General features: G+C 37.9%; 1 protein-coding gene across 2 annotated transcripts; it reads right to left on the reverse strand.

Annotated features, from left to right (window-relative positions):
* Positions 1-40,436: 40,436 nt before the first annotated feature.
* On the reverse strand, positions 40,437-50,853 carry LOC122029521 (E3 ubiquitin-protein ligase At1g63170-like). 2 transcript variants are annotated; one of them, XM_042588538.1, is made up of 5 exons: positions 50,757-50,853; positions 47,506-48,389; positions 42,739-42,864; positions 42,366-42,654; positions 40,437-40,900 (listed from the first exon to the last, which is right to left on the reverse strand). In XM_042588538.1, exons 2-5 carry the CDS (start codon positions 48,105-48,107, stop codon positions 40,691-40,693), a joined length of 1,227 nt encoding a protein of 408 aa, XP_042444472.1. In that variant the 5' UTR covers positions 48,108-48,389; positions 50,757-50,853; the 3' UTR covers positions 40,437-40,690. The 2 variants fall into 2 exon arrangements, with proteins under 2 accessions (XP_042444472.1, XP_042444473.1); XM_042588539.1 differs by lacking the exon at positions 50,757-50,853 and adding an exon at positions 50,685-50,743.
* Positions 50,854-72,089: the final 21,236 nt, after the last annotated feature.

The raw sequence follows: 72,089 nt of genomic DNA on the forward strand, positions 1-72,089 counted from the left end.
GTTGACTTCTATAACATTTATACCAAGTAAAAATCTTATTTCTCTTCTTGTTAAGATCTTCCGGTATCCTGTGAACTCTCATGTCTTGCTTGTCCTTGATATAGTTGACAAAGATGTGCAACCATATCGTAAGCACCCATTAACTCATGTTGCTTAAGCTCAGAGTTCATGGTCGCGAGCATTAGACATGACACATCTAATCGTCATCTTGATGCTTCTTGTAAGCATCTTTGTCACCGCGGGGCATTGGCGGGAGGAGCCTCCGAATGGGCTGCTCCAGAACGTTACGTTCTGAGTGAGAACTATTCTCGGGTTCCTGTACAGTCCCGGAAATTTGCTCCGTTGAGCTTGTCCTTCTTAAGGACATATCGCAGGGAGAAAATGTTCGTATTCGACGTCATGGCAATTCTACAACAGAAATAAATGCAGAAATAAGTATCATATTCTTTAAAATCATTTAATTAGGCCTTTAATTAAATGATGCTCCCACTGAATTCTATAATTCTTGTGGGACAAGATCCACATCATACTAACCCTTGAGTTAGCTTTGGCTAATACGCCCAAGGCTTAGTATGATCGGTAGGTAACGATTACCAATTACATCTCTATGCAACTCTTGTTTATAGAATCAATATCCGCATTTATATTAGAACTCGAGTTAGCTTTGGCTGTCCGAGAGTTAATATAGATGTGATATTGACCTATCTTTCCAACTATTGGAAGAATGCCTATAGTTGACTCGATCCAACTGAGTAACTATGAATACTCAATCTAATTGAGTTTGTATTCACCCATGTGTTGATAGACGAGACTAAGATTGTCCCTCCGTACCCTACCAAGATAATATGTATTGCTCTGCTTTGGCAGATTCAACAATACATGTGATCGAGGTAGTGATAGGTATCACGGCACGGTTAGGCATTAGAGTTGAGTCGATTGAGATCTAATCTAATCGAAAGGGATGCATCTTGTGCACGACTTAGATCTAATCTAATCGCAAGGGTGCATCATGTGCACGACTTAGATCTAATCTAATCGTAAGGCACTAATTAATTAACTACTTATTAAATATGCATCACATACACAAGCAATTAATTAATCTATTTGTGATTTAGTCATGGCCCTACTACGATCTTCTCAAGCCAATGAGAAGATCGATTGGTCAACCTAGGGTCAACAGCTTCTTCAAGCTACTCCCTTTGACCACCTTGTGTTGCTCGTGCCCGCCTCGGAACTCCGTCTCGTGTGGACCCTCCACCGCTCCAATTTGTACATTACAATTTGAAACTCGAGTTACATTCGAGTCTAAATCTAATTTACAACAAGAAAATAAGAGAAGGCACGATGCGCAGGTCGCGAATATAATACAACACTCGCAAACACATAACGGCACGTAGGCCGTATTAAGAATTACAACACAACCAATCATATTGGGCTTTGGGCCATGACTATCACAAATTAATATATAATTCAAAATTATATATTTTTCATAATTTTCTATAATTTTAAAATTAATTTTTTACAATTTTACGAATAAAATTTCCCAGCGGTCCCGTTTAGCGATTTCGGGCGCAATTGCGGAACGGATCCCCTTGCGGGGCCCAGGGGCATCGCCCCTACCCGCGATCTAACCATCGCGAGGGTTCCTTTGCGATCCAACAGCGCCTAAACCCGCTGTCCCAAAACGATTTGGGTCGAGACATTGCCGTTTCGGAAAAATCTTCCCGGTGGGTTCGTTTTTAGCGATTTCGGGTGCGATCGCGGAGCAAATCCCCTTGCGGGGTTAGGGGCAGTACCCCTACCCACGATCTAACCATCGTGAGTTGCTCCTTTGCGATCTAATGGCACCCAAGCCCGCTGTCCCAAATGGATTTGGGGCAAAACAAAGCCGGTTTTGAAAGATCTTTCCGGTAGCCGAAGCCTACAAGTGCCAAGACACTTGTGCTTCGCTTCTACGGAAAAATTACCCATAAAATCATAAAAAACTAATTTTTACAGAAAATCACAGAAGGTTTTATTTTTCATAAAAAATAAAAACAAACTCGTACAAGCCTTGCACGTGGCTCTGATACCACTGTTGGGTTCTTCGGGCCGCAAAAATCGCTTTTCGCGTCGCGGAAACCCCGAATCGCCCAAGCCACGGATCTCATGCAAGGAAAACCAAACGAAAAATACGAGTACGAGTTTCATAATTTTAGATCTACTCCTAGATCTATATGTTAAGATTTTACCCTTGAAGCGTGCCCTTCGTTTAGTCCCGCTCGTCCAAGGAAGCGTTGGATCTCGAGAGTGTCAATGTAGACACTCCTCTAGTGATATCCACACGAACAAGGAGTGGTCTTCTACCACTCAAAGATGGAGAAGAGAGCCCCAAGTGTGCTAGCACTTTTCTAGAGCTCTCGGATGGGAACAAAAAGGAGAAAAGAGAGAAATAGAAGAGAGAATCACATACACTCCTTTAGTACCCTCCTTTATGACCTTCACTTTCCCTTGTGCTCTTGGAAACAACTCAACATCTTCTCCTCACCATGATAGCCACGACCACAGCAACTCAAGAGGAGAGGAGAACCCAAGGAAGAAGAAGGAATAATGACACCACATCAATACCCAAAACAAAAACCTCCACACCATCTAATGTGTGGCCAGCCACACCATAAAGCCCCTCATTAATGTGGCCGGCCACATTAAAACCAATTGGATGTGTAACCTCCAATGAGGTGGCATACCATTATGAGGTGGTGATGTGGCTAATGATGTGGCTAGGTTGGTCATGCCAAGTAGGATGAGTCAACCTTCATGATGATGTGGCAAGACATCAAGTCAAACTTGATGTTTCAACTTCCATTTGGTCAAGTCAAACTTGACCAATTCTCTTCCTTGTTGAGTTAAATCCAACCTTTGATTCAAGTCAATTTTAATTTAATGAATCTAATTCATTAATATAAATTGACCCAATGAATCAAATTTAAATTAGACTCATTCAACATTTGAATCTAATTGAGTCTAACTCAATAAGTCTAATTTTGAATCCAATCTTTGGTGCATCATATGAACCTAATCCAATTGGTTCATCATATGAACCTAATCTCCATCCACATGTTCTTTGTGTGTGACCCAATAGGTTCTTGTAACGTTGGCAATGTTTCTAAACTCTTTAGAAACATAAGCAATGAGCGGCATCTAGCAATACATCATTGCTACCCAAGTTACAAGAAATGTTAAGATCCAACATCACCTTGTGACTACTAATTGTGACTCCTCACAATATGTGACATTGTCCTTCTATCCTAGACATCTAGATTGATCAATATGAGGCATAGACCGTGTCATCCTCTAATCAATCTAAATCTTGAACTCCAAGTAGACTCACTCGATCAAATGAGCTCAACATCTAATGTTGACTCATTTGGGCATGGCCATGCACTTAGTGGTCTCACTCTATCAAGAATATTGATGTCGCTCCCGTCATATGGGAGGGATAGATCCCATCTACATCACTCACATCCCTCTGCATAATTTGTTACATACCCGGTAATTGCCTTTATAGTCCACCCAGTTACGGGTGACGTTTGACGAAACCAAAGTACATAACTCCTTATGTAGGGATCCATGGTGACTTCAGGTCAAAGGACTAATAGTCATACTAATAGCCACATGAGAAAGTATATGACACTCATATAACGATCCATGATACTTTCTCATGGCGGGTCATTCAGTATACATTCTCTAATGCATACCCATGTGTCAGCTTGATATCTCTATATCCATGACTTGTGAGATCAAGTCATCGAGCTGACCTACATGCTAGTCTTATTGCATTAACATTGTCCCTGAATGTTAATACTCGACTAGGAATGATTTAGAGTAGTGTTCCCTATATCATCTCACTATCGATTCAACTAATCGATTGATATAGGTATGAACGTTCTATTCAAGGACGTTACTATACTTATTTTATCTGACACTAATACAAATAAGCATAATAACCAAAAACCAATGCCTTTATTAAGAATATGATATACATGAGTCCATACAATCATCAAATGATTGGCTCTAGGGCTCTAACTAACAATATTGACCCAATGAATCAAATTTAAATTAGACTCATTCAACATTTGAATCTAATTGAGTCTAACTCAATAAGTCTAATTTTTGAATCCAATCTTTGGTGCATCATATGAACCTAATCCAATTGGTTCATCATATGAACCTAATCTCCATCCACATGTTCTTTGTGTGTGACCCAATAGGTTCTTGTAACGTTGGCAATGTTTCTAAACTCTTTTAGAAACATAAGCAATGAGCGGCATCTAGCAATACATCATTGCTACCCAAGTTACAAGAAATGTTAATATCCAACATCACCTTGTGACTACTAGTTGTGACTCCTCACAATATGTGACATTGTCCTTCTATCCTAGACATCTAGATTGATCAATATGAGGCATAGACCGTGTCATCCTCTAATCAATCTAAATCTTGAACTCCAAGTAGACTCACTCCATCAAATGAGCTCAACATCTAATGTTGACTCATTTGGGCATGGCCATGCACTTAGTGGTCTCACTCTACAAGAATATTGATGTCGCTCCCGTCATATGGGAGGGATAGATCTCATCTACATCACTCACATCCCTCTGCATAATTTGTTACATACCCGGTAATCGCCTTTATAGTCCACCTAGTTACGGGTGACGTTTGACGAAACCAAAGTACATAACTCCTTATGTAGGGATCCATGGTGACTTCAGGTCAAAGGACTAATAGTCATACTAATAGCCACATGAGAAAGTATATGACACTCATATAACGATCCATGATACTTTCTCATGGCGGGTCATTCAGTATACATTCTCTAATGCATACCCATGTGTCAGCTTGATATCTCTATATCCATGACTTGTGAGATCAAGTCATCGAGCTGACCTACATGCTAGTCTTATTGCATTAACATTGTCCCTGAATGTTAATACTCGACTAGGAATGATTTAAAGTAGTGTTCCCTATATCATCTCACTATCGATTCAACTAATTGATTGATATAGGTATGAACGTTCTACTCAAGGACGTTACTATACTTATTTTATCTGACACTAATACAAAGACACCATATACGATATGGACTGGGAGAGATGCCCAGGTGTCTTTCATGAGGATTTGGGATTGTGAGGCTTACGTACGACATCAAGTCTCAAACAAATTAGGACCCAAATCCGACAAGTGCTATTTCATCATATATCCCAAGGAAACTAAGGGATATTACTTCTACATTCCCAGTCAGCACAAGGTAATTGTGGCAAAGACTGGGATCTTTCTAGAAAGGGACTTTGTTTCTAGAAAGACTAGTGGGAGCGCGTTCGATCTTGAATAAGTTCAAGATGCGAACAATAGCACTGATGCCTCGATGGAAATTGAACCGGAACCACAAAGTGTTGTGGATGATGTTGTTCCACAAAGAGTTGAGGAACAACAACCAGTTCAAGTAGACATACCTCTTCGCAGGTCTGATAGGGTACGTCGTCAGCCTGAGAGATACTCATTTCTCTTGTCTGACCATGATGACATTGTGCTCATAGAGGATGAGCCCACCACCTATCAGGAAGCTGTGATGAGACCAGATTCCGAGAAATGGCTAGAGGCCATTCTCGGAGCTGGAATCTTCGATTCGATGATGCGATCAAACAGTTTGGTTTCATCAAGAACGAAGATGAGCCTTGTGTATACAAGAAGGTTGTAGAAAACATAGTTGTCTTCCTCATATTGTATGTGGATGACATACTACTCATTGGGAAGGACATCCCAATGCTTCAGTCTGACAAGACCTGGCTAGGGAGTTGCTTCTCAATGAAGGACTTAGGTGAGGCATCCCACATTCTTGGGATACAGATCTATAGAGATAGATCTAAGAGATTGCTTGGCCTAAGTCAGAGTACATACATTGACGAGGTACTCCTACGGTTTGCCATACAGAACTCTAAGAAGGGATTTCTGCCGATGTCACATGGCGTGAGTCTTTTGAAGACTCAAAGTCCCTCTTCTAGAGAGGAGAGAGACCGCATGGATCAGATCCCTTATGCCTCAGCTATAGGATCGATCATGTACGCCATGCTATGTACTCGACCTGATGTATCTTATGCTTTGAGCATGACGAGCAGATACCAGTCAGATCCAGGTGAAAGTCACTGGATAGCGGTCAAGAATATTCTTAAGTACTTAAGAAGGACTAAAGAATATTTCTTGATATATAGAGGCAATGATAAGCTAGCTGTAAAGGGTTACAGTGATGCTAGCTTCCAGACCGACCAGGATGACTATAGATCGCAGTCAGGGTTCGTATTCTACTTGAATGGTAGTGCTATGAGCTGGCAGAGTTCACAGTAGTTCTACAACGTTTCCATCTTATTCGAGAGATTATCGATAGAGGAGATGTGAAGATTTGCAGAGTATCTATAGAAGCTAACATCGCAGATCCCTTGACCAAGGCTTTGGCACAGAGAAAGCATGATGGTCACACTAGGTCATTAGGCCTTAGAGCCTATACTGATTGGCACTAGTGCTAGTGGGAGATTGTTAGTTAGAGCCCTAGAGCCAATCATTTGATGATTGTATGGACTCATGTATCATATTCTTGTATATTAATAAAGGCATTTGTTTGGTTATTATACTTATTTGTATTAGTGCCAAATAGACTAAGTATAATAGCGTCCTTGAGTAGAAGGTTCATACCTATATCAATCGATTAGTTGAATCGATAGTGAGATGATATAGGGAACACTACTCTAAATCATTCCTAGTCGAGTATTAACATTCAGGGACAATGTTAATGCAATAAGACTAGCATGTAGGTCAGCTCGATGACTTGATCTCACAAGTCATGGATATAGAGATATCAAACCGACACATGGGTATACATTGGAGAATGCATACTGAATGACCCGCCATGAGAAAGTATCATGGATCGTTATATGAGTGTCATATACTTTCTCATGTGGCTATTAGTATGACTATTAGTCCTTAGACCTGAAGTCACCATGGATCCCTACATAAGGAGTTATGTACTTTGGTTTCGTCAAACGTCACCCGTAACTGGGTGGACTATAAAGGCGATTACCGGGTATGTAACAAATTATGCAAAGGGATGTGAGTGATATAGATGGGATCTATCCCTCCCATATGACGGGAGCGACATCAATATTCTTGATAGAGTGAGACCACTAAGTGCATGGCCATGCCCAAATGAGTCAACATTAGATGTTGAGCTCATTTGATCGAGTGAGTCTACTTGGAGTTCAAGATTTAGATTGATTAGAGGATGACACGGTCTATGCCTCATATTGATCAATCTAGATGTCTAGGATAGAAGGACAATGTCACATATTGTGAGGAGTCACAATTAGTAGTCACAAGGTGATGTTGGATCTTAACATTTCTTGTAACTTGGGTAGCAATGATGTATTGCTAGATGCCGCTCATTGCTTATGTTTCTAAAAGAGTTTAGAAACATTGCCAACGTTACAAGAACCTATTGGGTCACACACATAGAACATGTGGATGGAGATTAGGTTCATATGATGAACCAATTGGATTAGGTTCATATGATGCACCAAAGATTGGATTCAAAATTAGACTTATTGAGTTAGACTCAATTAGATTCAAATGTTGAATGAGTCTAATTTAAATTTGATTCATTGGGTCAATTTATATTAATGAATTAGATTCATTAAATTAAAATTGACTTGAATCAAAGGTTGGATTTAACTCAACAAGGAAGAGAATTGGTTAAGTTTGACTTGACCAAATGGAAGTTGAAACATCAAGTTTGACTTGATGTCTTGCCACATCATCATGAAGGTTGACTCATCCTACTTGGCATGACCAACCTAGCCACATCATTAGCCACATCACCACCTCATAATGGTATGCCACCTCATTGGAGGTTACACATCCAATTGGTTTTAATGTGGCCACCCTTATTAGGCTTTATGGTGTGGCCGGCCACACATTAGATGGTGTGGAGGTTTTTGTTTTGGGTATTGATGTGGTGTCATTATTCCTTCTTCTTCCTTGGGTTCTCCTCTCCTCTTGAGTTGCTGTGGTCGTGGCTATCATGGTGAGGAGAAGATGTTGAGTTGTTTCCAAGAGCACAAGGGAAAGTGAAGGTCATAAAGGAGGGTACTAAAGGAGTGTATGTGATTCTCTCTTCTATTTCTCTCTTTTCTCCTTTTTGTTCCCATCCGAGAGCTCTAGAAAAGTGCTAGCACACTTGGGGCTCTCTTCTCCATCTTTGAGTGGTAGAAGACCACTCCTTGTTCGTGTGGATATCACTAGAGGAGTGTCTACATTGACACTCTCGAGATCCAACGCTTCCTTGGACGAGCGGGACTAAACGAAGGGCACGCTTCAAGGGTAAACTCTTAACATATAGATCTAGGAGTAGATCTAAAATTATGAAACTCGTACTCGTATTTTTCGTTTGGTTTTCCTTGCACGAGATCCGTGGCTTGGGCGATTCGGGGTTTCCGCGACGCTTAAAGCGATTTTCGCGTTGCTAGCTGGTCCTCCTTTTGGGTAACTCCCTGGTTTGCGCTTGTTGTTGGAGTTCTCTTTCCAGTTAGAGCTGTGGCCCTGTTGTTTCTGAGTACCTGAGTCTCCTTGCCCTTTGGACTCTGAGAGGACTTCCTTCTGCTGCTTGATATTATTCTGGTAGTGCTCGGTGGTTAGAACACTGCTGACTAGTTCTTCGGTGGTTTGCGGCCTATGATCGCCGCCAACCACGTTCATTGCTATTTCCGGCCTCAGCATCTTGAGCATCAACCGGACTCGTTCTTTTTCTGTGCTGACTAGTTCAGGGCATAGACGAGCCAATCTGTTGAATTTCTTCACGGCTTCCTCAACTGATAGGTTGCCCTGACGAAATTCCGTGAACTCGTCGTAGTGGCGGTTTGTGACCCGCATGTGAAAGAACTCCTCGAAGAATTCTTTCTCGAAGTCAGCCCACGTCATCTGGTTCACTGGGCGCTTCGCTCTAACTCTCTCCCACCACATACGTGCATCTCTTGTCAAGCAGAAGGAGGCGCACTTCACCTTTTCATGCTCTGGCCAGTCCAGAAGCTCCATCGTGCTCTCCAGTGTTTTGAACCAGGCTTGTGCATCCCATGGTTCACTGGTGCCAGAGAAGTTCTCGGGCTTGACTCTCTGCCACTGGATCAGATAGGCTTCTCTTATTGCCTCTGTTGCTGGGGTTACTGGTGCTGTAGGCTGGACTGGTGGAACCTCTAAGACTACTGGCATTGCTAGGTTTGGTTCCGGGGTGACTGTGGGAGTATTCTGCTGATTAGCCTTTAAGATGGCTATCTCCTGTTGTTGTTCAACTAGCTGCTGCTGTAACTGAGCCACTAATGCTGTAAGGTCTGGGGGAGGCACTGAACTGCCTGTCTCGTGCTGGGGCTCAGTAGCTGGTGCCCTTCTAGCTGGGCGTCCTCTTGCCATTTCTAAAGGAAGAGAGGACATACATAACTAAAGCATCATGTTTACATAGCTAATACTATCATGTTGGTTACTATCACAGATAAGCATACTTTAGTTATCTACAAACAGGAAAGCAATAAACATAACAAAGTGAGAGGTATTCTTACTTGGAAGCTGCAGGTTCAATGCTGATGTGTGTGAAAGAAGTATGGAACTTGCTCTGATACCACTCTGTAACGACCCGCCTTCTACTGGCTGGGCTGTAAGGCCGGACCGTCACATTATGCTGTGCTAAGCTGTATCCATGACCACTACTAAGTCTAGGTGCGAAAAACTGTACCAATTTAAAACTTTACTAAGCTAACACAAGTTATGGGTTCTACATGTGCTAAGGGATGCAATCTAAGGTGTACATGGCATATCCTACATCCCCTATGGTCAAGGAGCTGAAATACAAGGTCTCTTGTCGAAACCCAATTTCCCAATCGATCCAGACTGAACTCGATCGATTGCAAGCTGTTGGATCGATCCATGGATCGATTCAGATGGCTACTGTGCTCGGGTAATATTCGGGATCGATCGGCTGATCGATCCAGACTGTCCAATCGATCCAACGATCGATTCCAGAGCTCTCTGTTCGCGGGAGCGATTTCCCGATCGATCGAACGATCGATCCCCAAACTCCCTGTTCGCGACAGAATGCGACTGGATCGATCGGTTGATCGATCCAGAAGCTTACTGTTTGCGACAAAATGCGACTGGATCGATCGGCTGATCGATCCAGAAGCCTACTGTTCGCGGAACCAGGCTCCCAATCGATCCGCTGATCGATTGAGGGTCCCCAATCGATCCACTGATCGATTGGGGTTTCTGATTTCACAGCAAAACTCTGATTTCAACACTGTTTCATGCCAAACGCAACTACAAGAGTTCTATAACAGCTAGAGACATACTAATAACACATAACTAGAATTATGAGCATAAATACTAACAATCTAAGCAAGTCTTTCATGATTCAAGGCATTAAAATAACTAGAGATGCGGAAAATAACATTATATGAAAACTAAAGTCTTAGTTTGCTAATTTCTCCAAGATCTTTATTCCAGGTTCCATCCACACACATCTTCATCATTGCATTGACCTCCAGCCTCCGTTAGTCCATTTTTCCTTTACCTTTATCTGCAGTATAAGGAAAATAGTATCTGTAAGCTTGAGAGCTTAGTAAGAAACCATCTACCTCACTAAAACGTGCATATGATGCAATTTATGTTTTTAAAACATGCTATTTGAAATACGTACTGAAAATGCTAAGCATGGCATGGCATACAACACATAGGACCAAGAAACTAATCATGGCAATAAAAGCTAATCATAAACTATCATGTTGTATCAACAGAAAACTAAACTGATACAAAAGCTGAATTAAGCTAACACTAATCTGATGTTAAAGCTGTACTGAACTCACATAACTATTTTGTGATGTTTGGAAACTATATTCATAGGTAGATCAAAATAATAATCATGCTACTGTTTGGGCCCGGCAACTGTACTTGCTATGCGCGCATTCCTAACTAGACCCGGGTTTGCAAGTCCCGAATTTAGTAGGGTTACTAGGTTATCTGAACCTAGGGACGACTGTGGGAGTCCAACCCAATGGATATCTAATCCAGTACAGTGCCACTGAGAAAGTAAAATACTGAACATAGCTAATTATTGCTTGTCTTGCTCTTTCTAGGTTATCTGAACCTAGAGCTAGGTTATCTGAACCTAGAGGCGACTGTGGGAGCCCACCCATTGGACATCTAGTCCTATAAGAGCTGTAGCAAGACTAAATAAGCTGTGAAAATGCTTCTATTGCATTTATCTAAGCTAATAAAATGCCTAACTTGCATTTTAACTGTGCTAACAATTTATTCGAACACTTGGTATGCGCTAGTTCACATCCTTTGTGCCGAAAGTCTACATACTACTAAACTGAAGCATAAAATTCATACGGAAGCTACTTATACTGCAGGTGAGGGATTTCTTACCTCCTGTGCTAGGTTTCTTACGATTCTAATCGCTAAATTCCCGGTGGAGACGATCTTCTTGACGATTTTCCCGCGTCCACGTGTTCCTCTCGCGAAGGGAAGCGTCCTCGTGTCGGGGTGGTCGCCGGAAGGTGCTCCTAGAGCCTAGGGGCGGAACCCTAGCCTTTGCTTGGTGCGCCGAGAGAGGAAGAGGTGGAAGAGGTGGGCGGCAGTGAGGGTTTGAGGGAGAGGAGAGTTGCGTTAAAACCCAACCCCACTTAATAATTTCCTATTTATATCAAGTGGGTAATTCGGCCCAACTCAAATATAAATATAATTGTTCCCCTTTCCTTTCAGCACGGCCCTGCTGGGTTCACTTAGTTTACTAAAGCTATCGATAAGTCATAGGGGTTCGCTAGGTCTCGCGTTCAATTCCCGCGTAGGCTGTTTTCGTTTTCTATTTATTTTTGCTACTTCCGCTATTCTAAAAATTCCATAAAAATATCCTAAAATTTCAGAAAAATACTAGGATATTTCTAATAATTATTTTGAGAATTTTCGAGCATTACAATTCAAGCCCGCAGCTCGTCCCCAATGCCATCCTTCGCATATGCCTCGAAGTCGCTTTCCTCAGCCCTTGTCCTCGCTGCCTTGTCTACGGTCCCTCAGATGCTCCATCCTTTACCGGACCTGAAGCCATCAACCTGAGTCACATGTGTATCCTGCACACCTGCACAACTCAAATACACATATCAAATACAAAGGTGAACCTAACTTAAACTCTTTGCCCAAACACCAAAACACATGGTCGCACAGACCATTGGGATTGCTCCAACAGCATATATTGCCTAGTAATAATCAATAATTTTTCAAGATTTACTTGGGTAAAATTCTTAAAAAACAAAGATGAAACATTTGAAATATTCAGTAATTTCTATAAACAAATTGAAAATGAAAAAGCATGAAAAATCACAAGAATTAGGAGAGATAATGGTTGAAAATTTAAAAACCGTAAGTTCATAAAATTCTGTTTAGAAAATGGCCATCACCAAGAATTTTCATGATCTAGAATACCTCATCAAAATAGAGTAGTGGAAAGAAAAAGCAAGACCTTACAAGAAGCTATTAGGACAATGCTTAATGAATACCAACTACTTAAATACCTCTGGATTGAAGTTGTAAGTACCGCTTGCTATGTTCAGAAAAGAATAATAATTCATAAAGTATATAGTAAAACCTCCTATGAAATTTAAAATAATAAAAAACCTAACATTAATTATTTTAAAGTATTTGGATGTAATGTATACATCTTAAATATAAGAGAACATTTAGAAAAATTTACATAAAAAATTAAAACTCCGATATTTGTAGGGTACTCACTAAATAGTAGAGCATATCGAGTTTACAACAAAAGTATTCTAAAAATTGAAGAAACAATAAATATAAAATTCGATAAAACCTATGAACCTAATGAACCTGACCAAAGTCAAACCCAATTTGAACCAATCAACTTTGTTAGATCTAACTCTAATCAAAGGGGAGATAGTGAAACCCTAAATCAATTAGAAGAATAAGAAAGTAAACCAACTTACCCAAAAGAAAACCAACCAACACAAACTAAGTCTAAAACAGTTAGAATTAGCCCAGATCATCCAGTAGACCAAATAATAGAAGACTCAGATCTAAGGGCTCAAATTAGGTTAGCTTTTAAAAATCTGAGTCAAATTACCTTAATTTCTAAGATTGAACTCAAAACTATTTAAGAATCCTTACTTGACTTAGACTGGATCTTTTCCATGCAAGAAGAATTGGCCCAATTTGCAAGAAGTAAAGTCTAGGACTTAGTTCCATTACCCAAAGGCAAAAAGTCTATAGAAATAAAATGGGTTTTCAGAAACAAACTAAATGAAAAAGGGAAAATCGTAAGGAATAAAGCTAGGTTAGTAGCTAAAGGGATTAATCAAGTTGAAGGACTTGACTATGATGAAATCTATATCCTAGTAGCTAGACTTGAGTCTATTAGAATGCTACTAAGCTATGCAGCCCATAAGGATTTAAATTTTATCAAATAGATGTAAAGTCCGTCTTTTAAATGGGTTAATCAAAGAGGAAGTCTACATAGAACATCCTGACCATGTGTTTAAGCTAAAGAAAGTACTATATGGTCTAAAACAAGTTCCTAGGGCCTGATATGAACGATTATCCACCTATTTGATCTCTAAGGGTTTTAATCAAGGTTGAGTTGGCTCAACCCTGTTTGTAAAAACTCTTAAATAGACATTTTATAGCCCAAATATATATAGATGATATAATTTTTAGATCAACAAATTCTAAATTTTTACAAGAATTTATTACCTTAATGGAACAAGAATTTGAAATGAGCTTAGTAGGTAAACTAACCTATTTCTTATGTTTACAAGTTAAATAAACAAATGAAGGAAATTACATTTATCAATAAAAATACACAAATGAATTACTTAAAAATTTTGGAATGAAAAATTTTAAAGAACTAAAAACACCAATGGCTACTAACATAACTCTAGATAGTGATCTATGTTAGGACCAAAAGTAGCTAGAGGGGGGGGGGGGGGTGAATAGCTCGTCGCGTGCTCGTTGCTCGGTGTTGCTTGTTTCTTCAAGAATGCGCAGCGGAAAATACATAAACAAACACAAACACGCTAACACTAGGAGTTTACTTGGTATCCACCTCCAACGGAGATGACTAATCCAAGGATCCACACCACGCACGCACCCTCCACTATGAAAACACTCCTTTTCGGTAACTACCGAGGGCGGAGAAGCCCTACAAGACTCTCAGTACAAGTAGAAGAAAGGGTAGTAAAGAATAAGCAAAAGCTTACAAGAGATGCAGTAAAAACCCTAGCTTCTTCTTCTTCTCGTTGCAACTCGCCTCTTGACTTGGATGAACCTCCAAGAACCTTCAAGAACTGGCGGTGAGGAGCTTAGAGAGTGCTGGGGAGGAGCTGTGATGAATCTGGAATCAATCGGTGAAGTTCTGCCGCAGCCATCGAACGCCTGCAGCTATAAACGACGCCAACGGTCGGATCCCGATCGATTCGAATGTTCCCAATCGATCGGGGAGGCTTTGGATCGATCCACGGATCGATCCAGAGCGCCTCTGTGCTCTGGAAACGCGCCTGGATCGATCCACGGATCGATCCAGCGCTTATCGCAGCCGCGTCCCAATCGATCCACTGATCGATTGGGACATCTGGATCGATCCACGGATCGATCCAGAAGCTCTCTGTTCGCTGGGACAGGTCTGGATCGATCCACTGATCGATCCAGAGCCTGGATCGATCCACGGATCGATCCAGCACTTGGTTTTTGTCCAAAACCAAGTCCCAAATATCCCAAACCAACATCCGGTCAACCTTGACCTGTTGGTATGTCATGCCTAGCATCTAGTCACTCCCTTGACCTGCTAGGACTCCCTTACCAAGTGTCCGGTCAATCCCTTTGACCCACTTGGACTTTTCTCTGTGCCAAGTATCCGGTCAATCCCTTTGACCTACTTGGACTTTTCTTTCATGCCAAGTATCCAGTCAATCCTTTGACCTACTTGGACTTCCCAGCACCAGATGTCCGATCATCCTTGATCCATCTGGATTTTCCCTTGCCTGGCTTCACTCACCAGGACTTTCACCTAGCTTCACTCACTAGGGTTTTCCATCTGCCTAGCTTCACTCACTAGGACTTTCACCTGGCTTCACTCACCAGGATTTCCATCTGCCTAGCTTTACTCACTAGGACTTCCTTCTGCCTGGCTTCACTCACCAGGACTTTCTTCTGCCTGGCTTCACTCACCAGGACTTTTCTTCTGCCTGGCTTCACTCACCAGGACTTTCATTTTGCCTAACATCCTAGTTAGGACTTCCCAGTCAAGTATCCAGTCAACCTTGACCTACTTGACTATTCTTCAATCAATATCTTATTGTCAAACATCTAAACCCAAACCAAGACTCAGCTTGGTTACCCAGGTCAACCTTGACCTGAGGGATATTGCACCAACAATCTCCCCCTTTTTGATGTTTGACAATACCACAATAACACTTACAATCCCATATGTAAGTTAGGCTAATCCCATAGCCTCCTTCTTCATGCCACTAGGTAATGAAAGCATAAATTAAGCTCTTCATTCTCCCCCTAAGAGGGCAAACTCCCTCTAGGTAATGAAAGCCTAACTTACTCCCTTTCATGAGTCCTTTCATTCTCCCCCTATGACCTTCCCATAGGTAATGAAGGACTAAGCTTAACCATACATTCTCCCCCTATTGGCACACATCAACCCATCGTTGGACACACATCAACCTATGCTCCAATTCTGGGCACACTTCAACAAATCCATTTGTTGAAGACTCTCCCCGAAGAGTTGCTCATCGTTGTTCACAACATCACTCGTTGTGATCAACACGATAATGAAGGTCCCATACCCTTCATTTATCCTTAACTTCTCCCTCAATGTAGACAACTACTCAACCTTGAGCATTATCTACCACTTGAATATCCACTTGAAATAATGAGGATATCCACTCCCCATTTCTCCCCATTTCAAGTTTAAATGCTCAACCTTGAGCAAGTTCACAACAGAAGGTTAACCACCTTCCAAGGTTCATGAAAAATAATTTTCATGTCTTTAAAGAGTCCCTCCCCCTAAAGACATGGTGGTAACTTCTGTCATTGCACCAACAATGACTTGGAATACCTAAAACTTTAGGAAACCAAATTTTAGAAGTTTTGAGGTTCAAATATTCAAAATTTGAAACAAACCTCAACCTAAACTTCAACTTAGCCTTCCTTAACCAATCCATCCTTGTTTTCCACACGAAAACACTCTTTTTATGTATATAAATGTATTTTCAGGGGTTTGGAGTGGTTTCCTAGACTAAAATAGGTTCAAAATGCTGAAAATAAGCTTTCCCAGCCAAAATCAGCATCTTCAATCGATTGGAGTTGGGTTCCAATCGATTGAACCCTGCTGAATCGATCCACTGATCGATTCAGTCTTCTTGGATCGATCGGCTGATCGATCCAGCGAGCTTCTGCTCGCGAGAATTGCCTTCTCAATCGATCGGCTGATCGATTGAGGCACTCCAATCGATCCACTGATCGATTGGAGGCCTGAAATTGCTGAAATTCAATTTCAGCCAATTTCAGAAACCCCTAGAAAATTCTACAAAATTCCAAAAATCGTAAATATTTGTGTAGACATTATTTAGGGTATAATTTATCATGGAAAAATAGTTTTCTATGAAAATACATCATATTTTCAAAGATTGACACAAACTTGAGAACTTGCAAAAACTTTAGTGTTTTCTTCAAGTTTGTGTCTAACTATTCAATGGTGATTACTATCAAAAGATAGCCTTCACCAAGGTTTTCCAAAATTATTTTAAAAACATTTTCAAAACCAATATCCCACCATGTTCCTTGGGCTTAATGCACATGACTTGTACATTAGCTTTCCCAATGATGGAAAAACACATAACTATGTGTTTTGATGAACCTAAAACTCAGAAGAATGCACTAAATCAACATCTTGAGTTTTGTTCATCTTCCTAACATCTCACTTGTATCTAATGTGCACTTAAACACATACAAGTCACCTTATAGTCCTTGTGAGATGTGAGATTTTGGTTTTAACCTATTCTAGGGATCATGCATATCTATCTAGACATTTTAAAGATATTAAACATCCACCTAGGATGTCACTTGTTAATAAGTGATGTTAAATGCCATTTGTCCTTAATTTACAAGGAATTAAACTTAATGCATGATTATGTTATGGCATACATCAAAAGGAAATAATTTTCAAAAGAAAATATCCTATAACTACATGATGTATGTATGACATGACATGGTATTTTTGTATTTTTCATGATAAGTCATGAATGCAAAATACAAATAAGATAAAATATGATGTCATGGCATATTATGAGCAAACAATCATGACAAGGTTTAGCATAAATAAAATATACCTAGATTACCTATCTAAGTATCGTTAATCTTAGCTAATCCTAAAACTTAAACCCTAGATTGCCCAAAGTGCTTCAAGAGAGTGCCAAAACCTAAATGGGCATTTCTAATTCTCTTGATTAATTTATGTCAATTGAAATTAAGCTTATCCTCAAATGTTGGCATATTCCATTTTTCCTCAAGAGTAATCACATAAATCAAGGCCCGGAGTGCCTTAAAATTTCTAAGAGAATACCAAAATCCCAACTTGGTATTTCTCTAGGTTTTCCCAATTTATGCCTTTTTAAGATAAAATCAATTTTCCACCATTAGACACATTTTACTCTTTCAAGGAGTAAATAATAATTCCATTTCATTTTCAAAGGTTAACAAAAACCTTGAAAATGCTCCTTGAGTGTCAATTTCCTCAAAGTTGGGTTAACTACCCTTCTAATCGGAGTTGACACTCTCTAACCCATCTATGGGGTAGAGAAGATGCTCCTAGGAACCCAACACCTATTGGTGCTCCTTGGATGCTCTAGGTACTCACTAGGGATAACTTCTCTAGATACCTTCCTAATGACCTTGTTGAGCTTCTTAGAAGCCTTGGTCACATTTTCTAGGTCAACTCTAGGGATAGCCTCTCTTGTGACCTTGTTAGTGACTTTCTTAGACTTCTTAGAAGTCTTAGTCACTTTGGTTGCAAAGATACTTCTAGGATATCTTCCCTTGTATCTTGGACTTGACCTCTAGACTTAGGGTTTGTTCCATAGCTATATGGAACCCTATGATAACTAGGCACATCCTTTTTAGCTTTGGGTTTGTATCCCAAACCTCTATGACCATTGGATGACCTTTGTGCTCCTAGACCTAGGCTATGCTCATTTTGGCCTAATAGGATATTTTCCATCCTTCTTAGGGTCTTTTCCATTTTATCAAGTCTTGACCTCAAGACTTGATTTTCCATCACTAAGTCCTTGATTTTTGGTTTTCCATTAAGTCCATGAGCATTTTTGTTTCTAGGCTTGTAGCTACAATCCTTAGAGTTCTTGCCTAGACTTTTACCTACATTCCTAGCCTTAGGTGTAGTAGTTTTGGCATGTAGGGCCACATGCTTTTCCTTAAAGCCCTCATGCTTCCTATTCTTATGGTAAATCGCATTAAAATGATAAAAATTAGAACTATCATGCTTTTTACCATAATGTAAAGGAGTAGGCTCAATAAATGTTACCTTCTTCTTTACCTTGGAGGCTCCCCCTTGACTAATGTCTCCTTGAGCCTTGACCATCTTCTTCCCCTTGAGGCATTGACTCCGGTAATGCCCCTTTTGATTGCAAGAGAAGCATATGCTATGCTCCTTGCTCTTCTTTGTTCCGGATATGGTCTCCTCGGGCTTCTCCTTGCCCTTTTGCGTCACTTGACCCTTCTTCTTGGCCAAGTTGGGACACTTGCTCTTGTAGTGCCCACTTTCCCTACACTCAAAACATATTATATGATTTTTATTTTTAATTGAAACATTTATACCTTCTTGTGTAGGGATGGCACTTGCTCCTCCATTTGATATTTCTTGAATTTCGGAGGTGGCACCATCTTCTTCTTCTTCACTTGACCCGGATGTAGAAGCTTCTCCTTCTTCTTGATCCGGCGTCACCAAGGATTGCTCCCCCTCAATCCTAGAGGTGGAGGCTTCATCATCTTGAACATGAAACAAGGAGTATGCTCCCTCCTTGTTCCCTTCGTTGCATTCCCTTGAGGATGAAGCTTCTTGGATTTCCTCTTCTTCGGAGGTTAAGCATCTCTCAACCTCGGAGTCCTCCTCTTGGTCTTGCTCCAAAGAGTCACCCTCTCTGGATTCTTCATGATCTTGTACAGTGGAGGGGATCTCTTCATGAAGCTTGGCCAATTTGCTCCATAGCTCCTTTGCATCTTCAAACTCTCCAATTTTGCAAAGGATGGTGCTTGGCAATAAATTGACCAAAAGCTTGGTTACTTTGTCATTTGCCTCGCACCTTTGGACTTGCTCCGGGCTCCATTTGCTTTTCTTTAGAACTTTGCCCTTTGAATTTCTTGGAGCCTTGAAGCCTTCCATTAGAGCAAACCATTGCTCTATCTCCATCATAAGAAAATTTTCGATTCTTGATTTCCAAGAATCGAAACTCGTAGAAGTGTATGGTGGAGCCACCCTTGTGTCAAATCCAAGCCCATCTTGGAATTGCATCTTGAAGTTGAGCTTGATAAAGTCTTGAACTTGAAGAATTTGCTCCAACTTCTTCACCCTCTAGCTTTTCTTGATATGTTTGCCCCTTCCGGCGGTGATTCCGGTGAAGAGCAACCTCGCTCTGATACCACTTGTTAGGACCAAAAGTAGCTAGAGGGGGGGTGAATAGCTCGTCGCGTGCTCGTTGCTCGGTGTTGCTTGTTTCTTCAAGAATGCGCAGCGGAAAATACATAAACAAACACAAACACGCTAACACTAGGAGTTTACTTGGTATCCACCTCCAACGGAGATGACTAATCCAAGGATCCACACCACGCACGCACCCTCCAATATGAAAACACTCCTTTTCGGTAACTACCGAGGGCGGAGAAGCCCTACAAGACTCTCAGTACAAGTAGAAGAAAGGGTAGTAAAGAATAAGCAAAAGCTTACAAGAGATGCAGTAAAAACCCTAGCTTCTTCTTCTTCTCGTTGCAACTCGCCTCTTGACTTGGATGAACCTCCAAGAACCTTCAAGAACTGGCGGTGAGGAGCTTAGAGAGTGCTGGGGAGGAGCTGTGATGAATCTGGAATCAATCGGTGAAGTTCTGCCGCAGCCATCGAACGCCTGCAGCTATAAACGACGCCAACGGTCGGATCCCGATCGATCCGAATGTTCCCAATCGATCGGGGAGGCTTTGGATCGATCCACGGATCGATCCAGAGCGCCTCTGTGCTCTGGAAACGCGCCTGGATCGATCCACGGATCGATCCAGCGCTTATCGCGCGAAGCAGCCGCGTCCCAATCGATCCACTGATCGATTGGGACATCTGGATCGATCCACGGATCGATCCAGAAGCTCTCTGTTCGCTGGGACAGGTCTGGATCGACCCACTGATCGATCCAGAGCCTGGATCGATCCACGGATCGATCCAGCACTTGGTTTTTGTCCAAAACCAAGTCCCAAATATCCCAAACCAACATCCGGTCAACCTTGACCTGTTGGTATGTCATGCCTAGCATCTAGTCACTCCCTTGACCTGCTAGGACTCCCTTACCAAGTGTCCGGTCAATCCCTTTGACCCACTTGGACTTTTCTCTGTGCCAAGTATCCGGTCAATCCCTTTGACCTACTTGGACTTTTCTTTCATGCCAAGTATCCAGTCAATCCTTTGACCTACTTGGACTTCCCAGCACCAGATGTCCGATCATCCTTGATCCATCTGGATTTTCCCTTGCCTGGCTTCACTCACCAGGACTTTCACCTAGCTTCACTCACTAGGGTTTTCCATCTGCCTAGCTTCACTCACTAGGACTTTCACCTGGCTTCACTCACCAGGATTTCCATCTGCCTAGCTTCACTCACTAGGACTTCCTTCTGCCTGGCTTCACTCACCAGGACTTTCTTCTGCCTGGCTTCACTCACCAGGACTTTTCTTCTGCCTGGCTTCACTCACCAGGACTTTCATTTTGCCTAACATCCTAGTTAGGACTTCCCAGTCAAGTATCCAGTCAACCTTGACCTACTTGACTATTCTTCAATCAATATCTTATTGTCAAACATCTAAACCCAAACCAAGACTCAGCTTGGTTACCCAGGTCAACCTTGACCTGAGGGATATTGCACCAACAATCTAATATGCGTAGATTATATACACTTTTATGCATGTTTTAACGTACATCTACTTATATTTCATGAACATAATCTATGTTTATTGCACTCTATTTTATTGTAATATCATATTTCTACTCCTTTATTAGAGATCTACTCTTTATGTGTTTTCTTATTGACAGGATGATATTTGGAGCAAAAATGGAGCAAAAATGCACACGGGAGCAACTTCAGAAGAAATCTAGCTCGGGTTATATGAAAGCACACAACCATGTAGCCATCATGATGTATAGTAAGGTGTGGTCATGCTAAATGGCATGGTCGTGCCACATTCCAGAGGCAAAGTAGACCTCAGCCGTGTGTTTCCACATGGTCATGTAGATTTTCCAAAGTTGGAGCCGACCTTGGCCATATGAATCCACACGGCTGTGCCGCCAGAGCAAAGCCAAAGTAGGCATCAGCCGTGTGGTTTCACATGGTCGTGCCTCTCTGGCCGAGGCCATGCATGCCACAGCCGTGTCTTTTGACATGGCCATGTGATGGAGAAGCTGAGGTCGTGTCATGCCAAAATAGAGCCATGTTGAATTCTGGGCAAATTATAGACCAATCATAAAACGACCATAACTTTGTGCTCAATTAGAGTTATGACTGTTCTTTATACTGAAATATAGCCAACTTTAAGATCTACAATTTTGCTTCGGGTTCAACAGAGAGAAAGTAGAGTCTAACCATGCTAAAAGGCACGGTCGTGCCTCCCAACCACGGCTTCATTGGACCCTCCGCCCAAACTGTAGACTAAACTTTGAACCACCATAACTTTCATCTTAGTCAGAGCCAGGGCTTGATCCAAATATCATATTATAGATAATTTCAAGGGATACAACTTTGGTTCAGGGTGAACTATGAGAAAATTATGTTTAATAGGTGAAAAACTCGATTTACCGGACCCTTATAATATTGGTTTTCCTGGGTTGTTTATAGGAGATATAAAAGGGTCAAGAATCTCATTCTTTAACTCCTCTTGGGATTGAGGGCTTCGTCTCTCTCCTTGGAGAAGGGTTCTCCCCTTAGGGGGAAGCCCTAAAGCTCTTCTTCTTCAAGATCCATCCATCTCTAGAGCAAGGGAGTGCTTCTAAAGACGTTACGCTTCAAAGGTAAGCATCTCTTCCCTCTATCTCTATATATTGAGTTGCAGTTTGCTTCTTTCTTCATCTTTGGATTGTAATCCCTTGTAATGGGATAGATTCTCTAGATATAGGATGTAGGAAGTAATTATGATATGATGTGATGTATAAACTATGTATTTGAATATTTTATTATTCAATGAAGTATTTATGTCATGTTCTATGTATGTTGTGTCTTCTGTGTGTTTGATGAAATGTGTGAATGGTGTAAATATGTAAATGTGTATTGATTGTTCACCCCGTAGGGGGAATACCTTAGATCGTATGAACGAGGAGCTCTAGTGACAAGGGTATCCTATTTCCGGACATATAGGGCATTGCCTTGAAAGGGAGGATAATTCTCCACAAGGAAGTAGGGAATTGGACATAATTGTTATTTCTATCTCTATTTTATTAAGTGTTAGTGTATTCTTGTGATTTATGATCGAGGGGCACTAGTGACAGGTTTATCTCATTACTAGACTTCATAGGAATCATTACCATTTGGTAGCATATGATATGGATCAAGATAGCATTCTAGTTTGACCACTACAGGAAAGAGCTGGTAATGAATTTAACTTTCTACATGTGCATAAGGATTGAGATAAGGAGATGAATAATGCATAGGGACATTAGCTAGCATTATAGTGAAATTGAAATTCTAGAATCTATCATCCTTCACTCTACTACGCTTATTCTCTCTCTCTCTCTCTCTTCCCTTCTCTTTCTTGTTTAAGTGTTCATGAGCCAACGTTTAATTGTCTAGATAACTCACTGTACGAAGTTAATTAGTGCCTAATCAATAGTCCCTGTGGGATAAATATTTTTATTACTAACAACGTAGCCGTGCATTTGCGGTAACTTAACATGATCCAAATAGAAAACCAGTGGATCTAAAATATTATAGAAGTGTCATAGCAATCTGTTATACTTAACTATAAGCTAACCTAATATCTTATTTATAGTTAGTATGTGTGCTAGATACCAAATCTATTCTAAAAAGTCTCACCTAACTATGGTAAAAAGGATCTTTAGATACTTAAAAGGCACACCCAATGTAGAAATTTGATACCCTAGAACAAATAGTTTTGAACTTATAGGCTATTCTGACTCATATTATGTCAGCTATAAATTAGATTAAAAAAATACAAGTGGTGGATGCCAACTCCTTGGGCAATCACTGGTCAACTAGTTTAGTTGAAAATAATATTGTATTGTTCTATCTACTACTAGAGCAGAGTGCATAGCCATGAGAGAATGTATAGCACAGTTATTATGGATGATGCATACTTTAAGAGATTTTAACCTAAACTATAAAAATATTTATTGATAATATTAGCTCAATTAATTTAACTAAAAATCTAGTGCATCATTCAAGAACCAAACACATTGAAATTAAACATCATTTTATTAGGGATCATGTAGCTAAAGGAGACAGTGAACTCAACTACGTTAGTCCAAATCAAATCTAGCTGGCATCTTTACCAAACCTCTCCATGAATCTAAATCTAGCAATTTATGCCGACAGTTAGGAATGTTCACGATAGATTATAACTTAGGGGACGTTTGGTTCTCTCCTAGGAATCGGAATGGGAATGAGTATCATAGTATTATGGAATGGGAATGAGTATGAGCTTGGGTATCATTCTTAAAAATGATGTTTGGTTAGTTAAATATTTTCAATCGGAATGAACCTAAATTTTCTTTTTTACCCTTATAGGAAAATAAGAGAAAAAATTAGATAGGAGAGAAAGTTGAATGTGAGAGAAACATATGATGAGAGAAAATGATGAGAGAGAAAGTGTGTTGGGAAAAAATGAAGAGATAGAAAGTATGATCAGAGAAAATGAGGAGAGAGTGCATGATAGGAGAGATTGAGAAAAGAAAAAATATGATGAGAGAGAAAGTGTGCTGAGAGAGAAAGAGTGATGGGGAAAATAAAGAGAGAGAAAGTATTATGAGAGAAAATGAAAGAATGAGGAGAGAGAAAGTACGATGAGAGAGAAAGTGGGTTGAGAGAAAAAGAGTGATGGGAAAAAATAAAGAGAGAGAAAGTATGATGGGAGAAAATGAGAGACTGAGGAGAGAGAAAGTATGCTGAGAGAGAAAGAGTGATGGGAAAAATGAAGAGAGAGAAAGTATGATGAGAGAAAATGAGAGACTGAGGAGAGAGAAAGTATGCTGAGAGAGAAAGTGAGTTGAGAAGAAAGAATGATGGAAAAAATGAAGAGAGAAAAAGTGTGATGAGAGAAAATACGAGACTGGGGAGAGAGAAAATATGATGAGAGAGAAAGTGTGATGAGAGAAAATGAGGAGAGAGATTATGCTAAGAGAGATTGAGGAGAGAGAAAGTATGATGAGAAAGAAAGTGCAATGAGAGCAAAAGTACGATGAGAGAGAAAGTATGATGAAAAAATAAGTAGAAAGTGTGTAATGGGAGAGAAAGTGTGATAGAAGAGAATGAAGAGAGAAAAAATAAGGAGAGAGAGTGTATGATGGGAGAGAATATAGAGAGAAAATTATAGAGAATGTGTGATGAGAGAGAATGAGGAGAGAGAAAGTATCTTGAGAGAGAAAGTATGATGATAAAATAAGGAGAGAGAAAATATGATGAGAGAGAACAAGGAGAGAGAGTATGAAATTAAAAAAATTGAACAAATATACTAAGGGTATTTTTGTCTAAAACTTAATTCACATTCCTATTCCATCAAAATCCAAGGGAGATGGTGGATTTCATCCATACCCAAATTTTTTAGTTTCATTCTAAAATATTGATTCCATTCTCACTAACCAAACACAAGGTTTGGGAATGAATCCATTCCCTCATTCTCAAACTCATAAACCAAACGCCACCTTAATCTTTTAACTAAATTTACTTGCAAGTAATTTTCAACTTCTAGGTCACTTCTACTTTTACTTGTTAGTTAAAATCCCCATTTTTCTAGTTTTTCAAAATTTGTGATGGACTTAACCTAGAATTTCTGCTAGAAATCATGATCCTATAGCTTTAGGCAACCCGCATCTCACAAGCATACTAGGATTACTTTACTTATGTATTCAAAAACATAGAATGACGTAAGATGCTTAGCACTTTGCCTGAACTTCGTTAAATACCATAAATACATTGATCAAGTTAAGTGGTCCATCTTAGTGAATAACTAGCTAGATTAACGTACTTAACTAAGTTAAGTGGTCCATCTTAGTGAGTAACTAGCTAGATTAACGTACTTAACTTGATTAACCAAGTGAACGTTATTATCTTTTGATAGTTAACTATAATTCTAGGTTAGACATTAAAAGATAATTTTTAGATGAATATTATTTTTAAAGTAATATCAGGTTATGGGGGAGAATAATTGAATATCAGGTTTTATTTTAGAAAAACATTTTTAAAAATGTTTACAAAAATACTTTATGTTTTGATGAGTTTCTTGAAAAAACAATTGCTATAAAAATTCCTAATTTTTGAAAAATGCCTTAAAATACTTAAATTTTACTTAAGGAATTGATGAATATCACTTGAATTTTTGGTTGAAAATTACTTTGCAAAGCACTTTGACAAATTTAACACTTTCAAAATTGCCTTTTAAAAACATATTACAAACCTCATACAAAGTTTCAAAAAGTGATTTGAAAATTATTTGTTTGAAATTTGCTTTAAATTTACTTGAACATTTAGGCTATCTCAAAAATGTTGTGCGAAATGATTGAAAATTTATTTTGACAAATGCTTTATATAGTACTTACAATCTTTTGAAGAACTCATAAGTTTATCCAAGAATGTAGAATCTTCACCAAATTCGACTCTTGTGTACAAAAAATGCATAAAAAATATATCTCCGAACAAAAAGAGTAAATATGCTAAAAGAAAAGTTGGAAGTATAAAAATACATAAATCAAGCAAGCTCAAAGTATGTAAATGTACGTCAAAACATGCATAAAAGTATATAAAATCTACGCACATCACACCCCCAGACTTAAACCTTTGCTTGTCCTCAAGCAAAATGCTGCAATCTAAATTCATATGTTCTACAACGCATTTATAAACCCAAATGTACTTTCCTAACTCTATCAAAGAGTTCCAATAACAAGCATAATCATGGAAACAAATCAAGTATGGCTCAAGCTTAAGTATCCTGTGCACAGTGTAAAAGTAACTCAAAAATCCTTCAAGTTTCAATCTATGTCCTAGTCAAGTCGTCATCAAATTTGAATTCCTAATGTTTCCGGTGAGAGACAAGTAACCAGTGATAGACACTTACTTGCCACTCACTTGGTTCATATTTCTCAACCAACCCAAGGTCTCAAAGGTGTGCTCAATCTCAAGAGAAGCTAAGCAGTCATTTCCCCAGTAACTTAACTCGGTCTCAAAGAGGTGACTTGCTAGATTCCACTCACGACAACTATTTTTTATATCCCTTATTTTTTGTTTCATTGCTTTTCTTTTTCAATTTTTTTCATAAGTATTTGCATTGGGCAAATCTTATTTCACAAGTGTACTTTTAGCACAAATGTTGGGATATTTTGATTTTTTCAAATGAGCTTTCATGAGTTGAGCCTCATCCAGTAACCAAAATAAAGTTTGAAAAATCACCATGGAAACCAAGTACTAAGCAAACAAGATGAATCATGACTATTTCAATGATATCAACCATTCAAGCATCAAGTCAAAGTGTAGTGAAAGTAAGATTCTTAAGGTTAAGCCAAGACTAAAACTCATCTCCATATGATTCTTAGCTTATTTCATGCTACCCAAGATAGAGAAAAGAAGTACGTAAAGGTTACTACTAGCATCATTTACAACATCATGAATCTAGATAATGAACGTGCTAACATTTTATCTTGAATTCAAGAAAGCATAAAAGTGAAGATTGATGTTCTCAAGATGTTTGCCAAAGAATTTCAAAAGATAATCAAATGACTATCAAAACAAACACTCAAGCAAGACAATCAAAATAGAATGCAAAACAAAAACTACACATGCAGAAAACAAGAAAACAATCAAAAACTGAAACAAAAAGAAATCAGGTTTGACACCCCCCCAGACTCAAACTTTTCATCGTCCCGATGAAATCAATATGGTGGAGGTGGAGGTAGATCAGGAAATTCAGGCAGAATAAAAGGGAAATAATCCATAAACCACCTTACTTCATTTCTAACAAACATATGATACTCAAAAAGTTTATCAACATCATCTTGAAAAAACCTCATATACCCCCGAAAATCTTCATTAAACTTAAAATGGGTCCTATAGGAATTCATAAATTGAGAAATCTTTTCACACAATTCCCTCTCACTCTAAAAAAATCTTGTAACTTTTTAAATTGCTCCTCTTCCATGTGTTCCTTACTTGTAAGGAATTCATTAGTCGAGTCTAGATCATTATGAATATTGTTCAAAACAGAGTGAAGTTCTTGGAAAATAAAACTATGGGCATCTTGACTAGCCTTGGGAACATTCCTTGGAGTAAAAGATGACAATGTTCTAGATTGTTGCCTAGCTAATTTCAAACACCAATTTTCCATGTTCTTCATGCTTAATCATTTTAATTGCTAAACATGAATCTAAATCCAATCCACAAGAATTTTCAACCATTTCCAATTCACTTAAATCACACCCTAATACTAAAGCCAATTGAGTAAGTAATCCTCCTAGAACAATAGGTGTAGTAGAATCCAATTTTCCTAATTTCACCAAATGTTTAAGAAAGAAGTAATCAGAATTAATTGGTACATTTTCAACCATTTCCCATAAGCAATACAAATCCATAAGTCTTACCGATCCCTCTTTATCTTCTCTTCCAAATATGGTATTCTTCATGACTAAATAAGCATATTTAAAAATCGGGTTAATAATGTGAAGAGCTCTGGAATTATGAGGGTTAAAATGTGATTGTTGAGAAATGTGTTGCCAAAAACGTGAATTTTCAAACTGAGATAAAATTGTACACAAATCTTTTTGAGGTAACTCATAACAAGTGTTAAAATCACTTAATGTCCATGCATAATCATCATTAAACAGTCGAAAACTAAGTTTGCCCCCACCTTGAACATTATCAACTACTATAGAACTTAAAAATTCAAAAACAATTCTAGGGTAGGTAGGGTATTTCATATTCATTAAACCACTCCAACCTATTCTTTCAAATAACCAATTCAAATCATCCCTAAACCCTAGAGTTTCCAAACTTACTTCATCAATAAACTTAGTGCTCACAAGAGGACGTTTACATAAAGAAATATATCTAAGTTGTTTCTCTTCACTAGAGAAAATGATATCAAAGTTATTAGAGATACCTTTAAAACAAGAGTTCCTCCCTTTTATTGCAACCATCTTCTCTTTTCCTTTTCCCGTGGATGAAGTCTCCTTAATCACATTTGCCATGAAGAAATGATTCAATCTTCTCAGGAAGAATGAGAAAGAAAAGTTAGAAGAAGTAGTCTGAAACCTTAGAAATAAAAAAATGAGAAAAAAGGATAAAGAAGAGGATGTGCGGTGGTACACGGCCGTGTACCACCCACACCCTTTGCCCTAACCCTTTTAGAGGGTATAGACTGGGCCATGTTTCATTACATGGCCTTATTCACGTCCCATCACACGGCTGTGTCTAAGACACAGCCATACCCATCTTCTTTTCTGGAATTCTTCACACGGCTATGTTTGGGACACGGCCACAACTTCCTTCTTCTCGGCTTTCCTCACACGGCCGTGTCTGGGACATGACCTTCTGAGTTCTCTTCTCTGGATTTGACACATGGACGTGTTTGGTACACGGTCAAAGAACTCTCCTTCTCTGGATTCTTTGCACGGTCGTGTCTGGTACACGGCCATGCTCCCTTCCTTCTCTGCAGACTTCACACGGTCGTGTCTGGTAGACACGGCCAGATCCTTTTCCTTCACCGCTTCATTTGCTTGGTCGTGTATAGCACACGGCCATGCCCTATTTTATTTCTTTTGATGATTATTCTCCTAATCCACTTCTCCAATACTTCCATACCCATGAAGAAGTCATGGCCAGCTCATGGAAGTAGATTTTAACCTGAAAACAAAACTAAAACATAGTGAAAATAAAATAAAGATGAAAATACAAAATACAACTAACTAAAAGAACCCTTGGGTTGCCTCCCAAGAAGCGCTTGTTTAGGGTCTTTAGCTCGACCAATCCAACTTATTCTTCTCGTTTCCTTGCCCTTGGAGGGCAGACATATTTTTCATTTTTGTTGGGAGGTCTCCTCCCAACATCCTCCACCAAATTGTTCTTTTCATTAGGTGGCCTTCCATGAGGATGGAAATTCCATTCCTCAAGTTTGTAAATGCTTGCCCTGCTACAAGCATTTAAAAGAGAAGAAACATGGTTAGAGACATTAGATAAATCATACTCCAACCGTTCCTTACCAATTACCAATGACAACTTATGATTTTTAACATCAATAATTGCTCCAGTTGTAGTAAGGAATGGTCTTCCTAATATGATAGGAATTTTAGGGTCCTCTTCCATGTCCAACACAACAAAATCTGTGGGAATAATATTCTCACCAACTTCTACTGGCACATCTTCAATAATACCCATAGGGTACCTGCAGGAATGATCAGCAAGTTGTAGTGTCATAGTAGTAAGTTTAATATTTTTGAGACCTAACTTATTACAAATTGAATAGGGAATGCGGCTAACACTTGCCCCCAAATCACAAAAAGCTTTTTCAATGAATTTTGTTCCTATATTGCAAGGAATATAAAAGCTCCCTGGATTCTTCAATTTCGGGGAAGTGTTCTTCACCAAAAGAGTGCTGCATTCCTCAGTTAGTGCAATGGTCTCTACATCTCCTCTCTTTCTTTTATTTGACATGATGTCCTTCAGGAATTTGGCAAACTTTGGCATTTGAAGAATAACATCTATAAGAGGAACTTCAACGCATATCTCTTTAACCTTCTCCAAAAATTTACCAAATTCTTCATCCTTTTTAAGCATATTGAGTCTTTGGGGAAAAGGGATAACTTTGCTCTGATGGTTCAGTGGAAGAGTCTCTTCAACCTCAATGGTATTCTTCTCATTATTAAAAATTTGACTAGGTGTAGGAGGAGAGAGCTCTTCTTCATTTTGCATCCCTTTTTGAGCAATCACTTGGGGATTTCCCAAGGTCTGTCCGCTCCAAAGCTCAATTATGTTCCAATGCTCCATAGGATTTACATCAGGTTTTCCAGGAAGTTGTCCTAGTGCTCTAGAAGATGAGGAAGCTAGCTGGGCAATTTGGCTATCCTGAATATTTTGATGCTTTTCATAATTATCCATTCTCTAAGTAAGCTTCAATAGATCCTGCTTCATTTCATTTTGATTGGAGATAATTTCTTCAAGCATCTTTTCAATTTTGGATGTAGGAAAGCCTTGAAAAGATTGTTGCTGAAAATTTTGTTGCCCAGATTAAAAATTTGGTCTTGCCCCCATAGATGGTCCTTAATCCTGATTATTTCTGTAAGAGAAATTTGGATGATTTTTCCATCCAGGGTTGTAAGTATTTGAGTATGGGTTGCTCTGTCTTTGATTGAAACCCATGATTGTATCGCATTGCTCCAATTGATTAATTTGTGCAGTGATAGCTCCCAATGGACATGAGTCATTTGAATGTTCTGAACTCCCACATACTTCACAAGATATAGCAATGGCATTTACCATATTTGAACTAGTCCCCATATTCTCAAATTTTACCATATTTGAACTAGTCCCCATATTCTCAAATTTTTTTGTAAGAGCATCAAGTTTTGCAGCCAATAAAGTCACTGCATCAACATCAAACTTTCCTGATGCTTTTGTTATTGGGTTTATTGAAGGATGACCGTCATTTCTTTCATTTGCCCATTGATGATGATTTTGTGCTACACTCTCTATGATTTCCTCAGCTTCATCCAAATTTTTATTCATGAGTGCCCCTCCAGCAGCTGAATCAAGGGACACTTTGGTATGATAATTAATACCATTATAGAAAGTACGCAACACTAACCATCTTTCCAAACTGTGGTGAGGGCATTGTCTGAGCATACTATTGTATCTATCCCAAGCTTCAAATGGAGATTCTGAGTCAGCTTGTTTGAAACTTGCAATTAAATTCCTCATATGAGTAGTTTTACTTGGGGGATAGAATTTATCAAGGAATTATTGCTCACATTGTTCCCAAGTGGTGATACTGTTGGAGTCAAAGAATTCAATCATTGCTTGGCCCTATCTCTCAAAGAAAACCCAAATAATAATAACTGCACTGCTTCTGAAGGAACACCATTCATTTTCATTGTCCCACATATTTCATAAAAGACCTCTAAGTGTTGATTAGGGTTTTCATGTGGTCCTCCACCAAATTGATTTTGCTGCACCATGGAAATAATTGCAGGTTTGATCTCAAAATTATTTGCCTCCACTAAGGGTCTTGAAATATTAGATCGAAAACCCCTAGCATAAGGTACTGCATAATCCTTTAGTGGTCTATTAGCCATGTTCAAATACTCTTATTCTTCAATTTGTCTCTGCAGAATTCTTCTTCTATGAAATGTTCTATCAATTTCAGGGTCAAGAGGAAAAAATTCTCCTGCAAAGTTAGATCTTCGCATACACAAGAACAAGATTGCAATAGAAACTAAATCAAACAAAGAAATTAAAAACAGAGAAAGGTAAGATTGGAATGTTAGAAAACAAAAAAAAAATGCAGAATTAAAATTGCTACAAAAGAATTTCCAAGAAGTTAGAAAGTATACAGGAAAATGAAAACAGAAAACTAGAGATTAGTTACAAATATGCAAATGAAAAGAAATAGAAATGTTATGTTTAGTCTAACTCAATTGATAATCTCCAATGTTATAGCGTAGTCCCCGGCAACGACGCCAAAAACTTGTTACGTTCCGCAAGTGTACGAAAATGTCGCAAGTAATATAAAAGATTATCGTATCCACAGGGACTGGAATAAGCACTAGAAATATCTCAAAGCGAATTAGCTAAACAACTAATCAATTGGTTTCAAATGCTAAGGATGAAAAACAAATCTAAAATGAAAGATTAACAAACAAGAGTTTGGGGTTTGAGTTATGATAAAGGGAGGTTCTAGGAGTTTTGGTTTCTTTGTAAGATCTCTTGAATGTATATGGTTTACCAATTTTTATTTCTCAATTGTCTCATATTTGTAGAAGGTTGTCGGTTCTCTCTTGCAATAGATAACCGGCTTAGGACTGAAAAATGTACCTAAATATGATCAATTAGATATGAACCTACGTTGTCCTTACACAGGATTGCACCTATTATTATGCTTCCCTCGGATATCAACATAGAAGTTCATAGCTTCTTAACCCATAAAGATATAAGGATTGAATCATAAAATCTATCCTACCCTCTTGAATATTCTCATTTCCCCTTCAAGGTTATCCCTCAAACGTCCTTGCACGGGCTTGCACCTGTCACATGGATCCCTCGGAAAATCGAGTGAGAGTTAATCTCTACAAAGTCTATAAGATATCCAAACAATCAATCAAGAATGAGAATTAAGCCCTAATCACAATTAATCATTCAAGATCCAATCGATACAAACTAGGCAACATCATAGAAACAAAGAAATGGCAAATTCACAAGAGTTTACATCAATTTATCTCACAAATACTCCCTCCATCCTAGAACAAAAAGATCTACTCCATAAATGAAGAAAGAAAACCAAAGATAAGAAGATTACAAGCATTTCTTCAATCCCAATCCAAGAAGAGGAGAGAAAGAAAACTTATCTACAATATAGCTCCATCTTCGGATCCAATCCTCGCTCCCGGAGTCGAATTCGCCAAGATCTCCCTTTAGATCGCCCAAAAATCCTCATAAGAATGGGAGGAATCCACCAAATCTTGCTTTCTCCCAAAGGGGAGAAGATCCCCTTTCAAATCTTCAAAGAGGCTTTAAATAGAGGGGGCTTTCGGGCACCACACGGCCCCGAGGCATGGCCGTGTGAGGTTCACACGGCCAGAGCCTTTCCCCTCTCTGCCATCCATACACGGTCGTGTGGTGCACACGGCCGTGGACAACTCCCATCAAGACCTCCAAGCACAGCTGTGTAGATCCACACGGCCTGGACTGCCTCAGCTTCTAGAAACCTGACACGGTCGTGTGGTGTACACGGCCAGAACACTTTTAAGCGTTGGGAATCCTGCACGGCCGTGTGATGCACACGGCCAGGGCCTTCTTGGTCTCTGGAAACCTTACACGGCCATGTAGATCCACACGGCCATGTAAGGATTGAACTTTGATTTGCTTTAAAACTTGGCACGACCGTGTGAGGTTCACATGGCCAGGCCAAGTTCCTTGTCTGTTTCTCCTGGTTGACCACACGGCTAGAGCACTCCACCCAGGCAGAGCCGTGTGTAGCACACGGCCAAGTGCTTTCTCCTATGCTTAGCTCATAAGTTTGTCCAAGAATGTAGAATCTTCACCAAATTCGACTCCTGTGTACAAAAAATGCACAAAAAGCATATCTCCGAACAAAAAGAGTAAATATGCTAAAAGAAAAGCTGGAAGTATAAAAATGCATAGATCAAGCAAGCTCAAAGTATGTAAATGTGCGTCAAAATATGCATAAAAATATATAAAATCTATGCACATCACTTGCGGTCGGCAGGGTCTTCCGCTCGGGCTCTCTAGTCAGCTCTCTAACCTGTCGCCAATATAGCTGAGTCGTTCGGCACTCGACAGTCGGCTGCCATCTGTTGCTATTCCACTATCTTTGTAGCTCAGGCTTGTATTAGCATCTCCAGTTCTTCTTGGGTTAACGTTACTGTAATGAGTCACCCAACATCTTCCATCTTCACGTTTCAGATTCAAGTGTAGATTTCCACAGAAGGCGCCAAATATGATCCTATCCGAAAGTTGGGAAGATGGTAGGTTGGGAACGTGGCTCTGCTGTTGACTAGATGAAGACTCCATGTTGTCCTGCAAAACTAGGAGCGTTAGTGCCGGGCCGGAAAGGGGTTCCAACATTGGCTCTCTGACACTCAAGTCAGTGCTTAGTTCAATGGAGAAGAATAGTAGAAAAATTATAGCAGTGAGCGTGTTGAATAGTAAAGTTTCGTATACCTCTGCATGTAGATGGAAACCACCTTTTATAGTGTCACTGAAGCGTTTGTGCACGCATCCTAAAGTATATGCATGTTTTCCAAAGTGCCCTAGTAAAAGATAAATTAAAAAGTATCTCTGACACCTTTCCTTAAACGAGTACGCAAATCTCTGATGTGAGAGGCTAGAAGCTTCTAAAGTACTGTTTGTTTGATAGACATTCTTTGTTGTCGATGGCACAAACTTCCAAAGAGTACCAAGAGGTACGCATATGGGTCCCGCTATAGGCCAACCTGACACTGCTCGACCGGGGGCATCACCAGATTGGCTGTACTGAATAGATCTGCCAGATTGATCTTCACTCAGCTTCACTGTTGTCGGAGAGTTGAAGTGTGTCTGATCGGGCATGAGGTCCGATCGGCCAAGACAGTGGTTTGAGCAACATGGCATCTGGCTCGTAATATCAGTTGCATGTTGCGAAGTGTTGTCATTCGAACAGTCTGGTTGGCATTTTACGTATGCCCGGCTCTAATGGTCTTCTCGGCCAACTTTGACCGTTTGACCTTGACTTCGACGTTAGCTAATCTTCCCACTTCTGGGGGGCCATATTCATTACCTTATCAATATCATTTAGGGCATTTGCATTTGTTTGTATGTTAATATATGACATCTCTTCAAATAGCATACCACGTACCCATTATATTAGCACTTCTCTATTATTAACACACACTCATATTTATTTTAACATTAATATTGATTATTTGTGGGTTACATTATCCATTTATTCATTTTATTCTTTATATCCAAATTTATTTTTTTAAAAATTTTAGAAATTTTTTTATATAAAATCTGCTGATTAACAACGTTCAAAGAATTGAACACGGTTAATATGTGGGTGTTATAACACTCATCCACATTGATTTATAACATCATTTAGATGTTATAACACCCGATATTAATATCAATATGGATGCTCTTTATTAGCTATTATTAGTAGCATGGTATACCTTCCTAAGGTGCACCTATCACAATTGTCCATGGATTGTGGTTGGTGAACCTCAAGGCCCCTAGATTTTGAAGGGGCCCGTGTAAAATAATAATAATAATAATAATAATAATAATAATAATAATAGACTTTTTGTATTCATATAAAAAATAATAAAATAGATGTTATCAGAATAATTTCATTAATAGAACACCTAAATTAAATTTATGTTTAGAGATTTTAAGGTTTACTTGGTGCATAATTTTCTTTTTTATTGGACACTTTTAAAAAAAATCCATAATATTTTAGAATTTATATTTAGATCTTTTTAATTTATGTTTTTTCAAAGACATTGTTTTGTTAGCATTTACTTTAAAAATATATATATAAAAATTACCAAAAAAAAAAAAGGTTGACACCACCTTTTAAATTTATTTTTTCAGTGAATTAGAATTTACTTAAAACAAATATTTCTTTCAATGAATTAGCATTTACTTAAAACAAATATTTAAAAACTTAAAGAAAAGTGGTCCTCATCGGAGGGGGGCCCTATGCGCCAGCCGCACCTTGACCACCCAGAGCTGGCTCTAGTAAACCTGCTTATCAACCTCATCTATCATTGTACTTTGAGCTCTCCCACTCATCACACCTAGAGCCGATCCTAGTGTGGTTAAGATGAGGCCGACACACAGAACCCACCTCCAACAGGGCTCACTTTTTATTTTTGTAATTTTTATTTTTTTTTAAATAAATGCTAATTCATTGAAAAAAATTAAATTAAAAAGGTAGGATCATTTTAAAAATATATATATATTTTTTTAAAAATAAATACTAACAAAACAATGTTGAAAAAAAAATTAAAAATCTAAATATAAATTCTAAAATATTATAGATCTTTTTATGGTAGAAGTGTCTAATAAAAAAATAAAATATGTACAGAGTACATCTTAAAATCTCTAAACATAAATTTAGTTTATTTTTATATCATCATTTTTTTTTTCCTTTTTTTTTTTTTTTTACACCAGATCCTTCAAAATCTAGGGTCGGCCCGGATCACACCTGCTTGAAGGCTTCTGCTTTGGTAACTTGATAAGTTAAGGCTTAAGCAATAGTCATCTATATGCCACCTCCAACCTCATGATTTGTTCAAGAGTTTAGTTGATTTCAGATTTACGTGATTTAAAGATTCTGAACAAATTTTTGATTAAATTGTGTTCCTGATTTCTCAGCAAATATCAGATCTCTCTACCAGCTGATCTCATGCCAACTTGATTAATCTAGATCTATTTTAGCTAATTTTGTAAACTATGCTTACAGCCTCATCACTTGCTCATTTTTTAAGGAACTCAAAAACAGACGTTTGATTTGATGTAGAAAATTATAAAGGATTTTTTAGTATTGTTTTTATTATATGACTGTCAATTTCATAATGTACACTAGATATTAATGTATCTATATGTATACTAGACTTGGTATAACCAAATGTTATCATTTTCTTTCATTATGTTTTATAATTGACTTTGGATTTTCATGTCTACTTTATGAATAGGTTCCAGAAGAAAACATCTTGCTGTATTCCCCACTCAAGATTTTTTCCTTGTATCCTCAGCCTCCAGAATTGATGTGTCTCCCGAAACAAAATTGGGCTCTGTGATAAACAGATTCGTGGAATAGCATAATGCTAAGTTGTTTGTACCATGTACCGGTAGAGGTGAGATTTTAGGCAATTGCTTTTTCCAAAAATTCTTATTTTGGAGTAATTGAAAGCTTCATCCAGTCACTATATTCAATCTTGTCAGTTTTAAAGTTTTGTTATTCAGTTTTTGTTAGCGAAGTTTCTTGAGCGTAGCAAAGTTGTGGTGGCCTCCCAGATGAAAAACAACACACGAATGTTTGGATGATCTTTTGAAGTATGTTTGACATACAAAAATGGTGCAGTGTTGTTAGGTGTCTCAAATTACATTTCCATTTATCATTGATTGTAAATTTAATGGGCAGATGTAACCAAAGATATTTGGAATCCCTGTATTGTATTCAATAGGTGGTAGGTGAATTTTTTAAGTCTTGATTTTTCGATAAACACCGTGGCAGTTTGATGTATACCACTTCGTGGTCGTACGTTGTAAGAGCATCTATATCAGTTATCCTATCCAAATATTTTACCTTAAATTTTAGATAGGATAATTAAAAATCTTCTGCATCAGTTACTCTATCCATTCCCTAAATTTAGATTTGATAAATAGTGATTATCTAAATTTAGGGAATGAAACCTCTACCCTAAAAATAAAATAATATTTCTTTTTAATCTTTCTCCTTCCACTCATTTCATAAATATAATAATAAAAAATAGAAGAAAGAGAAGAAAATAATAAAAAAAATTAGGATAATGAAAATTTTAGGGTATTTGATGTAGTGTGTAATGAAAAATGATTATCTAAATTTAATAAAGTTAGTCATTTATCCTAAATTTTAGATATAGTAATAAAGAATTGATGTGATGCTCTAACACAGTTTTCAGTTAAAGCGTTCTTCCAAGTTTACAAAATGCAAACTACGTCATTATTACATAAATAACCTGAAGTTTATATTCCCGGATGTATTTGCTACAAGCTAGGTTGCATACAAAGTTCTAGAGTGCCTTAGCCAACCATATATATATGACTAATCCTGATTGATCATTGTTAATGGCCTTCCGCAGCTGCGAGCGCTTCTGATTTATTTGTCGGTGGAAAATTTTTATGAGGTAGTGTAGGCGGACATAATTAAATAATACTTTGAAGGATCGACTTGGGCAAATTTCCCATTGGATTTTAGTTTTTCTCAAACTATGTATAACAATGTATGTGTTCTAAGGACAACATAAAGTTAATATTTTTTTTTGTCTGTTTTAGAATTTTAAAAGCTGAAATTAATCATTTTAAATAAATGAAGTGTTATTGGATTTACAAAAGCGAGACCTATAAAATAAAACCATTTCTGTTAAAATGGATTAGGAAGAACCATCACGATAAAATTTTTTTTCAAGACTTTGGCCATTTTTCACCTTTTTTTAAAGGTTTTTTAGATAAAAAAAAAATTGAACTTTTGTAATTGAGATCCTCCAAAACGTGTTGGTATATTCTTTACTACTAAGTCAAGAAAAATAATAATAACAATAATAAAGTGAAATTATATTAAAATTCAAATATTCTAAACAATAATAAAGTGAAATTTGTACCGATATTATAGTCATCCAGAAAATATTGATAATTACAATGACTATGGTGGTGGAGTGATAAGGTATCCTTATAATCTTTCAAATATTTATAGTTCAATTACTAACTATGGTACATAATAGGATATTTTTCTCTAATATAATGATAAAGTATTTGAGATGTTGGATTACCCACTATGAGTATTTTCAAATTTATCATGATAGTCGGTAAAATTTTTTTATAAGACTGGATCGATCATCCTAAAATTAATCAATCCAAAGGATTGGATACTTAATACTAGCTAAAAAAAATATTAATAATTATAAAAATCATAATTGCTTATAGTATAGAAATCTATAGAATAATCTTAAATACCTAAGATATTATCTTACATTTATTTACAGATATATTATTGTTAATTAGACTAGGTCGTAGTAGTTAACTAGTTCATATGAAATTAAATGGTTTGAACTCTAGTAATGCTATATGTGTGATAAAATGGAACTTGAATGGATATAATAAAACCTATTCTATGAGGCAACTTATGCAATTTTGCTATCCAAAGCTAATATCATACAGTGAGATATCTAAAAAGAGGGGAAAAAGATAATTGTAAGTATAGTCAAACAACCTTATAGCATAATTGCTCCTAAATTTTGAAGGATCCGATATAAAATAAAAATAAAAATAATAGATCTTTGTTTTCATATAAAAAAAAATTGATGCTATGAAATTAATTTCATTAACCGAACAGATAGATTAAATTTATGTTTAGAAATTTTTGATTTAAAGAGATAGAAATAAGAAAAGGCGGATGAAAGTGGAAGAGAAGGTCCGCTCGACGTGTATATGTTTTTATATTTTTACAAATAAAATCATAATATTTTAAAAGTTATAATTAAATCTTTTTTAATTTATTTTTTCCCAGTGTGAAAAATATTAAAAACAAACTCTGTTAGAGTAATATACTTGTCCCGAATAGTGGTTAGGTTTTCAAGCGGTTAATCAGTCAAAGATTGAATTTCAATTGTGATGTATTGTAAAAATTTTCTCCTATAGAATACTAATTCTAAGAACACTAACCGCTTAAATGAGTCTTAATATTTATGAAAATTTTTATAGGATCCGGATGATCTAATTAATTCAAACAATTAGACATCTGCATTAAACCTACTATGTGAAAGACAGCCTCCGCTTCCTTGTCGTGCTGCTGCTGTGACGGAGCTGTGGATGTGACGGAGCTGTGGTGGCGTAGTAATCATCGTCATCTGCCCAAGATTTCCAGGTCAGTGGTGCTGGCGCCCAAAAGAGCTTTAGGAGCTAACCCTTTTCTTGACCATGTGGCTAAGTAATTATAAGCTTTAGGATCAAAAGACAATAACGAAAACACTTCCAACCTCAAGAAAGCATTTCCAAACGTCAAGAAATCACCTTGAAAATCCACATCAACAATTTCTTAACTTCAAAATAACATTAAGGAGGGGAACATCTACCATCAATAGTTCAATGGAAAAGATAGGAAAATATTAGCAGGAAGGAAATCAGACGAGTTAAATTAAGAAAAACAAGCAACAAAAAAAATACACATCATGATCAGTTTGCTAGTTCTGTGCAACTTCATATTCAATTTTAAGATTTTACAGAATGCATCAATCTTTTCAAGGTGTATAATAATATCCATCTAAAGCTTGAGGGAGATAGAAAGGCTCAAAAAATAGCATATAGAGCATGAATCACTAGTATACGTTTTTTGTATCACTTTCCCTTCTTCTCTTCCTCCCTTGTCTGTCTTTCCACCTAAAGTATATTCAACCTAAATGGAGATACACTGTGATTGGATCTAAATACCATTTGCTGGAAATTTTATATACATACACAAGTACATAAAAAAAAACTGTCACACCCAACTCAGCTGCCAAATCAGTGTACATGTATATCCACGGGCTTGCTCAAGCTTCTCCACTTCCATATGCGTGCTTGTGTATCTTGCCTGGCCAAAAATGAGCACATATTGCATCTATACCTCTGTCAATCCTGCATAATGATGAATTCCTGTGTCTGTAACTGATGGTTGTGAACTGGTGGCCCCTACAACAGCTTTGCAGAGGGGACAAAGTGCATTTAGCTTGAGCCACTTGTCCACGCATTCTTTGTGGAAAAAATGAGTGCATGGAAGTTCACGCAGCTCGTCATTGTCAACATATTTTGATAGGCAAATGCAACAGACCTGCAGAGTTGGTCATTCAGCTGAGATAGTTCCAATAACTTAACCTAAACGTTGAGAAAATACAATCATGACCAGCATTTAGCTAAAAGAAATGCATCAATTATCAAACTAACCATACACCTTAAGATATATATTCATGATGCAGATTTCCACCCTTCATATCCTAGACCCATTGTTAGATGGCCTTATTTTATCACAAACATCACTGTCATTGTGTCATCAAATTTAACATTAATTTAGACAGGAGCATAGATCTACTTTTACTAGAAGGCTATTCTTGATAGCTAAACGAAGGTGGGTTCAGTTTATTCCCTTGTTTGTTGAGATGGAAATACTATTTTATATATGTACAGAATCCACCTGCAAATAGTCTCTGATGGTACAAATTTTTTAAGAGCGTCCCTTATACTTCTAAGCAAGAAAACATGAACTTTCAGACCTTTTTATTTGACCTTGGTGGGATCTCACTTAGGAATGTGAAAGAGGGTCAGCAATTGACTTATCTTTTGCCAAAAAATAGAAAAGATGGAAACTACTTAAACTACAACTAAACTTACTAGTCCACAGAAGGGTCTGTGGGAGTAAGGAGTCTGGAAAAGGAACACTATTCTACCTACCAACCAACAATAACTTGAAAACAGCTGCATGGGCTCATGATGATGATGCTGCAATGTAGCAAAAAAACTAATAGATGGAGGATTGCACTCAGAATGGTAATTATAATTGTACTGAAAATCTCCATTTGGCCACTAGGCACTTTTGGAGCGATATTGGAGCAAAAAAAAAAAAAAAAAAAGTGATGGACAAGGGACCATATTGTATATATGGGCAGATGGGTCATCTATGCAATGGAGAAAAAAAAAAATTGATTTAGTTCCTTTAATGATCTAGAACTCAATGTGATATTTTTCTGATGATTTCTCTACTAAAGAACATTAATTCTTGTGATTACAACATACTAAATGAAGTTTTTAATATGGTGACAAGTAACTTGTAAGTGTAAAAAGTATTTTGCAACAGACAGAAAATTTGGATCTTAATTATATTATCTGCATGTTGCTAATAAACAGTGTATTCTACATTGTTTTATTATGCAACCTCTTTTGTATGAATGTTATATTTTTTCTATGTGGAATTATGTATTGGATGAATTGATTACTATCCTTAGTTGGATAAATATTAGTCATTTTCATTAATATAAGTATTTTTCATATGTTTTTACTATCAACCACATTTGCCCTACGTATACCACATATGAGCTATACAATGAGTATACTTGTTGGATAGAAATGCCTTTCAAAAAACCTTAATATTTAGCAAACTATACTTAAGCTATCATGTGTTACAAATAACTTATAAAATCATATGGTTTATAATTTTGTTGTGGTTGCTCCTAGTTAATTACAATTAGCTTTGTAGCATATGCAAACAGATGACATAATCACATAGTGAAGAGGGTACTTACAGCATCTTCAGCAGAAATAGTGCGCTCCTTATCAGTACCAGCAGCCAGTATGCCACCACTTGAATGGCTATCAAAATCTGAATTCCCTCTACTTTTCTGCCTCCTTGATTTGAACTTGTAACTTGGCAGTTCATTAATTGATTCTGAGGTAGCACCTCTTCCATGAGGTGTATCATCTCTCATGCCCATGATAGATATGAAGCACGGCAAGCAACAACAAATCATTGTACATAGAAGGAAAGGTAAGGCATATCCAATGCAACTGAATGCAAGAAAGACAATACATAACCTGAGAACAAGCAGAAATTAAAAAGTGAATCTTCGATTTATAAATGATCAAGAAGAAAAAAGTGTGTTCCAATCCCACATATACCTATACAAGTTAGGGGCATCATGGGAAGATGAATGCCCACCAAAAACCCAGATATTTCCAACAACAAACCACACAGCAAAGAAACAATCCAAGGCTGTCTTGAAATTTCCAACTATTGCATTTATCCTGCAAACAAAAAAAATGTGAATTTTTGCTGGTAACCCTATTCTATCATGCAGGGAATTGTGTGAACATACAATTGCTGTAAGCACAAAAAATTAGGTTAAGCATCTAGATAGGTAAATGTTTTTCAAGGTACCTGGCACAGTTACTTCTATTCATTTGTTTGATAACAAGAATCACCCAATGCCAAACATACCAAAACAATTTTTTCCTTAATCACTACTCTCTCGTAAGCCTCTGATTCACCCTTCCACACACTCAGTTGACTTAAATTTTAGTCAAATCAAATATGCTCAAGACTTCAGACTACAAGCCAGCAGGTCCGTACAAACCACACAACTAATTATAAAACATTTTCTTGTTCTAAGTCCTGATGGTTTACGGTTGATTCTAAGCACTCACTTTCGAATTGGTTGTTTCTATTGGCAGAATAATTGCTAAATTAACAGAAGAAAAAAAAACAAAGTGATCATATTAAGCCACGACTATTATGATATAGATGATAAGGATCTCTAAGCTAAGAATCAGATAATCTGAATGGGTCTGCATAAAAAGTTAACAAGTGCTTTGATTCCTGCACAGCATTTGACAGTTCGCCAGTCTTTTTTCCTTTTCAAGAGTCAGCATCTGATTGCAACCTAAGCCGCATATTTATAGTGATAATTGGTGCAAGTCATATCACTAGAGATACTCATATAACAGGGAGATATATTCATATTTCATGTGTTCTCACCTATGTTACCCAAACTCGAGTACAAATATCTGACTTAAGCATGTATCTAGGTATTGTGCATCTTATTTGTAAAAAGGACAACAGGAGTATCATGCCTGATTTTGAGCGTTAGTGTTGGGACTGTTGAGCATCTAACAAGGATACAGAAAGGCTAGATGATAAAAAAAAAAATAACCGCATGATTGACACCCAATCAATTCAACTCGAAGAAATCCATACTCCAAGCCACATAATTCCCGCAATTTAGATGTTCTTGCACAGAAATTCAAAGCAACATCCTATGTGTTTATCTACCAAGTCAATAGGGCAGGGCTCCATATCGACAATGAGAAATAAATAAATTATATTTTAAATATAGAATTAAGCCATCATGAACACAGTATGCTTATACATTTGTTTTAGAATTAGTAGTTTCATTGAGAGTGCCCATATAAAATGTCTTGTAAACCAAGTTTTTAGGAGTTAGACATAGTTGATATGAGTATATATAACATCTCACCAATAAGAAAACCAAGCAAGTTTTGTATTGATTAGCTGTCACTCCTCGCTAGAAGATGGGTATCTTCTTCCCTCCCTAAGAACAATAGACATCCTCGCTCAAACTTGATCTTGTATGCTCCTAAAAAATGGTATCAAATCCATCAATGGGCAACTCATCACGACACCTTGAAGACTTTTGTAGTGTCTCATGGCCACTCCTCAAAAAGCTCCCTCAGAGGTTACAAACCTATTGAAGATCATGCAAGAAGCACAATGTGTCAAGAAGAGGAAAACTTGGCAGTAGGTATCCCTCTACTTCTTTGCTACATGAACCTCCCTATCATCTCAAAACAAATCCCTATTCTCTCTGATCCTAAATTCCACATCCCTCCAAAAAAAAAAACCTTTGTTCATTTTCCTGTAGTGTTGATTAGTATCCAGAAAGTATATTTTCCCCTAACCCACCACAAAACTTATTTTGCCAACATCCATTCCCAAGTCTCATCACTAATCCATTATCACATGTTTCTCCCTTCCACCCATCCCCGTTAAGAGGTGGGTGTGGGTCAGGGGCATTTTTTTTTTAAATGACTTGATCCAATTTGATCGGGCTTATAAAAAAAAAAAAATCTGAAACCAAATTTTTTGGTTCAGTTTGAGTTTCCAAGATTTTCAATTTTCAAGGATTTCAAAAAATTTAGAAAATTTGGATTTTTTTTATACTAGTTCTCCTGGAAATTAGAGAAGCAAAAGATAATAATGTTTGATTCACAAAGAACTATATCATACAAAAACTCTAAATAGAATTATAAAAACCACATGAGTCTAATTACAAGAACTATATAAGAACAATGCAATTAAATGGAAGATCGACAATTTACAAGAACTATGTTAGAACTATAAATTGTGCATTAAAAAAATACACAAGTTTTAGTTACAAGCCACCACAATCAATCAAAGAATATATATTTAATAATTCTTTTGACTAAATATCAAGTATCCCAAGTAGGCAAATGGAAGTGTTCACGAATAAGTATTATTTACTATTTCATTATCCATCTTTAACAAAGGTGTTACTAAAGGACCTCGGAAAGTATGCTAGAAACAAAGGGATGCCAATTGACTACAGAAAAAATATCATCAACAAAAGTGTTCCAGAATGCATGATGTTTGTTGATGATATTATACTTGGCATTCCTTCGTCTCTACCATCAATTAGCAAAATATCATCAACAAATATCATGCAGTCATGAACTTTAGCTTAACTACAGGAAAAAAGTATTGTTATTATAAAGCCATGTTGGCTAACACCTTGTAGACTAAAAGAGCATGATGCAAGGGATTATACCTTAGCATTCATAAGCCGACCATCTCTTACTACAAGGAGAATTTCTTGCGTGCTTATTTATTTAACTTGCCAACCTATTTAAACATTATCTTGATTTTCACTATAGACGATTTGCTACCATCAGAGACATTCAAGCCTTTGTCTTTGTCTATCAAAGTTTCCATAGTTCACACTCAATTATTCTTATGTCACTTAATTTTTAACAATATAAATTTAATGGATATAAAGGGCACAATGGACGCATGCAAAACTTCCAGCTCATAGTCACTTGCAACATTTCCTTATTCATTCGAAGGCACAGCAAAAAAAGAATGTGATAATGGTAGTGATGGTCAGTTCCTTGGCTTTTGGTACTTGTTGGAAGGAATAACCAAAAGAAGTTGACAACTCATCAAGAGTGAAGATCTTCATGGAGAATGGTGCAATAAAAAAAAGGTTAAAACTTTGTTTTCAATATATATAGTGTTAATAAAACAAAGCAGTGTGTAGTTTCAATGTTAAACATATTTATCTCCCTATTGCAATTTCTAAGTTGTTTAGTTCCACTCAATAACCCTTTCAAACATATTTGAAAACAAGGTTGTTTCACCACTTTTTAATTGAAAATCCTTATATATATACTATTAGTGTTTTATTTACTGAAAAACAATTGGGTATAATTTTCACCAAGTCTAGAAAGACTAAACTATTGCAAGACCAACAGAAGAGGCCTCCCACTATTGTTTTACATAATCATTAATAAAGCTTAGATATTTGAATATTCTCTTTTATTTCATACCATATCACCAATTGAGGCAGGTACATTCATGAGATTGTGGGTTGAGGCAGTGTCTGCTTTTTTTGCGTCAGAAGGTTATATTTTTCTAGGATAATAATGTCACTAGTACAAGAGTGATGGATTAAAGAGATATGATGTAGATAAACGAGTAGTTCACTGTCTTTTCGTTAACCCATCAACTCTTTGCTTGAATAGCTGAGCATTTCCTCCCAGTGAAACAACTTGCTTGCCACAAATTAAAATTATTTCAAGACCATTACAAATCAAACATTTATAGAATTATAGTTAATGGGTTCATTTTCACAAATGTATGGCATTGACCTTTGACGTTTCCACTATAATGACCTATTATCATGCATGACATGTTTTTGAAATTATTGGTGGTTCTGATAAATATATTTATTTATTTATTGATAGTGAGATTCCCACTAACAAAGTTGGAAATATGTTGACTTAACTTGCTCATTACACTGTCTTGTTTGAATATCCAAATTATCAAGAAACTTATTACTTTGTGTTGTTTGAATATTCAATTAACAAGAAACTAAACATGGAGTTTTGTCAATTAGCCATGAAATGTGGGTGGAGAAACAGAGACCTCTTGGCCAAACCAGAGCGGTCCCCAAGCTTCAGCCCTAGCCAAAAATTTAGTATGGTTAGTGTCTTGCAAAAAAATGTAAACATGATATTGCTATATAATTATTATTTTCTCAATAAAAGTTCCAGTGATGGGACACAAATATTTGATTATTTTAAAATATCACAAGCAAATGTGACAAGTTATGAGTTTCTATAGTACTTTTAACTGTAAGGGAGTCCCTTTAACATTGAAATCTATGTCATCAAAATTGATAACAAAATGAAGACTTTTTAACTATTGGAAATTAATGTACTCTGATTTTATTACACAACTTATTGATGACAACTATGTTGTTGACTTGCTAGATACCGACAGATCTTTCATAATGTAAAACTCCTACCATACACACGTTCTTCTGAATATGGAAAATTCTGTCCACCATAAGATGAATCAAATTTGTAACTGATTATCCTTTTATGTAACAACAATATTCAATTGAACAACTAAACTCAAAGCAGTCAATTCTCATGACATATATACATATTCAATAGAGAACAATATTATGAAAAAGCAAAGTCCATGATAATTTTCTAAACAAAGTTAATACAATATGGCAGTGAATATCAGTTAGTAGAAGAGTTAATTAGATAATTCAGATAGAATAAATCGAAACAAAATAGAACTATATTCAAGTAATAGAAATAAGAATAGTTACTTTTATGTACCTTGGGCTAGTGATTACAGTTTGTCCCAACTCAAATGATGGATTGTGACCATTTTCTTCTGGTGGATTGCGTGTGACGACTCTATCAGCATAGACACTAGACTCAGGATGGTTGTTCCCTGTAGCACCCTGATTAGAATGTGCTGGATCTTGCTCAGGTGTCTGAGCACGGACATAAAGGTAGCGCCAACAAAGATATGGAAGTGTGGAAACACAGCCTGCTGTATACCCTATGATCCACACAAATAATGGAGTTCGGGGATGCTCATGTCTTGACAATGATAACACAATGATAGCAGCTATAATTTGGCTTACATTAGCAACAAGCTCAACTGTAATCCACAATCCAGAATTCAATGGACCTCTATTTCGACGATGATGATTATCGGTTCTTGTCAAAGAAGAATTTGTTGAATTAGATACATTTTGTGAGAATAAAGCTAATTGGGAAACAGGAGTCGTGTTTATTGAAGGGTTATCTTGACCAAATGTTCCATGTGAGTTACTGTGGTCAGTTTGGGAAGAGAGAGAGGTTGAAACATCATTGCTCTCTGATATACCAATTATATACTCATGTCCATTCAAGTTAGCTGCTCGTTCCATCAGCTCAAGATGTATAGCACTCTGGTGCTCACAGATTATTTCAAATTATAACATCCATAAACACCCAATAATAGGAAGGCAGAAAGAAGCATCTGAAAGTAAAAGTGGCCCGCTCCTATCTTTTACTTATGAAGATTTTCAGTTTCTTTGTAACTGGGTATAAATTGTCAGTAACACACAACTCCTTCTGAAACTAACTTTCTTTTTTGTATCCTATTGGATATAATTTGCTTTAAATGATTCTTGTAAGAAAAACAAATAGCCACAAATGATGTAGTTAACCTGCAAATGAAGAAAAACAAAGCAGGTAAATTTTTTAAGGTTATTCTGCTTTATATATCCTTTGAAACTGATGTAGTTAACCTGCAAATGAAGATATCTTTCGTATATTCAGCAGTCTTGATTGTAACATTGATAAAGAAAACGAACAAAAGATGCAATTCATTCAGTTTCAGAATAAACTTAAATAAATAAAATCAACAAAATCTACTCCACATACAATAAAAGGAAACTCTCACAATTTTTTTTTTTTGGAAAAAAATCATAACTGTTGACACATATCAATGCATATCTTGCAATAACCTCCTTTGACCCAAAGTTAGGTATTTATATATCAAGCAAATGTACCCACATTCATTGTCTTCATATAAAGGTCCATGACCTTTCCACAACTTATAGAGAATTTCATCTTTGTCTTAGTGGAGCTTGTGGTTTGTTGAGAGGACAACTTCCCCACAATTTCTAAGATAATCCAAAACTTATCAACATGGCATTTATTATCTCCTTGATGTGTGGTTCTCATGTAATGTAACATCATTGGATTGAGGTGAGTAGGATACAGTAGATTGATGAATATTGCTCTTATTGAAGAAACATTCCTCGACCAGTACCTTGCATTCTCTTCTTTGACACTACAAATAATTTTGCTTGGTTGATTTTTCCAACCATATTGTAGTATTATTTAAACCCTCCAAGGGCCTTAATTTTGCTTCTCATCATGTCTCCGCATCTCATACAGTCATAAGGGTTATCATTTATAATGGCAAGCCAATAAAGGTTGTAATACCTTTGGTAAAGTTCTCCTATTGAATTCTATCAATTAATGAGTTGGTCCAACATGTTGGGTCCGATCAATCAGTTCATTGACAAGTCAATGGCTTGAACTGGTTGGGTGACTATATGAGACACGTATCATGTTCCCTTTGGATTCTTGACACACTCCATCAGTTCTCAAGACACCCCTTTAGTGGTAGATGCACCCCTTTAGACAATAGATGCACCCCTTCCAGTAGCATTGTCATTAATTTACTATATACTATCATCGATCACTGACTTAAGAATGTCAATTGTCGAAGCATCTCTATGGATGTGGACACACCCTTTCAGTTCAATTTATCCCTTTGGATAAGAGAATCAGACACCCCTTTAGTGGCAGATGCACCCCTTCAGACAACAGATGCACCCCTTCCAGTAGCATTGTCACTAATTTTCTATTTACTATTATCGATCACTGACTTAAGAATGTCAATTGTAGAATCATCTCTATGGATGTTGACACACCCTTTCAGTTCAATTTGTCCCTTTGGATAAGAGAATAAAGGTTTAGGCAAAGGCAAGCCTTCTTTCCTTAAAACGATATTTCGCCGCTCAAGTGCTTATGATTGATTGACAAATATCCAAGATATAATGACCTATGACTCAAAATATGAACACTCCAAATTTCAAAGCCTTAGAACTCTTTAGAGAGGAGAGGGAGAGAAAATAACTCAAGAGGAGAACTCATAACTTCATAATTAAGTAATTTAAGTAAGGGGAGAGAGGATTAATTTATAGGGGTGAATGATTTCTTTTAAGGGGTGAAACGACATAGGTGTGTTTTTTCCTTAACAAAAAAAATTATTAACTTAATCAACTAAGTTAATTGTTATTATTATGTTTTCCTTGTCGCTCCTACTTGGGAAATGCATTCACTCATTAATTTGAAAAATTAATTTAATTAATTTTCAATAGAAAATAACTGATTAATTTCATTTATTCCTTGTGCACCCAAATCTCAAACGTTAATCTGATTTCTTAATCAATTTCTCACCCCCAATGGTTCCACATGAATTGACACTTAAACATACTCGAGTTAGTGCTTGTGTATTCAAACCCAAGAACTTCACCCGTATTCAAGCCAGAAATCTTCATCCAATTTAATTGGACTATCTCTCACAATTCAAATAATATCGTGAGAAATTAATTAATGATGGCCTATTCACATCCGTGTCACTAGGCTACGAAACTGAATTTCCAATGAACGCACACATGAATCCAAAATAAACATGATTTCCAGTATGTGCATCAATATCCTAACGACATGAAGTACTTCAATCCATCTATAGCCTACCGCCAGATTATTCCTCACTACGAACATTAAAGGGAACGAATGAGTAGCAATCAGCTCAAGGAAAACATGTTTCCAATTTAAATCATACCTACTTTAGTAGCATCGTCACACATCAATGCGAAAAGGGGATATAAAACGAAACTCAAACAACAAATCGAGAAATAAGATCAAATCTCAATTAACCCCACCAGAAATCCACCGCAAACCAATCGACTACCAATCGCCCAACAAAAATGAAAAGGGGAAACCAACGAACTCACCGTCGCAGCTCCTCCCTTCTCCCTCCCTCCGGTTAACCTTGTCGGATTTGGAGGTCTGTTTTGGGAAATTTCGCCGCTTATTCTATTTTACTCTCCGGGCGTCTTCGAGCGTTTGTCCGTAGATGGGAACGTGACACGCCCTAATGACCGTCCGATCATCGACGGATATGATGGTGTCGATGATGGGATGGGCATATATTGAACGGTTGCGATCTGTGGACCAATCCGCCCCTTCTTTTGTTTGATCTGCCCGGAATCAGCTCTCATGCCTACGCATGGGGGGTGTGGTGGTAATGGTGATGGTGGTGGTTGAAGTATAAAATATTATCATATGATGTTTTAAAATCGAAATTCAATGTATCTAAGTATGTCTTCTTTTATATATTGATCATTTATATTAATGATTAGTAGTTATCCGTGAGTTACCTCATTTATGTTGGCTTAGAGACGAGTTGATAGGGGCACTGTAGACGAATGAATCGTCTTTTGCCACATGGTTGGGGAAATATAGTCCCTGGGACATCTAGTTGGTTAGTACAAGGGTTTAAGGTTGTCACTATAATGTATGGAGGTCAATCTCTGACTAGTAGGTAGGTTCATGTTCTCCCTCATGCGCAGGTCAATACTCGGGTTAGTAGTCATCCGTCATTTACTTTTCTTCGTGTGTGTGTATATATATATATGATATGTTGCTCAATGCCTCTTGTGCGACCATGAGCGACGTACTTACATGACGTTGTTAGCTTGATTTCTTTATATTATTAAATTTCTTTTTATTCTTTTTTCCCTTCCGCCCTCTATTCAAAACCCCGCTCTCGACTTTTAATCTCTCGACTTTCTCAAATCTAAATTTTCCTCGCTCTCGCTCCTTCCTTCTCCACCGTCTTCAGCTCCTTCTCACTCCTATCGACAAGCAAAGCAAAGGCGTTGTAAGCTAAGCAGATGCATGCTTATTCTCGAGCTGGTTGAAAGCTCCCCAAACTACCACCACAAATATAGTCAACGTCATTTTGTTTAGCACCCCTCTCTATTCTCAATCGTAAATTTTTTCCACACCACTGTCTATTTTTCAGCACTATACAATATTTTTTTATTAAGATTTATCCTATAAAATACAAGCCTTAGCTGCTACACGTAGCTTACTTAGACAGTCCAAACAACATTTTTCTTACTTTTTTTTGTTATATAATTTGTAAGAATTTGTCAAACATCATTTTCCATATTTTATAACTAATGATAAGTCGTTTCATTTTAAGTTGTAATTCCCTCTAATCCTAATATATTATTAGGATTTATGCTACAACATACAAACATGATGCCTACTACAATGTGTAGCAGCTACTTGGACATTTAGCTGCTATAACATATAGTAGCTATTTGGACAATTAGCTGCTACACATTATAACAGCTACTTAGGCATTTAACTACTACAACATGTAACAACTATTTGAACAGTTAACTACTATACGGTGTAGTAGCTACTTGGACATTTAGCTACTACAACGTGTAGCAACTACTTGGATAGGTAGCTGCTACACATTGTAGCGGCTAATTGGACATTTAGTTGCTACAACGTATAGCAGATACTTAGTAAGTCATTTCATTTTAAGTTGTAATTTCCTCTAATCCTGATATATTATTTATACATGATTCTAAATGATCTATTTAATTAATATAGGTGAAAACATATGTTGTCTTTATTGGACATCAGTTGGGTGTTTATGACACCTGGATAGAAGTATCTATACAAGTTAATCTTTTTAAGGGCGTTATACACTAGTCCTTCAAGAGTAAAGAGGATTCAATAAGAGCTTTTGAAGCCTAGAACGTACAATCTTACAATGTTAATAATTTTTTTTTATAAAATTTAATATTTTAGTTATATAATTTGCAGGAAACTTGCCAATTTAAGTCATTTTAATTTTCCACAATTAATTCTATGGTAAGTCATTTCAATTTAAGTTGTTATTGTTGGTGCGGTTAACACTAACGGTCTAACTCAAGTTTTGATAAATGACAAAATATGTTAAGTTAGTCTCATTGTTATCTAACACTCTGACCAAGTGTGTAGGAGAAGCCTAGACATGTCGAAGGGCTGACCTAATGTCTGGCACGAAGCCCAGCTAGGTCGACGGGCCGATCGGATAGCTGGCACGAAGTCCAAACGGGTCGATGGGCTGACCGGATGTTTGGCACGAAGTCCAGCTAGGTCGATGGGCTGACCGGATAGCTGGCACGAAGTCCAGACGGGTCGAAGGGTTGATCGGGCGTCTAGCAGGTAAGTGGAGATAAGTCACTGGAGGGGAGTGACTGTGAGGACGCGTTCCCGGGAAGGGAACATTAGGCGTCGATCTGACTTAGATCAATTTCGGATATCTAAGTCAACATCGTGGCTAGATTCCGGTCTCGAGGAGACAGAATCTAATTACTATCCTGTTTTGATCATAAACTGTGCTAACACTCTTTTTTGCAGGATATTTTGTATTTTTGCTTCGGACTAACATTTTCATGCAGGGAAATGAAGTTGTTGGAAAATGGAGTCCGGGCGCCCGGAAGGGATCCGGGCGCTCGAAATGCAAGTTTTATCCACAACGTCACTTCGCCACGTGGAGCGCCCTAGTTGGTTCGGCTACGTCATATTCAGGGCGCCCGAAAGAATCTAGGCGCCCCGAACCTCCTATATAAGGAGGGTAAAAGCTGGAGTCATCACAACAACTCACAATCTGCTCTCCTGTGCTTCTGCGACGCTACGAAAACTCTCCAACAAAGTGCTGTCTCTTTTATTGTCGGTTTTTGTTTTCTATATATAATTTTTGTACTTCAATTCTGTTATTATTCTTCGAATTATTAGTGATTGCCCAACGAAAGCACTTAACGAGTGCAGGCCTTAGAGTAGAAGTCGTCGAAGGCTCCGAACCAAGTAAAACAACTTGTGTTAGCGTTGCTCTGTCTTTTCGTTTATTCTTTTCTGCTGCGTACTCTTACTCAATTTTTTAAATTCTCTATTCACCCCCCTCTAGCGAAACTCATCGATCCAATAAGTGGTATCAGAACAGGTACCGCTCTGATTTGGTGCAACCACCAATCAGATAGCGGGTGAAACTAGTTTCTTTCCTTTTTTCTTCGATTTTTAGTTTTTCGTAATATTCCAAACTGGTACTATTACCTTTTTGGAAATTTTTTTTGCAATCAACCTGAATTGGTGCAACACTAATTCAGTTTTTAAATTATTTTTATCTTAACCCACACTACTAATTGAAGACCAAGTCTTGGGACTTCTTGTCTATTTGTTTACTTGTGTGTAGGATAATCATGTCTCAAATTGAAGGCTTCAGCACAGTACGCCCTCCCCTATTCAACGGGGATGATTTTTCGTACTGGAAGAAGCGGATGGAGGTCTACTTGAAGACGGATTTCGACCAATAGTTTAGCGTCACCAGAGGCTACAAGGTGCCGGTCGGCAACTCCGGAATTCCACTGAAACTAGAACAGTGGACTCCAAACATGAAGAAGAGAGCATCAACATACTTCAAGGCCCTAAATATACTACAATGCGGATTGACGAAGGAAGAACTGAACCGGGTAGGACCGCATCAAAACGCTAAGGAGTTATGGGACAAGCTGATTGAGTTACACGAAGGAACTAGCGACGCTAAGGTAACAAAACACGACCTCCTCTTAAATAAGTTACTTAATATTAAAATGCAGAAAGGAGAAACGGCGAGTCAGCTTCACGCAAGAATCAAGGGCATCCTCAACGGACTCCACGTGATAGGCCATCAAATGGAGAACTGCGATCTAATAAGGTATGCGTTAAATGTCTTTCCACGTAACACCTTGTGGGCATCCATCGTGGATGCCTACAAGATTTCAAAAAATTTATCTAAATTAAAATTAGACGAACTGTTTTGCGAATTAGAATTGCACGAGCAAACTAACGTCGGGACCGAGAAAGGTGTAACCTTGTTTGCAGGTTCATCCAAGGAAAGAACAAAGACCAAGTCTGAGATTGAAGATGAGTCTAACCAAGATTCCGAAGACGAAGAGTACCTGGTGAACCTGGTAAGGAAGATGTTCACCAGGAGGAAGAAGAGCTTCAACAAGAAGGACTAAATTATTTGAAAATTTCTTTCAAAAACTTTTAAAATCATTTTAAAAATTCTTTTAAAAAACTTTACAAATCATTTTAAAAATTCTCTTAAAAAAACTTTTAAAATCATTTTAAAAATTCTTTTAAAAACTTTAAAATTATTTTAAAAAATTCTTTTAAAAAAACATTTAAAATTTTTTAAAAAACTTTTAAAATCATTTAAAAAAATTATTTTAAAAAACTTTAAAAATCATTTTAAAAATTCCTTTAAAAACTTTTAAAAATTATTTGAAAAATTCTTTTAAAAACTTTTTAAATCATTTTAAAAATTATTTTAAAAATTTTAAAAAAAGTACTCTTTTAAGAAACTTTAAAAAATCATTTTAAAAAAATTCTTTTAATTTTTTTTTAAATAATAACAATAATAATAATAATAATTTTACGATTAGTCTTACCTAAACAAAATTGGAATCAAAAGATAGGCTAACCTTCAACCCCTACTTATTGTAGGAAACAATATAGATTTTGGATAGTAGTTGCTCCAAACACATGACTGGGGATCATACCAAATTCACGCAACTTACCTACAAAAGTTTAGGAACAATGACAAACTCAAGGTAATTGGTATAGGTAATATTGAGCTTAAAAATGATTTCATTATTACAAATGTTCTACTTGTTGAAAATTTCAAGTATAATCTCCTAAGTATCAGTCAATTGTGTGACACTAGATATAAAGTTAGGTTATTATCTTCGGAATGCTTAATCAAACACCTAAATAATCCTAAGATAAGTCTAAAAGGGTTTAGAAAAGATAACATCTATGCAATTAACTTAACTACTTCTTTAATTAAGTGTTATTTAACACAAAAAGAAGAAACTTAGTTATGACATATGATCCTGTCTGAGAAGCTTGACAAAATGGAAAGCTGGGGAGAGAACTTACTCCTGATGAAGAAGAATACCTGAGGACGCCCAATCCGAGAAAACCAAAGCGGATCAGGAAGAATAAAGTCACAGAACACCTCCTTGTGCAAAGATCCAAGGACAGAAGGAAGGATCCTGTGAAAAATACCAAGATCTGGAGCTTCGATGACTTCCTGCGCACAAGAGACCAACCAACACTATCATCAGTGACCTAAGACCGGGGTGGGAATCCCTGGCTAGGCCCTCCGACGCTCAAGTCAGTGATCTCTCTTAGTGTGGAAGGAAAAAGATGAAAAAGATGAACAGTGATTGAAATTAGGGTTTGTAATGGATGGTTGTGAGTGTGGTGAGCGTGAGCATACCTGGCCAACGGAGAGGATTCCCCTTTTTATACCACTTCATATAACCTCTGTAGTCATGAAGTGGACCCCGATTTGTTAGAGTTTGTTATGAGATGACGTAAGCCATGTACTTGCAGAAAATAACTTTTAAGGAATCTTTTTTGTACCCCAGATGTATCTTCTTTGTCGCCTAGTGCCTGTAGAAGAGTCTAGAAACATTCTTCCCGGCAAATTAGTAAACCTGTTATACGATCACATACTACAAATATCTTCATTAAGCTATTTATGAATATTCTTGAAATATTTGTTCTCGCCCTGTCTTATAAGCTATATGAAGATATATTTATTGTTCATACCTGCTTACCCTGTTTTTATTATGTTACAAACAGTTCTATCTTATACTACGATTTGTATCGGATGGAATTGAACCTAAGTTATGTCCGAGCGAGTTACTACTATTGTTCAACATACGTCCTAATCGTCTGATAATATATTATAGATCTTTTAAGGCCTTGTATCTTTTCACATCCAGATGTACTAATTTAGACAATCTTAAATTATCTATCTTAAACACTTAAAACCTGCCGATATTGACATACTTTTCTTAAGGTATTATCCCGACCGATATTGGTCTATCCTTCTCAAGGTATATCCCGGACGATATTAGCCTACTTTCTTAAGGTATATACCGGCCGATATTGGCCTATCCTTCTCAAGGTATTATCCGACCGACATTAGCCTACTTTCTTAAGGTATATACTAGCCAATATTGGTCTATCCTTCTCAAGGTATTATCCGGCCGACATTAGCCTACTTTCTTAAGATATATACTGGCCGATACTGGTCTATCCTTCTCAAGGCACATCCCGGACGATATTAGCCTACTTTTCTTAAGGTATTATCCTGGCATATATTGGTCTATCCTTCTCAAGGTATATCTCGGATGATATTAGCCTACTTTCTTAAGGTATATACTGGTCGATACTGGCCTATCCTTCTTAAGGTATTATCCGGCCGACATTAGCCTACATTCTTAAGATATATACTGGCTGATACTGGTCTATATTTTCTTAAGCCTGTTACCCCGGCCGATATTGACCTATATTTTCTTAAGTCTGTTACCCCGGTTGATATTGGCCTATATTTTCTTAAGCATGTTACCCCGACCAATATTGGTTATCCCGACAGATATTGACTTATATTTTCTTAAGCATGTTACCTCGACCGATATTGACCTATATTTTCTTAAGCATGTTACTCCGGCCGATATTGACTTATATTTCCTTATGTCTGTTATCCCGGCCGATATTCATACTTGCTTAATTCTGCTATCTCTTTTCCCCTTTTCACCGGGGGCCTACTAAACCTTACCCATATCACTAGCCTTCCCTTCAAGTCTAGTCGAAGGAGGTGTAGCCGACTGACTAGACCCAGGTCTATTTTTGTTTCTTTGCCTATCTTTAATCGTGACTCTGCCATGGCCACTGCAGTAGACTCGTGACCTTCTCTATAGTGGTTCTCGTGACTTCTGGTACAACAATCCCGTGAACCCAAGTATAGTGATCCTGTGAGTCTTTTGACCCCTTTAAATAGGGTTGTGATCCTCCCTTCCTTCTTCACTTGCCTCAGTTCTTTTCCTCTTTGTTCGCCTCTCCTTACTGAGAGTATGGCTTTAGATCATATCAAGGGTACACAGATCAAGTATGGTATCAGATCTAGGTCCTGAACATGGTGAAACATGGTATATCACTACCCCTATAAGCATGTATAAGCAGGTAAGGAATAGTATGAGATGCAAAACAAGCAATCAACCAAGCATATAACAGGTATTGGGTAGTGATTAACTAAAACAAATAAGAAACATAATCTTTGCTATTTGTTAAATTCATTACTATGCATATCAAATGACATAAGTCAAAAGTACCCGCCTCCGATAAAATGGTCCAAATCTGACTCCGAGATACTCGTCTCGCGTCAAAGTCCTGTATCCAACAGATATACGATTATTTAGCTAAATTCCTATAAATAGCTAAATAAATTCTTTAACCCTAAATTAGGGCAAAACCCTAATTTCATATTACCATCATCCTTCCCATAAGAATTAATCTACACATGGACAACTAATCAAGCAATCCATAACCTACCACAAAGATTCATTATCTAAATTTCACTAATTAGGAATCATTACAGTAATATACCAAAATCTACATCTTCATCACTGTTGTAGTTAAAAGGATCCTTACCTGACCTTCTTCTCCGGCGATGACAGCAAACAACAATGGCTGGAGCAAGCTGCTGTCCACCAAACCATATACACTAAATTAGCAATCCATAGCCAACCAGGTACCCCAAATCAACCATTCCACCTCAACTTACCTAAATCAGTAGTCAGGACTGGTGATTACCTCAAACTTGGCTACAAAGAAGAAATTTTACAACTGAGGGCCTTCGGTGTCTCGGAAGAGTGAGAGATCAGCACAGAGAAGGTCGGCGACGATGCTGCTCAACGCTAGGCAGTGACTCAACTTCACATAAAAGAGTAAGAAGAAGGAGATAGCTGCTGGTGCTAAGGCAGAAGTAGGGCAGAGGAAAAATGGTGTCGTGGCCGTCGGTGCTAGGGCTCAGGAATGAAACACAATGGCTGCCGGAGAGATCGAACCGTGGCCGTCAGCTTCAAGCTAGGGCACGACGTCGGCAGGGCTCGGCTAGGGCACGGCGTCGGCACAACCCAATCTAGGGCACGGCTGGCGCTGCTCCGGTCTAGAGAGGGCAGCGGCGTCGGCATTGGAAAGGCAGCCGGCCGTCGGCTGGGGTGGCGGCGGCGCGTCGCTCAGCGAGTAGGAAGAGCACTCGGCGGTGCTATCAGGTGGAGAAGGCGCAGAGAGGAGAGGGGTTCGACTCTTGATCAAGCGTCGGCGAGGAAGAAACCGCCGGGGCCGGCGGTTAGGGCAAACCGACGGGCTCGGGTGCGCGCAGAGGAGGAGTCGGCACACGGGTTTCAGCGTGGCAGAGAAGGGAAAAACGAATAAAGAAAATAAAAGAAAAAGGAAATATAAATATAAACATTTCCTCACTTAAATGGGATAACCTAAACAGGCTTTTCCGGGGCCCCATTTTTATCCCCGTTAACTCGTCCGTACGAGCTCCGAAAAATTCTCGAAAATTTCCAAAAATTCCAAAAAATTCCCTTATTATTATTCTCTATTTTCTGGTATTTTACATAAGGGAATTCTGGAAGTTCAGGAAAAGGTTTCTGGAGCCATTTTACCTCATTTCGTACAAACCTATGATATGAAAATAACTCATCGACATCACTTTGAAGGAGTCTCATATATCCTTTAAAATCCTCATTTAATCTCATTCATTTTCTATGAGCATCCATAAATTCAGTAATTTTTCTACACAATTCTCTCTCGCTCTTAAAATATTCTTGCAAATGTTTAAATTAGTTGTTCATCATGCATATTTCTCGTGAAAGTAGGTTGCTATAAAGGTCTAGATCCTGACGAAGTTTATCAATAATAGGACGAAGCTCTTGGAAGTTGAATCTAAGAATATCTCGACTAACCGAAGGTCTTTCTTTCGGGGTGGGCAAAATAAGTGAGATCGATTGTTAATTTGCTAAAGTCAAACGACAATTATCTCCTACGCGAATCGTAGTCAAAGGCAGGTTGGGCAATCTAAGGGGGAAACTATCTTTGATTACAAGACTATACCCGAATTCCTCACGACGAATCATATGGGTTGCTAAAAAATTTAGATCGATTTGATGGACATCCTCAATCATCTCCAGATCATTAAAGTCACATCCTAGCACTATAGCTATATGAGTAAACAATCCTCCCAAAACAATAGGTGTGGAAGAAAAGGTCTTCCCTAGTGTTACCAAGTGTCTTAAAAACAAATACCCAGAATTTATTTGCACATTGTTTACCATCACCCATAAACAATGCACATTCGAGAATCTCACTATTCCTTCTTTACCGCCTCTTCCAAATATCATATTTTGCATAATCAAATGGACATACCGGAAAATTGGGTTGATGATACTATTGCCTTTGGAAACATGTGGGTTAAAATGAGATTCCCTAGAGATTAATTGCCATATGTTTGAGTTTTCAAAAGTAGGGAGAATTATATATGTCTCATCCTTAGGCAAATCATAACATGCATTAAAGTCCCTAAGAGCCCATTTATAGTCATCATTAAACACACAAAATTTTAATTTCCCCCCTCCTTGATGGAAAAAGGCAAATACGCTCGCCCCCAGCGCCCCCGCCAACCCGCCCCAGGGCCAACACGGAGGAGGTAAATCACGGGCGGCTACTAGCCTTTGGAATAGTGACTAGCATATAAAGGAGGCATTTACCTCGACTTTGCCGAGATTCGAACCCCAGACCTCTAATTTCCCCCCTCTTTGAACATTATCAACAGTGATCGAGCTTAAAATTTCTAAAATAATTCTAGGATAAGTTGGGTACTTAATATTCATTAAGTTAGTCCAACCTATTCTTTCAAGGAGCCAATCTACGTCATATCTTAAACCCAACACTTCTAAGGTCTCTTGGTCCATAAACCTAGTGCCTAATATGGAGCGTTTAGACAAAGAATCATAACGATGCATTTGTTCATCACAAGAGAAAATGATGCCAAAATTGTTAGATGTACCTTCGAAGCGTGAACTTCCCTCATTTGAGACAACCCACTTCTCCTTTCCTTTGCTTCGGCGAGTGTTTCCTTCGATGAGATTAGACATCACAGATGACGGGAAAGGTGGACTCGAATGGAGTGAGTGTGGGGGATGGAAGGTAGACTTTGGGAACTTGTGGGAAGAAGAGGAGATGAGGAGGGTAGGAAGAAGAGAGGAAATCGACGGGCACGACCGTGTAAGATTCCGCACACTTGTGCCCTAAAGAGGATGGAATTGGGTTGGGCTGTGCAGGGTTTCGCACGACCTCTTCTTCTCGGCTTCACACGGTCGTGTCATTTGACACGACCGACTTTTGCTCCTTCTCGGCCAAGGTCACACGACCGTGTTGATTGACACGGCATGTGCTTTCTTCTTATCGGGTGGTCTTGCACGACCATGTCAATTGACACGGGCGACTCCATTTTCTGCTCTGCCAAAGCCACATAATCATGTAGAGTCACAAGGTTGACCCCTCGACTCGCGTAGTGCTGGATTTTCTCCTGTTTGACTCCTCTGACACCTTCACGCCCATGAAACAATCATGGACAACTCGTGGAGGCTATGCACATCCTGAAAACAAAGAAGTAGAAACAAAATTTTCAAATGAACTTAACTAAGAAAATAAGATAACAAGCCAAACACTAATTAAATGGAAACTCCTGGGTTGCCTCTCAAGAAGAGCTTGTTTTAGGTCTTCAGCTCGACCCCGGGACTCATTCAGGTGGCCATGGATTTGAAAAGTATAACAATTAATTTTCTTCAGTCGGCATGTCATGGAGGTATTTTTTTAAACACTACCTATTTACTTTAAAATCTCCGCGCTCTTCATTCCAAATATTGACTGCTCTAAACGGATAGACCTTCTTGACTTGGAATGGCCCTGTCCATCTTGATTTTAAATTTTCAGGAAAAAGTTTCAATCTTAAATTAAACAATAATACTGAGTCCCCTTCCTTAAATTCTCTGTGTAGAATATGTTGATCATACCATCTCTTTGTTCTTTCTTTGTAGGATTTGGCATGTTCGTAGGCATCCATCCTTAGTTCATCAAGTTCATTCAATTGGAGCTTCCTTTTTTCTCCTACTAACCTAAGGTCCATGTTAAGCCATTTAATTACCCAATAAGCCTTGTATTCTAGTTCTACTAAAAGATGACAAGGCTTCTCATACACAAGTCGAAATAGGGGCATCCCAATTGGAGTTTTGAAAGCAGTACGGTATGCCTATAGGGCATCATCCAACTTTAATGACCAGTCCTTTCATGAATTGGGCACTGTCTTTTCTAAAATTGCTTTAATCTTTTAGTTAGAAATCTCAGCTTGTCCACTAGTCTGAGGATGGTAGGGCGTCGCTACTTTGTGGCTTACTCCATATTTCTTTAGAAAATTTTTGAGCTGCCTTTCAATGAAGTGTGAGCCCCCATCACTAATGACTGCTCTGGGTACACCAAATCGTGGAAAAATCACCTTCTTAAATAGTTTGATCACTGTCTTGGCATCACTAGTAGGAGAAGCTATGATTTCTACCCATTTTGACACATAGTCCACTACCAATAAAATATAGTTATTTCCATACGATGAAGGAAAAGGGCCCATAAAATCCACCCCCATACGTCGAACAATTCTACTTCAAGAATGTAGTTTAATGGCATCTCATTTCTCCTAGTGACGTTTTCGGTCTTTTGACATTGATCACATGACTGCAGAAATTTTTTTGTGTCTTTAAATAAATTCGGCCAAAAAAATCCTGCTTGTAAAATCTTCGCAGTTGTCTTTGAAACCCCTAAATGCCTGCCGTAAGACGATGAGTGGCAATGAAATAGAATGTTTTTGACTTCGTCTTCTAGCACACACCTTTGGTAGATTGCGTCTCCACATTTCCTATGAAGTAATGGTTCATCCCATATGTAGTATTTGACGTCTGAAAAAAACTTCTTTCTTTGCTGCTAGGTGAAGTTTGGGGGAAGTACTCCACTTGAAAGATAATTAACAAAATCTGCATACCAAGAAATTTTTCCACAACTTAATGCTAAAAGGTGTTCATCAGGAAAAACATCATTTATGGGTGGATCAAAATCTACATCTTTTTTTCCCATTCGACCATACTCTGGATAAATGATCTGTCACAACATTCTCAACTCCTTTCTTATCTTATATTTCCAGATTAAATTCTTGAAGAAGCAAGATCCATCTAATCAAGCGTGGTTTGACATCTTTCTTACTGAGCAAATAGCGTATGACAGCGTGATCAGAATACACTATCACTTTTGAGCCTACTAAATAGGACCTAAACTTGTCGATTGCAAACACTATGGCTAACAATTCCTTTTCAGTGGTGGAATAATTTATTTGGGCTACATCTAGTGTCTTACTTGCATAATAAATTGCATGCAATACTTTGTCCTTTCTTTGCCCAAGAACAACACCTATTGCGAAGTCACTAGCATCACACATGATTTCGAATGGGGGTTCCCAATCTGGAGCTCGAATTATAGGAGCTGAGATAAAAGCATTCTTGATTTTCTTAAAGGCCTCATTGCAATCATCATCAAAACAAAATTTAGCATCCTTAGTCAACACATTAGTTAGTGGCTTGGAAATTTTTGAGAAATCCTTAATGAAGCGCCGATAAAATCCAGCATGTCCTAAAAAACTCCTTACCCCTTTTACATTAATTGGTGGGGGTAGTTTCTCAATTATTTCTATTTTGTCTTGATCCACTTCAATTCCTCGTTCTGAAATATTGTGTCTCAAGATAATCCCTTCTTTAACCATGAAGTGACACTTTTCTCAGTTTAAAACTAAGTTCACTTCTTCATATCTCGGGAGGACTTTAGAAAGGTTTAAAAGAAAGGAGTCAAAATCATTCCCGTAGACTGAGAAATCATCCATGAATACCTCCATGATCTTCTATGAAAAATCCAAAAATATTGCCATCATACATTGCTGAAATGTAGCTAGGGTGTTGCAAAGTCCAAATGGCATATGTCGATAAGCATAGGTACCAAAAGGACATGTGAAGGTGGTCTTTTATTGATCTTGGGGATGCATTGAAATTTGAAAGAAACCGGAGTATCCATCCAAATAGCAAAAATAAGAGTGTTTTACGAATCTCTCAAGCATCTCATCAATGAATGGTAAGGGAAAATGGTCCTTTCTAGTCTCCTTGTTTAGCTTTCTATAATTAATGCACATTCGCCACCCTGTAACCATTCTCGTTGGAATCAATTTATTGCTTTCATTTTTAATTACAGTCATCCCCCCTCTCTTGGGGACTACATGTACCGGGCTCACCCACTCACTATCAGATATAGGATAGATAATTCCTGCATCTAGAAGCTTTAATACCTCTTTCTTCACCATTTCTTTCAAATTAGGATTTAATCTCCTTTGATGCTCGACTGAATTCTTGTATCCTTTGTCAAGTAGAATTCTATGCATGAAAATGGAAGGGTTGATCCCTTTAATGTCATGAATTGTGTATCCAATCACCTTTCTGTACCTTTAGCTCCTTGATCAATTTATGAGTTTCCACCTCAGTCATATTTACATTAATTATTACTGGAAAAGTAGAATCTGGACCAAGGTACACATATTTAAGGTTAGGTGGCAGAGGTTTTAGCTCTACTTGAGGCGGCATGATCTCAGGCAAAATTGGTTTTTGTACTAATAAACGTATCTCCTCGTTAACCATGATATCTTTTGGCATTTCCTCAACTCCTTGAGCCATTTTTTTCCACATCATCATCATCATCATCCTCCAAGCTCTCTTTTGTACACTCAGTGTTACTACATCTCTCTTCCATAAAAGATACCGGTGACGATATCATACCCCCTGGCGATTTCGATAAGACCTCACCACACCAAGAGAATAGATCTTGTATATCCTTGAATTGTAAATTGGTGGATTCCTTTAAATCACTCTGAACTTTTAGCTCCTTCGGGATCTAACTTATTTTCTTCCATTGACTCCTTATTTCATCTCGCTTCAACTGAGCGTAGGGAAAAGTTAATTAAATATTGCCCCGACCAATCGTTGAGGTTTGATACCACCAGATTGATTATTTCATGTGCTTCCTCCAAACTTTTTTTTTCATGAAAGATCCTCCAGATGTTGCGTCCAAGAGACTTTTGTTTTGAAAAGAAAGACCAAGGTAGAATATGTGAACGATCAACCAACTCTCAATATCGTGATGAGGACACTGATACAACATCGATAAGTATCTATCCCAAGCTTGATGCAATGCTTTTTTACAAAGCTGCTCGAAATGTAAAATCTGATTCCTCAACTGGGTAGTCTTCCTTGGAGGAAATTATCTATTCAAATTTTTTTTTCTAACTCATCCCAAGTTCTGATACTTCTGGGTTGCAGAGTACTGAACTAAACCTTTGCATCATTTCTAAGACTAAATGCAAAAAATGATAAGTTGTATTGAGCCAGCTGGAACCCCCTCAAATTTCAGTGTATTGCAATAACTGTAGAAATCTAGGAGATGTAAGTACGGGTTCTCTGAATCTAGTCCCCCAAACAGACTTTCTTGAATCTTGGAGATGAAAGATGGTTTAAGCATAAAATTCTTCACCGGGATTTCTGGGAATACTATGGGTCCTAGCTCTTTAGTAGACTTCGAAGCCCCATAATCCTTTAATGGTTTCAAAACCATGTCCTATTTAAGCATACAAGAAGTACGAAATAGACAAAGCCGGGAGGTAATGGATCTCCTTCGAGATTAGCTCTTCGCATGCAAGAACAGGGTATTGAATAATCCAAGTGCATAGGAAAATGAAGGATTTTTTCCCAAAATAGATAGTAAAATGTAGAAATAAAATTACAGAAATGAAAAAAACACAAAGTAAAATGCAAAGAAAAACAAAGAAAATAAAATTTAGTCTAACTCAATATGATTATCGCTAATGCTATAAGTGCAGTCCCCGGCAACGGCTTCAAAAACTTGTTACGTATCGTAAGTGCATGGTTACGTCGTCAGTAATACAAAAGATATCGAACCCACAGAGACTGGTTGTAAGCACTAGCTATCGCTCATGTATAATTAGTTAAACTATTAATGGTCTGAATTTATCTATTGAGAAGGAAAGATGAAACCTAGAAGGAAGATAAAAGAGCTAGAGGTAAAGTTATTTATCTCGATTTGGGGAGTATTCTAGGAGTTCGGTTTCATTGTGGTGTGTACTAATATGTCACGATCTACCATTTTCCTATCTTCAATTAATGTGCCCTTATAAGAAGTTAGAGTCATTATCTCTAAGTATCAAATAGAGATGATCCTTGTGAAATCCAGAAATGGTTAACCCTTATCACGAGGGCACCTCAGTCATAGATCACAGGAATACATGACTAGTTAATAATAATAATAAAGATAAAGATATGAGTTCAGTACAGTTTTCTACTTCCTTATGAAGGAGTTGCTTCTCCTTTCAATGGAGTATCGTAGATGTCCGTGAACGGGTTGCCCCTGTCACTAGGGCTCCTCGGGTATACGATCTAAAGTACCCTCTCTACGAGATTTACAATCCCTACACAAAAGATAAAGATATGAGTTCAGTACGGTTTCCTACTTCCTTATGAAGGAGTTGCTTCTCCCTTTAAGGGAGTATCCTAGACGTTCGTGAACGGGTTACTCCTGTCACTAGGGCCCCTCGGGTATATGAACTAAAGTACCCTCTTTATGAGATTTATAATCCCTACACAAACATTCAATCTACATGGCAATCAAATGTGAGTAATTTACATGCATGTAAAATAGAATAGATACAAGATCAAGTCAATATCATATAATAGGTAAAAGGTAAAAACATGAGTTGTTACATCGTACCCTTAATCCACAACTACTCCCTAATCCTAGAACAATGAATCTACTCTATAGACGAAAGAGGAGAACCCAAAGACATCATGATATACAACATTCAATTTCAAATTAAGAGAAGGAAGGAAGAGAAACACTTATCCAATGGCATCGAGTGATCCTTGGATCCAACCCTTTGCTTTCGGAGTTGATGTGATTATGAAGACACCCTCGGATCATGGAACGGAGGTTTGGGATGGCGTGGAACGACACCAAAGTGATCTTTCTTTAAACGACCGCCTCTCCCCCTTGAGAAGAAGTTTAGAACCCCTTTTATAGGGTAGGGCACGGGCGCGACACAGCCCGTGCCATGGCCGTGCGGGATCGCACAACGAACTCCTTCTTGGCTGCAGGTTAAGTGACATGGATGTGTGAGATCCACATGACCGTGTTCTTCTCTGGCTCTGGATGCTTCACACGACCGTGTAGGGTCACACGACCGTGTTCTCCTTCTCCTCTGGATGTGTTGCACAGCCGTGTAGGGTCACACGGTCAGTGCCGATTAGCCTTCTCTTTGTTCCCAGGTACATCGACGATCACCATTTTTTGCTCCAAAAGTTATCCCTGTTAACACAAATGCACACAAAGAGCATATATCAAAAATAGAAGAGTAATTATGTTTTAAACATAATAAGGAGTGTAAGAATGCATAAATCCATCATGAATAAAATACGTGAATGTGCATTGAAATATGCATAAAAGATTATAAGATCTATGCACATCAGCTACCAAGGATAAAGCAATTGAAGAAAAAGACAGAATTTTATCTATAAAAGATAAAATTATAGTAGAATAAGAGAGAAAATAAAAAATCTTCAAAGATAGTTGCTTGCCAAGGATATATAGGCATTAGCTGCTAATCGGCCAATAATAAGGGAAAATATGATTGCTACAAAGAGAATCACACCCGCACCTGTAAAAGAAATTGGGGGAGTGCCCATGGCTAAGAGAGATTAAAAAAGTAAGTTTCCAAGATAAGCATGATACAAAGATGGCCAAAGGTAAAGAAGAGAAAATAATTGAGCATCTTATTAAAGTTCAATAAGCCCCTGCCTCATCTATGGTAGTAGCTGCCACATCTTCATCATCTAAACTATTGCATACGCTTGTCAAACAGAAATCCAAAATCATGAAGGTACGGTTTAGGTTGGTTAATTATTTTGTTTTTTATTCTTATATGACATTTAATTACTTATGGAGAAAACTTTTGTCTATGTATTTTTTTGGTAAGTGAAGTCATATTTTAAGAAAAATAAAGATGATGTGGTGACAGTGGCTTTATTGAAAATGAGCCAGCTAAAGTGAGTCAAGTGGTCATTGAGTTATACACTTATTGTAATGTAAATATACGATGAATTATTTAAATAATTGTATTGTGAATACAAGGATAAATTACATTAGAATTATCTTCTTATTGTATTGTTAAACATATATTTCATAATGTTGAATAAATTCAATCACGTATAATTAGAAATTGCTATAACGCATATAATTTCCGTAGCTGCTACAATTGTAGCAGTTTTAGTAATAGGTACTAGTGTTGTAAAATATAATTTATGGACAAGTTTTATTTTTTATTTATGTAGGGCTACGACAAAGGCAATATGGTCCAACAGAATGATTACATTGAATATGGAATCCTTCATGACTATTTTTTATTGGACTGTACTCACAGATGACGATTGAATAAATGCATATTTTACAATCATTACAGAGGAAGCCAAAATATCTGGCATACCATATTGACCATCTATATTTTGTGTTGCTAGTTTTATTATAAGTATAACACCAACCGCTACTACCAAGTTTTTTTCTCCATATATTCCTCTTACAATGTTTCTCTCTATACACATGATTTGTTTCAAATGATGTCGTTTGAGGCATTTTGTCTATCATCAACCACTGACAATGACAAGCCAATTGGATATGTTGGTGCGGGAAGCATCCGACGATCGAACCTTAGTTTTGATAATGGCAAAGGATTCAAAGTTAAGTTAGTGTGTGATCTAACATGTTTGAATAAGTGTTTCAGGAAAGTCCTAGCTGCGGTTAGGCAGGTGAAAAACCCTAAGGGGTGGTAACCTTAGGTCCTAGAGGGCGGAAACCCTAGGTGGAGGAAAACCTAGGTGGAGGAAAACCCTAAGGGGCGGTAACCTTAGGTCCTAGGGGGCGGTAACCCTAGGTGGAGGAAAACCCTAAGGGGCGGTAACCTTAGGTCCTAGGGGGTGGTAACCCTAGGTGGAGAAAAACCCAAGGGGGCGGTAACCCTAGGTCCTAGGGGGTGGTAACCCTAGGCGGAAAGTCCAGTCGGTCTGGAGGACCGGACTGGCATCAGGTAATCTCTCCTGAGAGGAGTAGGTGAGGACACGTTCCTCGTAGAGGGAACAGTAGGCATCGGGTCGACCTAGGGTTTCTGGTTGGAAATCCGAAGTCAGACTCGGACAGTCCGAAGACTGTCAGTTATTCGTTACTATGTTTTATCAGAATCTAACACTGTCTTGCAGGGTATTATTGCTCGGACTAACCTTGTTTTGCATGTGAAGAACCTGCTGGAAAAAGGGGTCCGGGCGCCCGGGATGGATCCGGGCGCCCGGGATGGATCCGGGCGCCCGGAGGTCTGGGCGCCCGGAACAGGTCCGGGCGCCCGGGACCAAACTTTATCCCTGCCGCGACTTCACCACGTGGAGCATCCTAGTTGGTTGGCCACGTCACACTCCAGGCGCCCGGAAGGGATCCAGGCGCCCGGAACCGCATATAAAAGGAGGGTTGAGGTGCAGCTTCAAAAAACAATCAATTACTAAGCTGTCTTCTGTGAAGTGCTGCGAACGAGACAATCTTGAAGTGCTACTACTCGACGTCGACAACCTAAAGCTCAGACTCTTCAATCTTGTGTTGTCGGTATTAGTTCTTTTATTACACTGATTGTAATTCAAATTGTAATCTTTTCCGATATATAGTTGTTGTCCACCGAAAGCGGTCAAGGACCGTGGGCCTTCGAGTAGGAGTCGCCATAGGCTCCGAACGAAGTAAAACACCTGCGTCTCTGTGTGTTTTATTTTACTTTCCGCTGCATTTCTATTCTGTGTTTTAAATCGTTAAAAATAGCCACGAGCGCTATTCACCCCCCCTCTAGCGCTTTCGATCCATCAATTGGTATCAGAGTGGGGTCATTTTGAATCGGTGCAACCACCATTCAAAATATTTTTATCGTGGTATTTTTTTCGGAGTCGATTAGAATTTAGCCTCATAGCTATATTCTAATTATTTTTCCCTCGAATCGGTTTTTCTCGGAAATGGTGCAACACCACCCGAGTTCGTGATTCATTTTTTTCTTCCGCACTACTAAGCCAGGACCAAGTCCTGGGACATTTTTTTGTTGTTTTTTCGCTTTAGGTAAAACTGAAATGGCCCTTCAAGAAGGCTATAGTACTGCCCCCCCTCCGCTATTCACCGGAGACGACTTCGGGTACTGGAAAAGTCGGATGGAGGCATATCTCCAGACTCACTTTGAAGTCTGGATGATTGTCAAAACCGGATTCGAGCGACCATCTGACAGCGCCGGCAAACCACTACCGTACGAGGACTGGGATGCATCTTTGATCAAGAAAGTGGAAGCTAATGCCAAGGCAACCTGCACCCTCCAGTGTGGCCTATCAAAAGAAGAACTCAACCGCGTCGACCCCTTCAACAGCGCCAAAGAATTGTGGGAGAAGCTAATTGAACTTCACGAAGGGACATCCGACACCAAAGTAAGTAAAAGAGACTTAATTTTTAATAAATTATTTAACATCAAATTGCAGGAAGGTGAAACAGCCGCCCAACTCCATGCCCGGATTCAAGATCTGCTTAATGGTCTTCATGCGATTGGACAAAAGGTAGACAACCGGGACATCATAAGGTATTCTCTAAACGCCTTTCCAAGGAACACCTTGTGGGCATCCATGGTAGATGCCTACAAGGTCTCCAAGGACTTGTCTACCATTAAATTAGATGAACTGTTTGCAGAATTCGAACTTCATGAACAGACTAATGCACGCTCGACCGAGAAAGGGTTGGCTTTGGTTGCAGGAACAGGGAGATCGCGTGAGTCAAAGGTCAAGCGAAGAACCGAACTTGAGTCAGAAGAAGAACCAGACTCAGAAGACGACGATGAACTCACAATCGAAATAGTCAGCTTAGTAAAGAAGCTCTGCAAAAAGAAGGACTTCAACAAAAAGGACCTCAGAAAGGCCATTCAGTCTAAAGAAGCCAAACCAAGCTCGAAGGTCAAATTCGAAGTGACATGTTACGGGTGCAATCAGAAGGGTCACATCAAGGCGAATTGCCTGAACCAAAAGGATCTAAAGAAATCCAAAAGAAAGTAGGCATTGAAGGCAACATGGGACGAGTCTTCTTCCGAAGAATCCGACGACGAAGAACAAGAACAGACGAACTTTCTTGCCTTGACTGCCCGGGACTTCACCAACGGATCCGGAAGTGAGGACGAATCGGAAGCCGAGTCCGAGAGAAGCCACGGATCCGCATCCGTTTCCGAAGGGCCGAACCCCTCTGTAAGTAAAAGTCGGTTATATAGTTTAATTAATTATTTAATGCATAAAGTAGCTAAGTCTAAGATTCGAATTAAAGCGCTTCTAAAGGAGGTAACACTCCTTAAAGAAACGTCTAATAACGAATCCTTAACTGATCAAGTTCATACTGGAACCTCAACTCAAGTTCAAAAACTTGAGGAAGAGAATTCCAATCTGAAAAGTCAAGTCAAGGATATGAAAATAACTCTAGAGCGATTTTCCTTGGGATCCAATAATCTTGACTTAATTCTTGGAACTCAAAGGGCAATCTACAATCGAACTGGACTAGGATATAAAAAGAAGTATAAATCTTACCTATCCTTAATAAAACCAAATAGAAAAATGGTCCAAGCATGGGTTGCCAAGTCCAACCTGATCAATCAAGTTGGACTTGGATATTATTGGGTTCCTAAGGATCAAATACATTACCTCAATAAACCTTATCGAGGCTATGATCCAGGGGGAGCTAAAACAATAAAAATTCGAAATTAATCTAAAATTGAAAAATTGAAAAATTCATAATTAAAACTTAAAATTCAAAATTCAAACTCGAAATTAATCAGAAACTCAAATTTAAAATTCAAAATTAATCTAAAAACTCAAAGTTAAAAATTCGAACTTAATCTAAAACTCAAAGTTAAAAATTCGAACTTAATCTAAAACTCAAATTCAAAATTCGAAATTAATTATTGAAATTCAAAATTCAAATTTGAAATTAATTATTAAAATTTAAAATTCAAATTCAAAATTAATTATTAAAATTTAAAATTCAAATTCGAAATTAATTATTAAAATTTAAAATTCAAATTTGAAATTAATTATTAAAATTCAAAATTCAAATTCGAAATTAATTAT

Source organism: Zingiber officinale, chromosome 10B (assembly GCF_018446385.1).
Source record: "Zingiber officinale cultivar Zhangliang chromosome 10B, Zo_v1.1, whole genome shotgun sequence".
Taxonomy (NCBI): domain Eukaryota; kingdom Viridiplantae; phylum Streptophyta; class Magnoliopsida; order Zingiberales; family Zingiberaceae; genus Zingiber; species Zingiber officinale.

Excerpts from the sequence above, each read along its gene's own strand:
- LOC122029521 (XM_042588538.1), bottom strand. The coding sequence starts at position 48,107 with ATGGAACGAGCAGCTAACTTGAATGGACATGAGTATATAATTGGTATA. Across the intron at positions 42,865-47,505 it reads ACTGTAATCACTAGCCCAAG|GATAAATGCAATAGTTGGAA; the intron begins GTACATAAAAGT and ends TTTTGTTTGCAG. Across the intron at positions 40,901-42,365 it reads CTATTTCTGCTGAAGATGCT|GTCTGTTGCATTTGCCTATC; the intron begins GTAAGTACCCTC and ends CCAACTCTGCAG.